We start from the raw sequence: 72,089 nt of genomic DNA, 5'->3' as shown, positions 1-72,089 counted from the left end.
ACGAGATCTCGTGTTTGATATCCAATTAAAATAATCCTCCACCTAACTCAAAAACAATATTAGAATCTTTCGCTAGGTTTTTTCGACCCGAAGTTGGGGATATAAGCAATGGCGGAGCCAGGATTTCAGCTCCATTCGAGTTAAAAAATTTTAGCGAAAAATCCAAAAATCATGGAAGCTGAAATCACCGATTTTTGTAGAAAAAATAGTAAATTTTTTTATTAAAAAAACTAGAAAAAAATCGCATCAAAATTAGTTACAAAAAGATTAAATATTTTTCAACGTATGTACAAATTTCATATTTATTTGGTCGATATATACTTTATAAAATTGGGAGCATTATAATGTCAGAGAACTTTATAAGATGAAGAGTGAAGAATATGACACTAACACAATAGTAGATTTGGAGAAAAACCCTTTTTTTAACTAGTTTTGAGAACTAAAAGGTGGGCTATTTTATTTTTTTAATCGGACTACCCGGATTAATATAACATTAACCCCAAAAATAACACTTAAAATTCATTTTTCAAATTTTTGGGTCATATAAAAAAAATTTCAAAGCCTGCCTCGGCCCTTGGATATAAGGTATGCCTTGGTTTTATTTTAAAAATTAAGTTTTTTGTCTAAAAACCTATATTACTCGGCACTTAAAATATTGGTTACAAATATATCTTTCTCTAAATCTCTTCCTTCATTTTCTTTTTCTTACTCTGTGTAGTGTTTGTGATTGTTTTTAGGAAGCATTTTTTTTTTTTATCTTTTTCTTCACAAAAAATTTTGTGAAAGGAAAGCTAAAAAATATTTTCTAGAAACAATCTTAAACACTACCAATCTGTGCATTTTTTTTGCCTTATTTTAATTCTCCCACAAATAATCTTTGACCTAGAAACTTATTTACATTTCCAAAAGGTCCCGATTTAGGCCGCAATTCCGATTTCTTGATACTGAGAAATGAAACCGAACTGCGATTGTTATTTTTTTAATATAAAAAAAAAACAAACAGAGATATTCTGGAACTGAAACAAATTTTTTGGAAGATATTTTGGGTTTCGATTCACATTTTAAATATTAATCAAGAGTCATTTGCAAGAATAGGTCTTTAAAAAAAATCTCATTCAATATTTACACTTAATATAACTTGCTACATTACACCACGTGTATTTTTAGTTTTGAGGTTTTATATATATAAAACTTTTTTAATACAAGTCAATTCTTCCAAACCACCCCCCATAATCACTCTTTCAACAATTTTCTATCTTTTCCCCTCTTTATAGATCATGTATGGTGCGTAACTTGGCACCATACTATAGTGGAGGATGAGAATTTGGGACATTCTAGTTCATGTGAAAGTGTCCTTCATTTCCTCCAAAAAATACAGGTGTTCATTCTACCTAATCATTTTTCTTATTGCTTATTCCAATTCTTATTATGTTTGTTCACAAATATACTATGGGATATATATGATAATCATAATCATTCTATAAAAGAAAAGACACCAAAAGAATAAGATAACAGGTAAATTTAGACAAGAGCCAAATCACAAGTTGTGAGAAAATATCAAAATGAAAAGCATCAAATTTTTGCCATGAAAGAAGTAATCACAACAGCAAAAGTTTATGTAGTTACGACATCATTTCTAGTTCATCTATCGTCAAGATCTCAAATTTAGATCGGTATAGATATTCGAGACTCAATCACATCTCCAACTGAATATGATGAATTCAAACCTTACAGTGCCAAAAATCTCCTACCCCAAAAAGTCCCCCCCAACCCAGACCAAAATGTGTAGCAACGGCCATAGTTTGTATATATTTCAAGAAACTGTTTACAAAAGGGCCAAATACAAATTTGGGGACTCCACAGCACAAATCAATTCATTTCTTCACCAGAATCCATGGGATCTGAAATCATGACATCCTCGAGTTAATGAGAGACAACCAACACTAACCTGTGCAATAAAACCCAAAAAAAAAAGACATTAATTGTTGACAGATCATGGAGTGGAAAGTGCACTGTTCATCAGTGCTTCCACCAATGTCCCACAAACGAGAGGCTTCGGTGAAGGGATCCTAAGACAGCTCAATCCACCTCCGTGGACCGCCGAACAATCTTGCCCAGGCCTCTGGAGTTCTCTCCCGGGGATACAGTTGAAAGAGAAGTCGAATCCCACGTTTCTGTAGGACAATTTGTCACAATCTTGGCTGAACCCGGAAAAGAAATTAGCTGAAAGTGTTAGATTCAAGAGGGTCCTTAAAGAACAGACTAAATCTGGTAAAGTGCCCGATAATTTGTTGTTGCCAAAGTTGAGGACCTCGATTTCACTCAGACAAGATAAAGAATCGGGTAAATGCCCTGTTAATGTGTTGGAACTCACATCTAAAACTTGCAAATCAGTCCACAAGCCAACTCCTTCTGGTATGCAGCCTGTGAGTTGGTTGTTGAGGAGCAAGATTTCCTTTATCCCCATGTAGCTCAAACTGAAAGGGATTGAGCCTGTGAACCTGTTGTTTGCTAAGTTAATCACAGAAGCCGGAGAGTTGCCAAGATTTTCAGGGATTTCGCCGTAGAATTGGTTGTTGTTTAGGAAGATTGCATCGAGTTTGGTGTTGAACAGATCCTCTGGAATGGGGCCTGAGAATGAGTTGAATCTGAGGTCCAAATAGAGCAGATTTGGAATGTAGAGAGTTGTGATGGGAAAAGGGCCTGAAAATCTGTTGTTGCTGAGGTCTAATTCAGTCAAGGATTCCAACTCCCTGAAAGATGAAGGCACAGTCCCAGTGAACCTGTTGCTGTTGAGATGGAGAAGAGACAAATCTGTGAGAAAAGACAGTTCTTTAACCAGAAAACCTTGAAGATTAGCGTGGTTAAGATCAATGGCGGCCACCACTTTGCCCGCGGGATTCCCCATGAAATCCCGAGTCTCCGAGCAGAAAACCCCCTTGTAAGAGCACACATTCGGGCCAAGCCAAGAACCCAGTATCCCCTTGGGATCCTCTGTAATGGCAGACTTCCATGTCTGCAGCGCAGTGTAAGCTCTGCCCAGCTGCGAAGCTGAAGGGTCGTTGCCCGGGGGGTTTACACCTCCGCCAATCCACACACCTCCGCCGCCGCCGCCTATGCCGCCGCCGACTCCAATGCCGACCCCTCCGCCAACAATAAGTGCTTGTGCAGCTTCTGTAACAATAATTGGGAGGATAAGTGCAAGAAGCCAGCTAGTCTCCATGTGCTTCAATGGTGAAATGTAAAAGTTTTTGCTATTTTGATGGGATTTGCTGAGAGGATATACGGATTAGGTAGCCGCATTGATGACAAAAACTGGTGGGGATTAATGGGTTCTGAATTCAATTTTACTGTTTATAAGCCTTTCAATGTTTGAGCCTTAAAAGGGACACAGATGACAAAAACAAACCAAGACTCTTTACGTACATGAATTGGAGTGGGTTACTTCACCATTTTTTTTTTTTTTTTTTTGAAAGAATGGGTTACTTCACCATTACTACTTACTATATTGCTAAATTTGTGATTTTATTATGGTCCATAGCTTTCACACTTGTATTCAAGGTAATCGTGAGGTGGGTAGGAGCGTCTATGTCAAGTTTTAAATTTTTCAAGTTTAAATTAGCTTAGTATGATCTTAAACGCAAAAATTTAAAAATACATTTCCAATTTTTAGTTATTTTTAAGTCGAATATTAAACAAACAAATTATTAGTATGATCTTAAACGCAAAAATTTAAAAATACATTTCCAATTTTTAGTTATTTTTAAGTCGAATATTAAACAAACAAATTATTTTTATTTTAAAATACATGTACGGAGGCAGGTTCGGGCTGCCTTACTAAGCCATGTTACCTTCCCTAAATTCCCGGTTGATCGAGTCCAAACCTGTTTTTGGTTAATGAGATACTACCATATGAGTAATATCCAAATCATTCATCAAAAAGTTCACATCTCAACACATATGCATAATTAATATTATAGGGTTGACATAACAAATAATGAGTTGTTAGATCTCCTATTAGGATAATACTCTTAAGGTAGATTGAACTAAACTCCTGTTTTGCTACTCGTTTGATCAGGTTTAGATTCGTCCCAAAGAGAATGAGTAGATCAACAACTTATAATTCATCTAGCATCAAGCTCTCAAGAGATATAATATGAAATTCAATATATATACATAATTTTAAATATATATATATTATTTATTTAATATTTATGAGTTATATATTTTATAGAAGATTTATTTATGCTATATATTAGAATACAATCCTCAAGCCTAAATGAAAATTAAAATTATATTATAATCTATACATACAATAATATATTAACAAGGCTAAAAGTTTAAAATAATTAATTTATTTGTATTTATCAATAATTACAATATGATTTCTACTTTGTAAAATTTTTAATTTACTAAATCTTATTTTATGTTTATCTAAAATTTTAAATATTTCATTCATCGTATCATTTTGAAATTTTTAAAACAAATATATTCGTGTGCACTCATTGTGTGCACAGACATTAGTATATAATGTATATAATTCAACTATTAATTTTTATGTTTGATAACGATGCAAAACTTGATTTGTGGATTCGATAATGAAAGATGGATTTTAAATGTTTTAATATGATATTAAAGTAACAAGACTAGTGGCCAATATTCATTGGCTCATTGCTCATTGCTCATTACTTCGCAAGTATTAGTGTATTACGTTCATTTGTTTGTTTAAATTATTCATTGGATATGTTTAGATCTCGGTTTGAACTTCTGGAAAGTGGAAACAACCATTTTCAAATATGTCGTGAAATAAATTAATATGGTACACAATTTCTTATTTTATTTTATTGAGGAATTGCTTTATTCTTGCAATATTAAACCATACGTACAAAAATCCTTGCATAAAGTGTTTTGTCACTCTCTTAATACAGATTATTATCGCATCTTAGCAATCCATCTGTCAATAATTACACACTTTAAAATTTATAAAAATCGATAATATGATGTTACTTTTATACCAATAATAAAACCAACCGTTTGTCAAAAGTTATAATTAATGAGAAGGATATAATTCAAGTTTAAACCTTATTCTTCAAACACCATGTGCATCAATTGATGTAATAACTGAGACAATTTTGCTCTACAACAACATGGACTACCTTCACATATGAAAGCAAAGGGAAATAAAAATGACCCACAAAAAGCTTACCACCTCTCAATATGCATTGTGAAACTATATTATTGGTTCAGTTTGTTTTAGAGTTTCATAATAATTGCAAAACGACTAAAATGGCAGACCAATATTCATGCAAACACCAACTTATTAACATGCCATACCTCACTCAAAACGCCCAAAATGAATTGGTCGATATTATACTTTATATGTATTTAAATTTATTAGTACCCCAAATTTTATTTTAGGGACGATAACCATGCATGCATTATTATTTTTGAAATTAATTCGTGTGTATCAATTAAAGTTCAGAATTTACTTTTACCAATTCCACTATACATATTATTTACGAACAAATTTCACAAAATTACCTTATATATATATATAATTTATGAATAAATTTGACCCAAAAAAAAATCAAAAGTGGATATATATGCATTAATTAAAGCATCATAGAATATATTCTTATACTTTTCAAAGCAGCAATTACATGTCATGTTGTTTTCATACCCCGAATTTTTTTTACATATGTCGCAATCTTAACACGAGAATAAAGTGGAGCAATTACTAACATGATCATGGCTTAATTTTTTTAAATCTTACCTATATATAATATATTATATATAATTTGAATAATAATAGATTACACCTTTTTTTAAAATATTTTTTTTGGGACGTACAAGAGATTAATAAAGCAAAAATTGGAGAATAAAGGGCTAAAAAGAGCAAGCAATGATGTTTTGTTTTGGAGCATGGATATAAAGCACAGGGGACATGAATGATATATATGAGTAACATATATGTGTGCGACTTTGGCCTGGTCCTGGAGCTGCGTGCGTGACAGCCAGCTAATTAGATTGTGGCCCAGCCATGAGTAAACATGCTATACTCAAAATTATATATGTGTTTGTATGATCTCGTCGATTTCAAGTTACGTACACTAATCGTTATCGTGCTTTTATTGTTAATTGGGAGTATTATATAACTCGTGAGGAAAAATCAACCTGTAAAACTCGAGACCTGATCTTTCGATGTTTTGTTACGTTTTACGTTGTTCAGAATCTTGGACGTTACGACGAAACATGATGCACCAAAAACTTTGATCTGGAAGCTAATGTTAAACAACTTGAGAAGAGAACTCTCGCATTTTTGCATGGGATTCGGAACTGTAAATATAAATCTTTTTGGAGTTTAATTAATACTTAGTTATTGTGGCACTGGTTACGCTTAGTCGTGTCGCGCCCAAATTAACCCAACTCAGATTAACTAAATAAACATGTAGTAGCGAGAGTAGGGATCGTTCCCACGAGAAAAATGAAATTTATTTGTGTTATATAAAATACTGGAAATAAATAAAAGGGGATTTTAGATTTTAAAAACTACTATGCAAGAATTAAAATCAGAAAGATCAAATAAATTAACGAGACTTGGTATCGGTCGACTATACCCTTGAAATCATTCACTCGATCATCGATTCCCTAAAAATAATTAATTCACGTCGAATATTCATCATTGGAAATTTAATTCCTGTTTCACCTTAATTTTAGCTAATCAGAAAACATCATTCAAAATTAACACTTACCAATAAATTAACTCGATAACAGCAATCTAGATTTAAACTCACCGTAGCATTCAAATGAGTAAAACTAATGAAGCTAGACAACACAAACACCAGCGGTTGTATTTAGCCTAGTCAATTGTTGTTCCTACGATTTAACAAATTCAACAGCAGAAAATATTAATCATAGTTGCTTCACGAATCAGATGATTCAAACAATTATGGATTTGAATTTTAATTTAGCGGTAGATTGTACGAAAGAATTATCAGGTGATCAATCTAATAATCAAACACACAAGCATGAAATAAATCAGAACAACTCTTGATACTCGATAAAAATCAAACATTGAAAATCAAAATCTCACAAAGTGAATAAAATCAAGGGTTCGTCTTTCTCAACCAAGAATAAAAACTAGAAGAATTAAAATCTAAGAACAAGAAAGATAAAACTTAGCCGCCAGATGAATTCTCTGTATGTAGCCGTCTAAAGATCTTCAGAATTCATCAAAAGATAGTAATTTTTGAGTTATATGATGTATTTAAAGACTAGAGTCCTTCCCAAGAAAGTTTTCTAATTAAAACAGATTTCTCGGAAAAGTCGGTGCGCTCGAGCGCACGAATTGGTAGGATCGAGCGCGCCTATTTATGCCAACTTTCTGCCTTGCACTTTCTTGTAGGCGCGCTAGGGCGCGTGAGTTCATTGGATCGAGCGCGCAGCTTTTTTCCCAGCAAGCAGCGATTTTGAAAATTTCATATACGGAGATTTAGCCGTCGGATTGAGTTGAAATTTGGACAGTTGCTTCAAAACATATTGAAATTTATTCTGGACGGTGAAGATCAGATTTGGATGTTTATAAAATTAAATATGATTTTATGATCATTTACTTATGCACACAAAACACACATAAAACAATTTACGAACTATATGCAAATACGAAACAAAAACAAATGCAAGACAAAATACCAAATACTGAATGCACCACCCCCACACTTATCTAAAGCATTGTCCTCAATGCTCTAGCACTAAAAACACAACACACAACACAAATAACAAAATGATAACGAGATGCAAAATTATAACAGAACTCCCCTGGTTCAAGTGTTGGCGTTGTCGTCCTCTTTGGCCTCAGGCTAAATAATGAGAGACTCATATTGACAATTGGTCTGCAGATGGGGCGGCTAGGTTCCTGAAAACAACGAAAATAAAACACAAGAACTAAATGAAAGAGAAAAACTAAATAAAAGAAAAAATACTGGGTTGCCTCCGAGCCAACACTTGATTTTTAGTCGTCGGCTTGACCCTCAGAAGCACTCCTCAAATAGCGGCTGACACCCAAAATAAATGTCATATTACACCACAAATGGGTTTTTGTTCCATGTGCCCTCAAGCTTGACTAGATATAAACAGTTTAAGCTCGTCACCTCAACAACACTCCATAGCTGGTAAACATAGGAAGAGAACATCTCTGCGGGCTCTCGGAAGCCAAAATCTTTTGAAACTGGTACTAATGGAAAGGAAAACTCAAACGCCTCTAAATCTTCAGCATGATTTGATTCGCACTCCCAATCCTGGTTCTCTGAGTCATCATCATCAAACCAAATCGGGTTGGTCACTGCTTAAGTATCTTGCTTCACTTCATGTTCTCGGTATTCATGGACGAGTGATCTCTTGATATTCTCTATGTGCTCCACAAGGTGACATCTAGAATTTTTTAGATCTTCTACAGTTTTCACAGTCGATGCCACAAGCTTGCTCATGATATCCTCTAGCGGATGTAAGATCAACTTCGAACAACTTCCCTCCTCCTTTTGAAGCTCAAATGGTTGGTCTGTAAAATCCGGGTATTGAGAGTGTGAATACCGGTAATAGTCAAACTCGGTCATATCATCCAACAGGTGTCTCATGGTATCATCATCTCGGCAAAATATTGAAATACCGGCTGTGAAAGCTCCATCAATTACCCATTTTCTTGTCACTGCATCCAAACCATTAAGAAAATATGTAAGGAGAGAATAGTTAGAAAACTCATGATACCGGAAGATGGTTTCCAAATCTTTGAATCTCTTCCATGATGCATAGAATGGCTCTCCGTGTTGCTGGATAAAACTTGCTAATACTTGTCGATTTGACATCTCAAAGTATTACACAACAAAAAATCTTGCAAAAATAGGAAAAAAAAAAGGTGAAAAAAAATAAATAAAAACAAAAACACAAATAAATTAAACGTCTTCCCCGGCAACGGCGCCAAAATTTTGTTACGCTTAGTCGTGTCGCGCCCAAATTAAACCAACTAAGATTAACTAAATAAACATGTAGTAGCGAGAGTAGGGATCGTTTCCAAGAGGAAAGTGAAATTTATTTGTATTATATAAAATACTGGAAATAAATAAAAGGGGATTTTAGATTTTAAAAACTACTATGCAAGAAATCAGAAAGATCAAATAAATTAACGAGACTTGGTATCGGTCGACTATACCCTTGAAATCATTCACTCGATCATCGATTTCCTAAAAATAATTAATTCACATCGAATATTCATCATTGGAAATTTAATTCCTGTTTCACCTTAATTTTAGCTAATCAGAAAACAACATTCTAAATTAACCCTTACCAATAAATTAACCCGATAACAGCAATCTAGATTTAAACTCACGGTAGCATTCAAATGAGTAAAACTAATGAAGCTAGACAACACAAACACCTGCGATTGTCTTTAGCCTAGTCAATTGTTGTTCCTAAAATTAAAAAAATTCAACAGCAGAAAATATTAATCATAGTTGCTTCACAAATCAGATGATTCAAACAATTATGGATTTGAATTCTAATTTAGCGGTAGATTGTACGAAAGAATTATCAGGTGATCAATCTAATAATCAAACACACAAGCATGAAATAAATCAAAACAACTCTTGATACTCGATAAAAATCAAACATTGAAAATCAAAATCTCACAAAGTGAATAAAATCAAGGGTTCGTCTTCCTCAACCAAGAATAAAAACTAGAAGAATTAAAATCTAAGAACAAGAAAGATAAAACTTAGCCGCCAGATACATTCTCTGTATGTAGCCGTCTAAAGATCTTCAGAATTCATCAAAAGATAGTAATTTTCGAGTTATATGATGTATTTAAAAACTAGAGTCCTTCCCAAGAAAGTTTCCTAATTAAAACAGATTTCTCGGAAAAGTCGGTGCGTTCGAGCGCACGAATTGGTAGGATCGAGCGCGCCTATTTATGCCAACTTTCTGCCTTTCACTTTCTTGTAGGCGCGCTAGGGCGCGTGAGTTCATCGGATCGATCGCGCAGCTTTTTTCCCAGCGAGAAGCGATTTTGAAAAATTCATATACGGAGATCTAGCCGTCGGATTGAGCTGAAATTTGGATAGCTGCTTCAAAAATCTTGAACTTTATTCTGGACGGTCGAGATCGGATTTGGAGTTTTATAAAATTAAATATGATTTTCTGATCATTGCTGCTCCGTAATTCATTCTTGCGCAATAGCTTTTCCATCTTTTCCTCGACAAAACGCTACGTCCTATACAATAAACACGGGAGCGTGTAATGTAGACACGATGTATGAAATACCAACAAAAACTTAATTAAAACAAATAAATGCACGCACAAATGACAATAAAATGATAATAAAATATGCAACACAAACATGCCCATCATGCACACGTAATATATGCGTATGTATGCAATCTAAAGAAATTTTTTTTTTTTTTTTTGCAATATTTGCAAAAATTATGAAAGGGACAACTACAATATTTGTAAAATCAGTACAAATAAGACTTTTGTGACCATTTTGTCACTAAAATATGAATATCATGATGGTGTTTATGATATTTATGTAAAATTATATTAATGTAATAAGGTCATACCCAATAGACTTTTTTTTTTGAAGTTGCCAAATAGGTTAGTAAGAGGTTTTCTTGTTTTACATATCATGCTACATGTACAAATGAGATTACACGTTGAGTTACAAAATACATTTGAAATTACAAAATTATCCCAAATATAATTTTAAAATATTTTTTCCAAATAAAATATAGAAATAATTTCATAATTTCAAATACATTTTATAAGCTAATTTATAACCCTCATTGTACATATATCATTTTCTTTTATATAATAGTATCATACAGATTTAATGCTGTTTATGTGTATAGCCGACGTTGGAAAGATATATCGGGCATTTCAAACAGCGGGCTAGCCTAAGTAAACCGGTGGCCCAGTTCTCTCGAGGTTCGGACTATAATAAAAGAATTCGAATAGCTAAGCTTGGCCCAAGTCCAGGTCCAGACGAAGTAGCCCAGACCGTTAAGCCCAAGCCTATCCGGCTGGGCAAATAATTGCCTTGTTGTGGACATTAATTTGGACGGATTTGGAATAAGCTAATTTTTCTCTCCTATCATTAATGTCTATTTTTTTTCTATGACGTGGGAACCTACATACGTTATTTTTTGGTGTACATTGTTAAACTCCGAACTAATATAACAGCCTGCAAAATATGTTAGTCAAGTACAGTGGTGGAGCCACGTTCAAGGGCACCCGGGCTTGGCCCGAATTTTTTTTCGAATTTTATATATAAAAATTTTGAATAATTTTGGTTTAATTTGGTGTTAGTTCGGGTAGCTCAATTCAAAATATTAAAGGATACGAGAGCTTAGAATTTTAGCCCGGGTAGACTAAAATTTTTGGCTCCGCCATTGGTCAAGTAAACCACACTAGGGAAGCCTTATGCGACAGGTTAATCTATGAAAATATTGACAAGATAATTAAAATCTTAATATTTGATCAAACGGTCACCTACTCTATTAACTTATACACCCACTTGACCCCTCATAGCATTAATGTCTCATCTTTGATATCATTATTCATTTCCCATTGCTTATATTTTTTAATTATGTTTTATTATGTCAGTAATCAGTTAATAGTATTAATAATAAATTATTATTTGTAAAAACATTAATAATAATATCAGTAAATTAACAATATAATAATGAATTTTGTGTAAATTATTCTGTCGATTTTGGAAATTCGATATGTTTTCTTAATTAAAAAATTCCATTAAATCGATTTAGTCTATTTTGATTCGGTCGTTTTAATATTGAAAACAAAAGTTTATACCGACTTGTATAAACAAAATATAATTTACAAATAAATCGGTTTGGTTGTTCTTTAAATAGAAATTTCTTAATAATTCATTTTTGGAATATTTCATTCTACCTACAATGACACTACCTACATGATAGATCTAAGGGTGATCATTCATCAATACATGCGGAGTCCACTAAAAAATAATGAATCTCAATATCAACTGTTACAAGTATATCAAGGCAGTGTCCTTACAGGTAGCATCTAACCATCATTCATTTTGATATAAGGAAGCAATGAAAAATCTAACATAAATATGAGTTATTCAAACAAAAAGGTTTATTTTATATTTATTATAAAAACTAGTAGAAATGTGTGTGCTAAAACAATGAACAAATCAAATAATTTTTACGGAAGAAAATTACGTGAAAAAGAAAGGTAATCGATTTCTTCAATTTGAATTTTGAATTTCAAATTTGAAGTTAAACGTGATTACGTGAAAGAATGTGTAATTATTCTGAAAATTTTGCTTAGAGATAATATGAAGTAAAGTATAATTTTTTAGGGTATATTGGTAATTTGATTTTGGTGTATGCAAGTCGGACCAAATCGATTTCTATGTAGGGCTGAAGTTTTATAATATATAGTAAAGATAATCAAAATCAAACTGAATAAACTGATTTATTTAAGTTTTTCAAAGAAACTTGGTTATTTTGCTTGTTAGAATTTGCCCAATCCTAATTTCTCTAATATAATTATTTTTATTATTTTACTTACTTTTATTAATATTTTTATTTTCAACGTTTTAAAAGTTATTATTATTATGATTAATTTGTTCTATGATTTATTACTTTTTATAAAAATATTATTAATTTTGGTTTATTTCTTAATAATACAGGATAATTTATTTATTTCTTAATTACTGTTAACTAAAAAAAATAACGAAAATAAATAGAAATAATATTGTCGGAACTATTATTTTAAAAACTTGAGTGGCAGATTGCGATAAAACCATAATATCTAGTTTTACCATATTTTGAAAAGCAATTGATTCAAAAAAAAAGTAATTTATTTTTTTTAAAAATAAGGCATAATAGAATAAATTCATTTAATCTATTTGAAAAAGAATTTTATTTCACCTAGTTGCCATAATTAATTGTGATGGAGATATTTAAACCGTGACAATTTTAAATAATAAATTAATTTTTGCCACGGTTTTATAAAAATTGTGGCAATGGTAGAATGAACGCCCATTGCTACGGTTTAGTAAAAACCGTAGCAATACTTTTGCCACGATTTTAAATTAACCGTGGCAAATGGAGACGGTGTAACAAACCGCGGAAATTTGTCACGGTTCAATTTAAGCGTTGCAAAATTTGCCACGATTAAATAAAAAGCGTGGCAAATTGTCACGGTTAAAAAACCGTAACAAAAATATTGCAACGGTTACATTAAGCGTGACAAATTACCACGATTATTGAATAACCGTCGAAATTTGCCACGGTTGTACTGAACCGTGGCAAATGCCACGGTTTAATATAAACCGTGACAAATGCCAAAATTTTTTTGTAGTGTTAAGGAAAAAATATTTTAGAATCTTTAAACTATATGACCAGCTAAATCGGTGTGAAATAAATTTACTGGCAAGTGTACCAGGTCAAGTAATAGTAAAGTGGACTGAGAGTCCAAGTATCGATCTCACAGGGACTGCAGTCAATTCTCAAGAATTAATTATTTAGCTTAATCTAGACAAAATCATAAAAAACAATTTGATTTAAATAAAATAAGAATTTATAATAAAAACTGCTTAAGAAATAATAATTAAAATAGTTGAAAAGAAAATTTAATTAAAACGAGACAACCAAGACACACGTAGGTACCGAACAAATCATGTAACATGTAGCCGATTTAGGACTTAGATTTAATCTTAGATTACGAGAATTCTCCTAACTTGTTCAAAGGTCTATTTCTAGAACAATCAAACCTATTCAAATATTGACGGATTAATCTTTCATAATTCTAATCAAATTTGAATGACTTAAATATTTGTGAAAATTCAGTTTACACCCAAAGCGCACACTGAAATCAAATTCTATTTCTAGTCGATTTTACAATATGTTGATTATCAAATTGATCAAAATCGAAACCTCCTCTGTCGACTTGGAATCAATTAACATGCAAGAAAATAACTGGTCAGGTAATTCACAAGACAAATATAAATTCGACAATCAATAAAATAAAATCAAGTCTGAAAATTCTCAAATAAGCATCCAAGTTTTCTACATAAATTTTCTGGCCCAATCACGTGGCCTTGATCGAAAGAGAAAAACTACTCAAAGTTCAACATAATTCAAAAATAAAAAAAAAGAAGAAAAGAAAAAAAAAATCTTCTCTCCAAGCCTTGTAGCCGCATCCCTTGTGTTTTCTGTGTTCTGGAACTTCTGGGACCCTTATTTTTCTGATAAAAGATATATTTATACGTCCAAAATATGTAAAATATAATATCCTTTCCGAGCAAGAATTTCCAATTTTAAAAAGTCTGTCCGCGTAGCTCGCTCGAGCGAGCACAAAGTGTGCTCGAGCGAGCAACTCTCTGTTCCAAAGAAATATTTTTACGTCTCTGAGCGAGACATGTTCTGTCTCGAAAAACCTTCACGCACAGCTTCCTTGCGCGATTGCACTCCTGCAGGCGCTAAACTCAGCTTTCAGCGCGATAGCGCATCATCTTCTCCTTAACAGCGCACGACATGCGCTAACTTCATCTCCTCCATGCGTTATCGTGCATCATCATCAACCCTTCACCATGTGCGTCTGCGCTTCTTCATCATGCGCAATCGCTCTTGTTCAGTCCCCAATAGCGCACCATCATGTACTCTTCATTCTTTACGTTCTACATAGCTCTCCTTCCTTATGCACGCAGCTGCTCGATCTTTCTTCTTCATAAACACAACAGCTCATGGTTTGTTGGTTCATTGCGCAACAGCTACTCTTCTAGCTTCCAAACGCGGCTGCGTGACTTCAAGTGCAGAAATTTCTTTCTTCCCAGCTTGGCGCATCGCTACTCTAGTTCTTAACTGTGCAGTGCATCTCCAATCTCTTCAGGTTTTCAAGGTGCGCAACTGGTCACTGATTCATGCACATAGGAGCATCATCTCCAAAGAGAAGCAACTTCTCTTTCTTGATAAAAATCCTGAATTTCTGCTATTTTCTGTAAATAAAACAAGGGAAATGTCATGTAGATAAAATGCAGAAAACAACATAAAATACAATATAACAAATAAACAATGCATGCACAATAAACATAAAAAATGCCATGAAAATATGCATACAAAATGCACTTATCAACACCCTCATACTTAAATTTTGCTCGCCCTCAAGCAAGACATGCAAAAATAATATGCAAACAATGACATAAGTAAGAATGAATCATGTACAACATAGCCTCCAACAAATTTCAACTTTCACAACTAAAAACCACAAACTTCTGATTGTTCACAATACACTGTCAGTTTAACGTAAACGTGTGTGTGTGCCATATCATTCCAGTTTCGTGAAACTTCAAAAGAATCTTTCCTAAGAATTCTTAGCGACCAAATGACAAATCAGTGCAAGTGTCACAGTTCAGCACTCTTTCATCTCAACAATCTCAAACAAAAACATATAATTTCTTGAGATAAATTACGCACCACCAGATTTTGCACCTGGTTTTGTTTTTTTTAAGCCCCAATAATTACCCGCAACTTAGCTATAACTATGATAGGATTAAAATTTCAATCCCCTTGTCTATAGCCCGGATGGAGCTACAATCACATTTAGCCCGCAAACTTAGCTATGGAAAATTGATTAGGATTTCAATTATTTTCCAAGCCCAGATGGAATAGTTATTTTAAAATTTTCAAAATTTCTTAAACCCCATGGAATCCGCATACTTAGCTACGAATAAGGTATTAGGATTTCAATCCCTTACTCGTAACCCGAATGAAGTTAACTTATTTTTTCAAAGAATTTTTTCGAAAAATTTTTTTAGGTGCACCCAAGATCATACATGCAATGTCATAAAATCATCAGGAATCCAAAGACACTATCATGATCAACAAACACCTATTGTCGTGCAATGATCAAGCAAATACAAACTTTATCAATTACTTCGCTACATCATCCCAGTCTAACATGCGTGCTTAAAACGATTCACGATTCAACTAATAGTTTCTCATGTTCAATCAAAATCAACATTTTCTCAAAAACAAATTTTTTTTTCACAACTCTATCATCATCGGCCAACATTCATCATTCCACTTATTCACACAACACAAACACAAAACAATGTGATATGCATGAGTACGAACTATATGCAAATAACTAAACCATATGAATGAAAAACACAATGATTAACATCACACCCCCATACTTATCTAAAGCATTGCCCTCAATGCTTCAAAACAATGAACATAATGCAAAACAAACACACAATGAAAACAAAAATGACACTCCCCTGGTTGCGTATTCGTCCTCTTTCTTCTTGGAAGTATCAGCTGGGGCGGTAGCAGCAGGCTAGGCATATCAGTCAGGCATGGCACACTGTAATGGGAAAGAAGCAAAAATTAAAATAAAGAGAAAAAATTAAACTAAGCAAAAAGAAACTAAAAAGCAAGGTAAAGAACTCTGGGTTGCCTCCTAGTCAGCGTTAAATTTATAGTCTATAACCCGACTATGCAAAAGCAACCATCAAAGAGCGGTTGCCGCCCATAGTAGGAATCATACGACTCTATGTATGGGTCTTGATTTCCTTCGCCCTCAAGCTTGGAATGATATATGCAGTTGAGGCTTTTCGGTCCAGCAATACTCTTCAAGAACTGATTATTTTGGAAAGATATTCCGACTCTAGGCTGAAGCTCATGGATGATGTAATATTTTGGAGGTGGCGTCAATGGCAAGAATGGATCTTCTAATGATGTGCATGTAAAGTTCATTGACGAGGTCAAATCTGTCGCCTTGGAAAGTTCTTCCTCCTCCACTGTCACTTCTGGCTCATCCTCACAAGAAGATTCCTCAAAAATTATTTCCTAATGCTCTGGATCAATTACTGTTGCAGGATCACATGCCCATGATAAGTGATCAACATAAATCGCTGCAGTCTCTTGGCGAATCTCAAAAGATGGTTCTATAAAGAGCGCAATCTGTTCATCCAAAAGACTCAAAGAGTTGATGTGGCTTTCCAAGAACTGATTTATCTCTGTTTGATGTCGCACAATGTTCTCCAACTGAGCCATATGATCATCCTCAAAATGCCTGATACACTCTCTTTGATACTCCGGTGGTTGGTTTGCAAAATTTTTGCACTTGAATTCTGGAGGATATTGGTTACTGCAACCCTGCAGTGAAGGATTACAATGGCAATGATAGTCGAAATTTGCCATATCATTTAACAGGTGCATCGCACTGTTATAATCTCTTCTGAACAACTGACTGCCAGTGGCCAAAGCTCCATAATCCACCCAAATTCTTGTTATCTCATTCAAACCACAATAAAAAATATGCACTAGAGTGTTGTTTGAAAAATCATGCCATCGAAATGTGTTTGCCAAATCATTGAATCTTCCCCAAGAAGCATAGAAATGCTTCGACTATTGTTGGCAAAACCTTGTGAAAACCTTTCGATGATCCATCTCCAAGTATCTCACAAGAAGAAGAAAATAAAATTAAAACTTAAAACAAATGCAGGAAAAAAAATGTCTAGTATCAAGCAAATAATTTATCATAATATTAACTAAACAGTCCTTGGCAACGACGCCAAAAACTTGACCGACTAAATCGGTGTGAAATAAATCTACTGGCAAGCGTACCAGGTCAAGTAATAGTAAAGTAGACTGAGAGTCCAAATATCGATCCCACAGAGACTGCAGTCAATTCTCAAGAATTAATTATTTAGCTTAATCTAGAAAAAATCATAAAAAGCAATTTGATTTAAATAAAATAAGAATTTATAATAAAAACTGTTTAAAAAATAAGAATTAAAATAGTTGAAAAGAAAATTTAATTAAAACGAGACAACCAAGACACACGTAGGTACTGAACAAATTGATAAATGTATTTTATACATTTAATTTAGTTATGATTTTAATTGTTAAATATTTGTTTCGAGCAGATTTATGTGGGTATTTTGTTGTTTTTGTGGTTGTAGAAAATTATTGAATTTATTTGGACAAGTGAAGAAAAATAAGAATTTAGAGGAGAAAAAAATTAAAAGAATAAATGAAGAAATAAGAAGTGGAGAAGAGAAAAGAGAAAGAAAAGAAGAAACGATCAGACAAGAAAGGAACAGTGTTGGGCTTTCTTTTGGGCCAAGTGTTTAGCGCTTAAGTTAGCGCTAAAATAGGAGTGGAGAAGCGCTAACGCGCAAGTTTCCTTGAGATTTGAGAATCGAGATCAGAGTCCTATGCGCGCCTGCGTGAATTCTGAGGCGCCCGCGTGTCGCGTAAAATAGGAGTTGGAAGATTTAATCGGAAAGGAAACTTTCTATTTTATTGGGCTTTATTCTTGGGCTTTTGAGTAAGCTATAAAAAGAGATTTTTTAGTCTGAGATTGAGAAGAGGCCGCCACACTCATAACAGATATCAGAGTTTTGATCGTGATTTCTGGAGAATCTGGAGCTTAATTGAAGAACAAAGACGGAGATCGATCGACCGGACACGGCATCGCATCGACGGATTTGTTTCCTTTATCTTTTATTTATTTTATTATGAATATGTTGAATTTTCTGAACATGTTTTGTTTTATTCAGAATTTTCTTATGAACTAATTTTTTTAGAGTCTAGAGGTCGGATGAAACCTGATGTAGACACTTTCATGAATTTTTGATTTTATTGAATTGAGTTTCTTCTAGATTAATTGTTTTTTTTCTAGAATTGATTGTCTTTTCAATTATCTGATCAATAATTGAATTTTAATATTTATTTGAAATCTGGCACTCGGGAGAGGAGATTTTGAATAGGACCATTGGAAAATACACTGTTAATTATTTATATAGCTCGGGAGAGTGTATAATTTTAACAGAGCTTTTAAAAAGAACATTTTTTGGAATTGATCACTGCAAATAAATTCTTAATAGGGATATTGGAATTGAATTGTAGTTGATATATTTTATTTGGCACTCGGGAGAGGGAATAATACACTTAAGTGTTCTTGGCTATTAATTCCTTGAAATTCATGAAGATTAATTAATTAGAATTGATTGTTGAAAACCAGGTAAAATCTATACCTCTAGACCATTTTTCTCTGATTGATTTTATCTGAAAGTTGTGTGCGTGCTTATCAAAACTCATTGATTATTTATTTTCTGCAAAATTCTCAAATATTGATTTTATAGATAAAGTTTGGACTATTTTAATTACAAGCACTGAATATTTTCATTTTACTCCCTGTGGGATCGATATCTGATTTAAATAATTATATTAAAACTTGGCACTCGTACGCTTGCAAGAATTTTCACAACAAGTTTTTGGCGCCGTTGCCGGGGATTAAATTTTGATTATTTTTAGTCTTGTTACCAATTAGTCTATATTTTAATTTAGAGTTTTTTTATTTTATTTTTAAGTTACTAATTAATTTTTTCTTATTTTTAATTGCAGTATATGCGACGATCTCAAAGTGCGAATTCTCTACTTTTTGATCTGAAAATCGAACGAACTGCACGTTCTCTAAGAAGAGCTAGAAGAGAAGAAATTGAAAGAATGGCTGAACAAGAAGCAAAACAAGCTCCCCTGGTGCCAATTAGAGATCACTTCAGGCCAGTAATCCAGGCTCACTACTCTGGAATAGCTCGTGGAACTATCAACGCAAACAATTTGAGCTGAAGCCGGCCTTGATCAACATGGTTCAACAGAACCAATTTAATGGGAGCACCACTGCTGATCCTCATCTACACCTACGCACTTTCTTGGAGATAACCGATACGGTAAAAATTAATGGTGTATCTGAGGATATTATTCGTTTACGCTTGTTTCCTTTTTTTCTCAGGGATCAAGCAAGAAGTTGGTTGCAATCACTGCCGTTTGGAAGCATCACTACTTGGGAGGGGATGACAGAAAAATTTCTTGCTAAATATTTTCCACCTGCCAAGTCCACCCAGTTGAAGATAGAGATCAGCACCTTCCGGCAGATGGACACTGAACAGCTATACGAGGCGTGGGAAAGGTACAAAGAATTACTTAGACGTTGTATTAACCACAATTTTGTAGATTGGGAACAGATCGAGTGGTTTTACAACGGACTGAATGCGCCTACGAGGATGAATGTGGATTCTGCGGCTGGAGGTACTATATTTGCAAAGGACCATGTACAGGCCTATGATATGCTGGAACAGATGACGATCAACAGTTTTCAATGGCCATCTGAGTGTATGGGAGTAAAGAAGCCAGCTGGAGTGTATGCAATGGATCCTCTCACATCCATCACTGCTCAATTATCTGCACTGACTACACAGGTAGCTGCATTGAATAAAGTGAGTGTTACAGAACCAGCAGGTGTTCCGAGTGCAGTGGATGAATCACACTATCATGAACAAGCCCAGTACATAAATCAGAGAGGTTATGGAGGCTATCGAGGTAACCCTGTCCCAAATACTTATCATCCTAGCTTGCGTAATCATGAAAATTTTTCGTATACTAACAATAGAAATGTGTTGAATCCTTCGGCGTTAAATGGAAACAAGGATGAGGGTAAGCAGTCTTTGGAGGATGTTGTTAGTACCTTTGTGCAGGAATCAGGTAAGAGGATGGCGAGAACTAAGTCTCGCCTTGACAACTTGGAGACACATGTGGTAAATATGGGTGCCATGATGAAGTCCATGGAGACTAGCATAGGGCAGTTGGTGAACGCACTGAAGGATAATAACAGAGGCCAGTTCCCTAGCAATACTGAGGTGAATCCCAAGGAGCAGTGCAATGCCATAGAGTTAAGGAGTGGAAAATAAGTTGGAGTCCAAGAACCCGCTATTGAAGAGGAGAAATTTGAGAAGAAAGTCGAAGAGAAGGAGCCTGAACCTGACTCGAAACCGATGTACAAGCCTCCACTCCCCTACCCGCAAAGGTTCAAGAAGAAACCGTTGGATGAGCAGTTCTCCAAATTTTTGGATATTTTCAAGAAAATTCACATCAACATCCCCTTTGCTGAAGTTTTGGAGCAAATGCCAAATTATGCGAAGTTCATCAAGGAGGTGATGTCCAAGAAAAGGAGGCTGCTAGAGAACGAGGTGGTCAATCTGATAGAAGAGTGCGGTGCTACAAAAGAAGATGCCACAAAAGTTTAAGGATCCAGGGAGTTTTACCATTCCTTGTTCTCTGACAGAAGAGTGCAGTGCGGTGCTACAAAAGAAGATGCCACAAAAGCTTAAGGATCCAGGGAGTTTTACCATTCCTTGTTCTATTGGTGGTTCTCATTTTAATAATGCACTTTGTGATTTAGGGGTCAGTATTAATTTAATGTCATTATCTATTTACAGGGCCTTGGAGTTGGGAGACATGAAATCGACTAAGATTTCATTGCAATTGGCGGATCGGAGCATTACATATCCACTAAGAATTGTTGAAGATGTTCTAGTCAAGGTGGATAAATTCATCTTCCCAATAGATTTTGTGATCTTGGATATTGAAGCGGATCATGGTGCTCCGTTGATTTTTGGGAGACCGTTTTTGGCTACTGCTGATGCCAAAATAAATGTTAAGAAGGGTGAATTATCGATGGGTGTGGAGTATGAACGAGTGGTCTTTAACATATTCATGAAAACACCTAATCCACCCATAGAAGAATTGTGCTTAATTGAACCGGTTGTGAAGTTGGAGAGCTGTTCAAGAGCCGATATTGAAGTTGAATCAAAGAGTAAAGCGTCAAGTTCATCAACAAAGAAAGCCACAAAGAACAAGAAAGAAAAATTTAAAAGGCGGTTCGTGAAATTTATTTGCCGAGTAAAAGAGAAAGGGAAGATCTAACACCGGTGAAATTCGGGCTGACGACTTTAAACCAAGCGCTACTTGGGAGGCAACCCAAGCATTTTATTTGATTTTATTTGCTTTTATTTTCAATTTATTTAATTTTTGTTATTTAGATGTTTTAAGTATTTTTATTTTCAATTTTTGAGCTTAATTTTTCTTAATTTTCAAAAAATTTTCAGGCTCCAGAAATCTCAATTTGAGGAGAGGGCGCGCCCGCCCCATTAATCGAGCGCCCGCGCGATACCCTGTACGAAATTAGAGTTGTTTTGCGAATTAGAGGCGCGCCCGCGCCACTCCATTCAAGTGCCCGCGCTTTCTCTTCGCTTCACTGATGCACGAACAGCGCTCCAACACGCGCAATCGCGCTACTAGCTCCACCATCTGCGCTATTAAAAGCGCTATCGCGCTACTACTTCTCCCATCTGCGCTTCAACATGCGCTAACAAGCAAGACCATTAGCGCAGCCTTAAGCGCTATCACGCTCCCAGCCACTTCTCCATCAGTGCTACACATAGCGCTAACGTGCCTCCCAACTCTCCATCAGCGCAGCACCAAGAACAAAGGCGCTCCCCAACAGCGCAGCCTTACCTAGCGCAATCGCGCTTCCCACCACCTGCATCATGCGCGATAGTGTTAACATCATGCATGATCGCCCGTTCCTTCTCCTACCAGCAACGTAACTTAGCTGCGCACACTACTCCTTGCGTTAAAAATCAACCAAGCGTGCCTCATCAAGCTCGATAGTTTCTCGAAGAGCGCAACAACTCATGCGTGATCATGCTTACCAGCTGTCCAAAATTTTGTGTTAACAAGTTTATCAAGGGTGCACAACCTTGTGAAATTGCATTCTCCACAAAACCATGCTTCCAATGCGCTAATAAACTTCTAAGGGGCACACACCATGCATGATCGAATATCTGAAACTCGATATGTCGAGCACTCATTTTTTTCCCTTAGATATTAAGAGTTTGATATTGTTTTTATTGCTTTGGGGATTCACTTTTCTTTTGTATCGTGAAGGTTAAATTGGATGTTCATGTTGTGCGTCTTCAATTTCCTCTGATGATCAATTTCCTCTGATGATCGGCTTCTGATGGTGTTCTACATGCTGGACATTATTTTTTCATCATCATGAAGTTTATAACATCGAGTACTGACGCTCGGTGTCCAAGGTACGTGTCCTTGTTTTGATTTACTATTGTACATTAGGGACAATGATTACATTAAGTTTGGGGGGATGAATCAATGTTTGATTTAGTGGTTTGGTTGATAGGTTGAGTTTTATTGTGTGCTTTATAGTAAAATTTTTGTTTGAGTTTAGTTGTGTTAGTTGAAGTTTTGAGTTGAAAAAAAGTCAAGAAAGAAATGGATGCATGACTGAAAAATATTTTTGTGCTATAACTGAAATTCATGATTGTCTACCTATCTGACAAATATTTTTGAAAAAAAAAATGGAACCAATTGAATGAACAAATTCCTATATACTCTGTGATTAATACTTGAATCTGAATTTTGAAACATACAAACATAGATATGATTGAGGCATTATTTGAATTTTGGGCCTGATTTTTATTGAAATTAATTTATCCATAGTTGCCCATTTGAGCCTACACGTATATGAGTACATTGAGGTACATGATCTGAAATTGTTGTTGGAAATCATCGTTAACTGCTGATGATTATTTTTTTCTGCACTGATTGATATTTGTATGATTTAATTGTGGATTGAGACTTGTCTAGAACTAGTTCGAACACTCTTCAAGGCGAAATACGGGCAAAACTGTGATTAGGGATGATTTAGGCAATTTTTCTGAATTCGTTTGAGCCTTTCAAGCTACTTATTAATATTTTATTCCTAGTACCTTGTTTGAGCTTTATTGAAAATCGAATGTCATGCGTGTAGACGTGTGATTAAACCTCCATTCGTCATTATTTCAAAGTCCTACATTGACTACCTGAATAGCCTAAACACTATTTCCTACATTTGAGGGAGTAATTTGAATACTAAAATGTCATATGCTCCTAGTTTTATTTGTGAAAAATGAAATGGTGTGGTGGATGAGTTGAAAAGAAAAAAAAGGTAGTAGAAAAAAAAAAGTTAAAAAAGTTGTGAAAGAAGTTGTGAAAAAGTTGAAAAATCAATGAAATGAAAGAAAAATAAGTATGAAATTGTGAATGAAAAGGAGTCGTAATTAGAGCATAAGTATAAATTACTCCTTATTTTTGAATTCTTATCCTTCATTTGTAGCCATGAGACAGGCCTTACACTATAAGCTAATTAAGTCCTATTGACCGAGTCTCAGTTGCCCAATATACTAGTGGAGAAGAGTTGCGAGAATTTAGCCTATGGACTGTTGATTGATGCTTTTAATGATTATGAATTTTGATTGAAACACGCACATACTATTATTCTTTGCATTTACCTAATTGTGAGTGTTTTTTATTAATCTTCTAAATTTGATCATATGCTACCTTGAAAAGTCCTCATGATTTATGAATGTTTGAATTGAACTTGGAGAATGGTGTTTTGAACTGAGTTGCGGAGATTGTGAGTTTATGAGGTTATTTTGTTATGACTTAAACTTTCAAGTGTTAGTAAGGTGGATGATATTGGATTTGAAAATTCTTTGAAATCATTGCTAAGGCCATTGCTCCATAATATTTCTTGGCTATTCTTGTTGGTTTGAGAGAATGAGTTTTAGAATTTAGTTTTGAATAGTTTTGCTCGGGACTAGCAAAAGTCTAAGTTTGGGGATATTTGATAAGTGTATTTTATACACTTAATTTAGTTATAATTTTAATTGTTAAATATTTGTTTCGAGCAGATTTATGTGGGTATTTTGTTGTTTTTGTGATTGTAGGAAATTATTGAATTTATTTGGACAAGTGAAGAAAAATAAGAATTTAGAGGAGAAAGAAATTAAAAGAATAAATGAAGAAATAAGAAGTGGAGAAGAGAAAAGAGAAAGAAAAGAATAAACGATCAGACAAGAAAGGAACAGTGTTGGGCTTTCTTTTGGGCCAAGTGTTTAGCGCTTAAGTTAGCGCTAAAATAGGAGTGGAGAAGCGCTAACACGCAAGTTTCCTTGAGATTTGAGAATCGAGATCAGAGTCCTATGCGCGCCTGCGTGAATTCTGAGGCGCCCGCGCGTCGCGTAAAATAGGAGTTGGAAGATTTAATCGGAAAGAAAACTTTTTATTTTATTGGGCTTTATTCTTGGGCTTTTGAGTAAGCTATAAAAAGAGATTTTTTAGTCTGAGATTGAGAAGAGGCCGCCACACACATAGCAGATATCAGAGTTTTGATCGTGATTTCTGGAGAATCTGGAGCTTAATTGAAGAACAAATACGGAGATCGATCGATCGGACACGGCATCGCATCGACGTATTTGTTTCCTTTATCTTTTATTTATTTTATTCTAAATATGTTGAATTTTCTGAACATGTTTTGTTTTATTCAGAATTTTATTATGAACTAATTTTTTTAGAGTCTAGAGGTCGGATGGAACCTGATGTAGACACTTTCATGAATTTTTGATTTTATTGAATTGAGTTTCTTCTAGATTAATTGTTTTTTCTAGAATTGATTGTCTTTTCAATTATCTGATCAATAATTGAATTGTTATATTTATTTGAAATCTGGCACTTGGGAGAGGAGATTTTGAATAGGACCATTGAAAAATACACTGTTAATTATTTATATAGCTCGGGAGAGTGTATAATTTTAACAGAACTTTTAAAAAGAACATTGTTTGGAATTTATCACTGCAAGTAAATTCTTAATAGGGATATTGGAATTGAATTGTAGTTGATATATTTTATTCGGCACTCGGGAGAGGGAATAATACACTTAAGTGTTCTTGGCTATTAATTCCTTGAAATTCATGAAGATTAATTAATTAGGATTGATTGTTGAAAACCAGGTGAAATCTATACCTCTAGACCATTTTTCTCTGATTGATTTTATCTGAAAGTTGTGTGCGTGCTTATCAAAACAATTTTGATTATTTATTTTCTGCAAAATTCTCAAATATTGATTTTCTAGATAAAGTTTGGACTATTTTAATTACAAGCACTGAATATTTTCATTTACTCCCCGTGGGATCGATATCTGATTTAAATCACTATATTAAAACTTGACACTCGTACGCTTTCGAAAATTTTCACAACACAAATCATGTAATATGTAGCCGATTCAGGACTCAGATTTAATCTCAGATTACGGGAATTCTCCTAACTTGTTCAAAGGTCTATTTCTATAACAATCAAACCTATTCAAATATTTACGGATTAATCTTTCATAATTCTAATCAAATTTGAATGCCTTAAATATTTGTGAAAATTCAGTTTACACCCAAACCGCACACTGAAACTAAATTCTATTTCTAGTCGATTTTACAATATGTTGATTATCAAAGTGATCAAAATCGAAACCTCCTCTGTCGACTTGGAATCAATTAACATGCAAGAAAATAACTGGCCAGGTAATTCACAAGACAAATATAAATTCGACAATCAATAAAATAAAATCAAGTCTGAAAATTCTCAAATAAACATCCAAGTTTTTTATATAAATTTTCTGGCCCAATCACGTGGCCTTGATCGAAAGAGAAAAACTACTCAAAGTTCAACATAATTCAAAAATTAAAAAAAAAAGAAGAAAAAAAAAGAAAAATCTTCTCTCCCAAGCCTTGTAGCCGCCTCCCTTGTGTTTTCTGTGTTTTGGAACTTCTGGGACCCTTATTTTTCTGATAAAAGATCTATTTATACGTCCAAAATATGTAAAAGATAATATCCTCCCCGAGCAAGAATTTCCAATTTTAAAAAGTCTGCCCGCGTAGCTCGCTCGAGCGAGCATAAAGTGCGCTCGAGCGAGAAACTCTCTGTTCCGAAGAATATTTTCACGTCTCTGAGCGAGACATGTTCTGTCTCGAAAAACCTTCACGCACAGCTTCCTTGCGTGATTGCACTCCTTCAGGCGCTAAACTCAGCTTTCAGCGTGATAGCGCATCATCTTCTCCTTAACAGCGCACGACATGCGCTAACTTCATTTCCTCCATGCGCTATCGCGCATCATCATCAACCCTTCACCATGTGTGTCTGCGCTTCTTCATCATGCGCAATCGCGCTTGTTCAGTCCCCAATAGCGCACCATCATGCGCTCTTCATTCTTCACGTTATGCGCAGCTCTCCTTCCTTATGCACGCAGCTGCTCGATCTTTCTTCTTCATAAACACAGCAGCTCATGGTTTGCTGGTTCATTGCGCAGCAGCAGCTCTTCTAGCTTCCAAACGCGGCTGCGTGACTTCAAGTGCAGAAATTTCTTTCTTCCCAGCTTGGCGCATCTCTACTCTAGTTCTTAACTGTGCAGTCCATCTCCAATCTCTTCAAGTCTTCAAGGTGCGCAACTGCTCACTCATTCATGCACATAGGAGCATCATCTCCAAAGCGAAGCAACTTCTCTTCCTTGATAAAAATCCAGAATTTATATTATTTTCTGTAAATAAAACAAGGGAAATGTCATGTAGATAAAATGCAGAAAACAACATAAAATATAATATAACAAATAAACAATGCATGCACAATAAACATAAAAAATGCCATGAAAATATGCATACAAAATGCACTTATCAGTATATAAATGACTTTATTATATAAAATTAAATAAATAATTAAGAATGCCATTTTTAAAAATTCATATCTAACATGCTTATAATAAGCATATTTCCATTAAAATGGATAACTCCTAACCCATGCTGGGATTTATTATGTTTTGTTTTTAAGGATATGTAATTTGAAATTTGTTCATATGTGTGCTAAAATTTTGTGCTAACAACCTAATATGCTGAAGTGGACAAGACAGTGGGTTTGGTATGTCTGGTGAACAAAATTTCAAATTGGTATGCTTCATTGCGATGCTCGAGTTGATGGAATAAATGAATACTTAGGGTACGTTTACTTAGTGAGATATAATTAAATATGGATAAATAATACTAAAACTATTAAAATGATTTTAAAGGATGTTGAATAATAATGGATAAATAATAACATGTTTATTTTGAGTTATTAATTTTGGAATAGAAATAATGATTGAGTGACAAATTACTGTTTTACCCTTCACCTATGATAAATAATTTTATGTTTACTTTTGTATTCATAAAATTTGGATTGAATTATTATTGTAAATATATATATATATATTTGTTGCATACACCCGTACCATACATTTATTTACATGAGAATCAACACATAATGCCACCCAATTTGTATGGATTAGGTTGAATGACGGAAGGGTAGATTAGGTTTTATGTGGATTTTTTTTAGAGATATATATCAGGATATGTTATACCTTGAGAAATTAAGGATGAGATATCACCTAAAATCATGGTTGAATGACGGGCTCTCAGATTTGAGCATAATGGACTTTTTGTAAGTAAACAAGGGATAAGCTGGTTGGATTAATAACCTTATCCTACATTTATCAAGCCAAGTAAACGGAGCCTTAGTTAATAATTATCAGTTCGATTTTTCCTGTCAACCCCTACTCGAACAAACTTTCTCTGTGTTGTTTATCTGAATAGCCTGATCAGCAAGTTCTTGCGCTAATTCGAAAGTTACCAACAACATACCGATAAGTAACGATTTGTCGGTTGAGTCACCTTATAAAAAGAATTTCAAAATAAATATGCATTATCAAGTCAATCTATCAAAATATTTTGTCAATATTATTTAAGAATTATATATTTGAAATTTAATTTCTATACATTATCATAGAATTTTGTTTATATATATATATATAGTCATGATCCACTGCACACCAGTGTGCAGGGATTTTGTGTGCACCGCGGGATGTTCGCGTGAACATCTAAAAAAAATCAGATATTCGCGAAAACATCTCAGATGTTAACGCGAACATCACATGGTGCACACAAAATCCCAGCATACTGGTGTGCAGGGGAACAAGATTATATATATATATATATATATATATATATATTTATATATATATATAAAAGTATTTTCGAATTCCATAGTTTTCGAAAGAAAAAGGATAAGAAATGATAAGAGAGGATAATATTATATATAGCAGAAAATGGCGGCATGGCCCATAGTGGATCCTCGTCACTCCCCTTGAAGCAATTCGCTTGACTTTTTCTTCACTCCTTTCCTCCAATTCTACCATCTTCGATCCATCGGGACCACTGATCATCTTGATTCCAATCGCGGAATCATTCCTCTTTTGATACCATTTCTAGTTTTTATTCTGTTTTCGATGATCGATCGCCCGGTTGTGGGCAGTTGCGTTGGATTCACTCCACGTATGGATTCGCTTCTTGCTGATCTGGTTTTGATTTCGAGTCTTGATTCATCGTTTTCATCATCTGGGTTTTAGCTTCATTTGATTTTCTCCCAAATTCTTCGGTAGATTCGACCTAATTGAATCGATTCAGTGGGTTTTCGTATCAACTCGTGTTGTTATTGATTGCGATGAAGATCGAGGAATTGGATGATTCGATGGATAGTGTGCTGGAGAGCAGCTGCTGTAGTAATGATAAGGAAAGAAGGCTGATCCCGGTGGGGGTCGACGCGAAAAGGGCTTTGGTCGGGGCTGGGGCTCGGATCCTTTTCTACCCGACCCTTTTGTACAACGTCTTCCGGAATAAAATTCAAGCGGAGTTCAGGTGGTGGGATCAAATTGATCAGGTATAATATATCTTCATGGTTCGGTGTTTTTTGGGGATTTGAATGTTGAGGTAGTAATTTAGTCAAATTTGGTTCGTTTGAGTTGCAAGGTTTCTGTAGTCGACTATGGGAAAAGGATTTATGCTGTAAATGAGGAATTTTTTTGAAGTTTCTTAAAAAAGAGTGAAGGTTTAGGCTCTTGGGTTGTTTTTATCCGAATTTATATGCTTAACATTACATTTTTCTACCTGTGATTGAAGCCAGCTGATGGCCAAGCAGAAAATACAATCACAAAAGCTCTGATTCGAGTCTGATGCAAATATGCAATCCTTGTATTGCGACTTTCGTGCTTATTGGTGTAAAAATTAGTTTACTTTTCTAAGAAATAATTTCTGGCATTTTCCCATGATGCATGCCCAGTTGAGTTTGAGTTTTATGTACTTTCTTTTTCAATGATATCCTTCTCATGGCGGTTAACAAATATTTTATGTATATTGTGTTGGATATAATTAAACTGAAGATATATGCCTAAGTATTTGCTTTTGTGACTGGGTATTTAGTTTCTCCTGCTTGGAGCGGTTCCATTTCCAAAGGACGTGCCTCGGCTGAAGCACCTTGGAGTTGGTGGTGTAATTACTCTGAACGAGCACTATGAAACTTTGGTACCGACATCTTTGTACCATGTAAGTTATTTAACTCTGGCTCGACTTTGGGTGTTGATATTGTATGAGCCTATGAGGCTATGGTTATTCTAAACTTTTTTTCTTATATGCAATCATACATTTATGTTGAATTTTTATGAGTTTCCATTTTCTTTTGTCATAAACCTGTATATGTTTTCTGTGACAATTTTACTTCTAAAATACTTCAGTTACAGAAAACTTTGGTGTGTTTTACCAGTAGAAGTCTTCCCTCATTTGACTGGAACGTTCTGTCTAGTCCGTTGTTCAAAATGACTGCTAAGGATTCTCTTGCTTACTAAGTGTTCTATTCGTACTCACTATGCTGTGTTGTTATTTCAGGATCATGGAATAGACCATCTTGTAATCCCAACAAGAGATTATCTGTTTGCTCCATCTTTTGTGGATATTAATCGAGCTGTAGATTTCATTCACAGTCAGTGATCTTCTTTTCACCATTTTCCTTACATTCACTTTATGTCCTGTGAATTATACCATCCTCAATACCTGCCTTTCATTTCATGCTGCTCATAGAAAATGCTTCTACTGGTCGAACAACATATGTGCACTGCAAAGCTGGACGAGGACGGAGCACAACCATTGTCCTCTGTTATCTGGTGCTTTCTTTTTTCTCCACAGAATATGACATGTAAAAATGACAATGTTGGATCTTCCTGACACCTTAATATGATCTGCAGGTGGAATATAAGCATATGAGTCCTGCTGCCGCACTTGAATATGTTCGGTCTAGAAGACCCAGGGTGCTATTGGCACCATCCCAGTGGAAGGTATACACAAAAAACCAGGGCTAAATTGTCCAGATCTGACAAGTTAGAGGGAGGGTGTGGGGGTTAGTAAGGGGTATCAAAAGGTTGGAAACTTGCAAGTGACATTGATCATGATTGGTTTTGCTAGAACCGAGGCACATGCGTACTTGCTATAGAGTAGATGGCACATTGTTATAAATACATTCCTTTGTCTATGCATTTTGATGTTATAAGATATATTACAATGTGACTAGAGGGCTTGGTGGGAAAATGAAATGAATATTTTTAGGGAAGGTTGTGGTTGTGGCAAAACTTGCAGCTGTAGAAAATGACAAAATCTCGAACTTTTTTATTTGTCGGAGACCAACTCCCCTTGCACCCTTTGCTGGATCCACCTCCTGCAAGAGAAACTGTCTTTGTTCTAGTTGATAAAATCACATCACAAGATTCTCTTTGTTATGCGGATGGTTTAAAACTCATAGTTGCTTGCTTTTCCAGGCAGTCCAAGAATACAAGCAGCAGCGGATGGCCTCAAAGGCGATGTGTACTTCGGGAGATGTAGTGCTAATTACAAAAGCTGATCTTGAAGGTTATCGTAGCCCTTGCAATGACATCTCTGGCAAGGAGCTGATGACCATACCCAGAATATCAAGGTCAATGCCTATGATGGCTAAGTTATCTTGCCTCTTTTCATCTTTAAAAGTTTCAGGTAGCTGTGGACCGATAATGAGGCAGCTAACAGAGGCCCGTGCTTGCTAGCTTGTGGGAAACATATCTTAGCATGCAAACCAAGAAAAGCATTAGAAAAAAGTCATAATCTCTCACGGTACAGAGGTAATTGAAGAATTACATGATAAGAATATGAATATAAATAAACAAAAAGAGGAGACTTTTGGTGACCCATCTGTCAGTTGTACATAACATGGGTCGGGTATGATTTGGTGCTTAATTTGTATATATGACTACAAGTACTTCTGTTTCATCTTGGCCCTCATATACTGATTTTGTCCAATTCGGGTCTGATCCAGGAATCGGATCCGAAAATTTCTCGGGTTTCCTGGCCCAATTGTGTTGGGCTCTGGAAAAGATCCATGTCATCTTAATTTGTTGATACAAAACAGACAGAATATTAATTTTTGAATTTTTTTTAAAAAAATATCGACCAATTCCCTAAAATGAAACAGACAATGAAAATCTGTTCCGAAATTTTGTGTATTTTTTTTTCCATTTCGCCGGAAAATAGACAAATTACGGGGAGAATCAAATATTAACCAAGAAGGGTGGAGAGACACGTGACGAGGTCCAAATTTTTATGATGAATTAGTTTTTTAATTACAAGAGATTGGTTAGCAGACAAATTTCATTAAATTTTATTTATACAAACTTCTATAAAACGGTATTACCTATCAATTATGAATAATTATTTTTTAGATATAAAATATTATTTTTTTATTATAAATATGATTCGAGTTCTCGTCTCACCAAAACATGAAAGATTTAATCTTTTATAAATATATACACTTTATTCAATTTGACTTTTTAAAGAAATTTCTATATTTATATTACGTTCTACTTCCTCCAACATTCTAAAATAAAAATAATAATATTTTTTTATAAGTCGGATCAGCGAGATCTATTTCCACAAAATTAATATTTAAAATCATCTCATAAGAGTTTTTGCACGTTAAAAAACATGTCATAGCATGCATTTTTCATGATATTGTAGGACACTCTTAGAAAAAGATGATCAAATTCTTCCATTTGGTTGACTTATTATGAGTCTGATCATTTAAAAAAAATCAAAATTTTTTGTACGTAAGTTGGGTTTTTTTTTATTATTTTTTTTAAAGAATAAGTTGCACTATATGTACAACGCATGTTACACATGATTATATACGTTACTTTTGAAATTACAGAACTATTCCAAATACAGTTATAAAATATCTCTTTATTGAGATAATTTTATAATTTCAAAAATAATGTGTAACCTTTATTATACATAAAATTTTTATTTTGAAATTTATTCATGTTTCGCGCAAGTAGATGGTCAGAACCAAAACTAGGCTAACCCACACGCGCACACTATGAATGAAATTAAAAAAAATTAAATATGAATTATGAAGTGATCATATATAGTTTGTGTTTTAATTTTTTTTTTGCCCAAATTTCCATGCATACTTTGTTAATGAGATAAGGTGAGTTTGTGAAGAAGAATCTAAAAAAGGAGTTTTAAGTACAAACATGTGTTATTCCTCATTGCACTACATAATATTAATTCCGCGAATCTCTGCAATTGGGAAACCCTAATACGTACTCCTTTTAAAATCTTCCATAAAGCCAAAGAAATGAATAACAACTTTATATATAGGTCGAACACGACATTTCATCATTATTATTTTCATATTGCATGTGGAAAGTGACACAATTCTTCTAACCCCTTTTCTTCTTTCCCTTTTCTTTCCTTTCTTCTTTCCTTTCTTTTAATTTTCCTCTCTTTAATTTGCCACATTTATAGTCGACTTGTTAGTGATATAATGCATATAAAAAACATTAATGTTTTTTTTCCTCTCATTTTATAATATCTCAAACATAGAACTCCTATAAGTTGGTATCACGAGTCAATTTATAATATTGATCTTTTTTTCAACATGATCTATAAAAAAATATTACTTTTATGGTCGGATCCACATGTTTCACGAATATCGATCCATTAGACCATTTTTCAAGAAACCTACTCTATTCCAAAAGTTATAATATATATATATATATGTGTGTATCTTTTACAAATTGTACAAATGGGCCTATCACATGCTTAGACCCAATTGAAGTCGATAGTCAAGAAACAAGGCTCTGGTCCAGCTTTAAGTGATGAGGTCGGCACATGAGGGTAGGTGGTGGAGGCATGTTGAAATTAGAGTTGTAGCCAAGGGAGGTGACAGAGTGAAGATGAGCTAAGAGGCTAAGGAGTTAGGGATGAGCTTGAAAGTTTGGAAGGTGAGAAGCTGCTAAGGAGCTGAGGATAAATCTAGGAGGTGGGAAAATGAGAATGAGCCTAGGAGTTGAGGATGACGATGAGAATAAATAGGGTATAGCTTACCCGAGGTGGGCGAGCCCTTAGCTTCAGTCTCGCCTCAAGGACAAGGTCACACTTTGAAAGGGAAGTCTCAGATGTACAAGCGCGTGAGTCTCACTCACCGCGTGGTCCTCTACGAAATATGTGTGGTCCCTACACTCTTCTTATAAATATCGGGTATGTTACCACTCTTCCTATAAATACCGGGTATGTTCACTTCATTTGCAACTGATTACTTTTATTTTTGAGGGGTGCCCGAGCTCTCCTCTCTACATATTAATTTTTGACTCTGACTTGAGCGTCTGAAGGGCTACTTCGAGAAATCCTTTCTGTCCCCTCTAATACTCTTTGCTTGGTTTCAGGTTCACTTCAGACTTGAAGCTTTGGGCTTAATTAGGTTGGACTCGGACATTGAATTGTACCCTTCAATTTTAGCAAGTATCACTTGATATAGTCACAAAATAACCTAATCATTCTTAAATCCATAAAATCATATATAGTTCATGATCATATTAAAAACCAAAATCTATCACTCATATAAGGTAATGCGACACCGAAAAATAATGTGTAAAAAAAAGAAAAAGATCTAATTTATACGGACACAATGTATTCATATTATTATTAGAATGTAATGATGTGTGTGTAGATTTGTATGTAATACACAATATCCGAGTACATTGGATGCCACTTTGAGACGCGGTTTCGTATAAAATCTTTAGGTTAATTTTAAAGTTAAAAGGAGAGAGTACGTTCATATATTATAAAATACAACTACATATATATTTATTAGTCCACTTGTAACAATTTAATTGTGGTCTGGTGACTATATGTTATCAACTCAAAATATTCAAAGAAGCAATGCATGCATTTCATTTTTACAATAGATTTGATTTATTCCCATACAATTCCTGTGAGTTGGGAGATTCTGATTTTTCTTTTTTGTTATTGATAAAAGGGTTCTTAGATTCTGCTAAATCTAAGATTTAAAGCTGCTTAATGATCTTAATCAATATATAATAATGGTGCGAAATTGTTCAAAATCAGTGGTCTTTATTCCCTTTAATTAAAAACTACGTCGAAATTCGAATCTGCATGTTCATTCACTTCATTACATGCAATAATAATTAATGATAATAAAATAAAACCTTAACAGATATATACATTAATAATACCATGTATATATATTTTTGTGTGGCCATGCATGTCCCTTTTCTCTCTAGTTAAGTAAAGCATATCTATATATACAAAAAATAATTGGCTGGAAAAAGCTCAAAATCTGGATTAATGTCATTAGAATATGTAGTTAAAGCATTACCAAAGGGCACACTAATTATCATACTAAAAGTGATTACCTTAAATATCTAAACAGGAGCGGATCGGACCCAAGAATTGCATCGAGCGAAAGTAGGAATGAATATTTTCGAAAAATTGCATATAAAACTTCCTCTGGCTCCCTATTGCATGCTTCCCCCTTGATCATTCAAACAATATGTTTGTATTAACTTAATTAATTAATTTGTTGATGATACATGGTAGATGAGAATTAACTTAATTTGGAAAATATGAAGAGTACTGCTGAATCATGCATGATGAAATTAAATGAAGTATAGTGATATGGGATGGGAGTTGGATTTATATAATGCATGCATAGTAGGCTGTTTCGAGCAACATCGTGACTTTGTTTCACCTCTTTTTTTTCTTAAATGTATTTCAAATAAATTTATAATAATGAGGGAATTAAATTATAATTTTGGTCCCATAACTTGTTAATTTTTAATTTTAACCCTAGAAAGCTTTCAGTGTTATAAGGTTTTTTGTGGAGTAAGGTGATTAATCATGTTTTTATATTTAATGTAGTGCTGACATAATATCAAAAAGCGATGATGCCACCTAAAAAAAAACTTCGAAGACATGTAATACTATGCGATAAAACATATGTACATTGTACACGCAGCTGCATAAAAGCATTGGCTACACCCAACCCAATAATAAACAAAACACGTAAAATATATTTTTTTTAAAAAAAGACGGCTCCCTTTTAATTAATTACTTAGTATACCGAATTAACGAATCTATATATATATATATATATGTATAATTATGGGAATTACAAGTATATGTCTATATCTTAGACTATACATTGAAGTTAGACCTAAAATTATAATACCTCCATCTTTGTAACATCCCCAAACACTCAATTCTTTATCCAATAGAATTATCCCAACCAATGATTATTTCTAATTCACGAACGATCTTTATCTCGACAAAAACATTAAATTCACATAAAAAGTTCTTTTAAAAAAACATTTAGAAAATCATAAAAATTTAAATTTTATTTTTAGATTTTCTAAATTTTTTTTCTTAATTATTTTTTAAAGAACTAGTTGCATCTAATCTCTCTTCCACGTCCAGTAAATTCTAAGGCAGCATGAAACAACATATGCATCTGCATTTTATACAAAAAGGAAAAGGAAAAAGAAAAACAGCAATAACAAATAAATTAAAGTTTCAATATTTGTATTGAATTTCGTAAACAACAAAATAGAAGCAAAAAAACAAAACAAATTATACAAAAATACCTAAAAAAAAGAACAAATATAATAAGAATAAACACATGATAAAGATGACACAGCAATCATCATGGGTGATAACTTTCATGCAGCAGGTGACTGATCTCTTTACTTTGAGAGGCAACTGCTATTTCATTTGGTCTTCCTTTGCCTTTCACTTCTTTTTCTCTTTTTCTAACATGGGTTTTCCTTCAACAGTTATTACAGTTTGAGCTTCGGATATGTATATATTATATATATGGATCAGCCAAGAATTTGGACAAAAGATGGAAAAAGGGACCAATGTATGTTATATGGTCCCTATTGGCTTCTATCAACAGATGATTAAGGCAATGATTGCTTTCTCTCTTTTGTCCAAATAATCGAAAAATTAAATATATAAAAGAAAAGAATTATCCATGATGATGATGATCGGGGTTATCGGGATCAGGCCAGAAGTTGGAGTACTTCAACCATTCTGCTTCCTGAGTGTTCGCCATGGATGATTCCTGCGATTCGAACACGAATTACGATAAGCAAACCATATATATCAGCAAATCGTTCATTCAGGTGGTGCAGTTTTTATACTGAAATGGAAAGACGATTTACATGACTAAAAATGAAAAATGAGTAAATGACAAGGAGATTTTAAAAAAAAAATCATCTGGAATCATAAAATTAATTTCAACTTTGAACATATACCCGGAAATACAAATTAAAAATATCAACAATATATTTACAAAATTGCATTTCCAAAAAAAAAAAAAAAAAAAAGAACAAATGCATCCAATTAACTAATTTGTAATTTCAATATATATAAATATTCATGCAATGAAGTTTTGATGATTTTGAAGCCATATATTTCGGCTGCATGCATGTGAATAATTCGTTCCTAGGATGCCAAATGGAAAAAAAGTTTTTGGGTCATTGTCCATGTTGTCTTTTGCAGCAATGAAAATTAAAAATAATAAACTAATATTAGATATAGCAAAATTGTTCTATTCTAAAGTACATGTAAGGGATTTAGCTGTCACCTTCAATCTTTATAATATTCTTTTTATATATTCTTTTGTTTAAGTAGATAGCTAGTTCAAATTAAGACCAGCCAGCCTTCCAAAAGATTTATCTCACTAAGCTCCATTTCATCACTTTTTATTTATTTGTTCAAAAAGTAGGATTCTTGCAGCAACTTCCACAATTGACGGCTTTTAGTTTTACGATGTTCTATTTATGGTTGCATGGATATCGGGTTTCATGCATGTGGTAAGACACAATCAAATAAAGTTTTCATCAAAAGAATTCAAAACAAAATTAAAGAGCAAAATACCAAAAGATCAGTTTAAGGAGAAGATAAAGAAAATGATATGTGAGTGATCATATTTATGTTCTTTTTTTCCTGTCCAAAGTGTGAAATATATATATAGACTAGCTAGGAAAAATTTAAATTTCTACCTATGATAATCCAAATTTACTTAATTAATCAATGTACTTTTTTTATGGGTTTTGTGATAGTTATGATCAGTATATTGCAACATCATCTCATAAAATACACAACGAAGTTGGCAGCGTCGGAAATAAATTGGGCAAGTCTAATTTAAAATTAGCAATCTAAATTCCAATGTCAAGATTCAAGAGTTTTAATATACATGCTTTTTAACATTCCTAGTATATAAAGTAGGAACTTAGGGCTTATTCTATTCAATATTACGCATATAAGTTACTAGTATTATTAATAAATCGATATTACTATTTTTTTATTTAAAAAAAAAAACAACATGGTTTCAAAAGTGGTAGGTCAAAATAAAATGTAAGAACTAGTGACACTATGATAGTAAAAATATCAAGAACATATACAAAAATTTTGAATTGGTTAAATTAACCTTCAACATCCGTGAATGTATAATCGAATACGATTTTGTAGTTTGTTTGATGGAATTAATTATTTAGTGCTAATTTACCATCATCACATTGAGCTATATGTGAAAACTAGCTAAAGCCTATGCTGGGAAAGAGGATACAGCAATCTAACAAGAAAAAGAGATAAAAGGACCAAAAAAAGAAAGAAAAAAAAAGGGCATATAGATCCTCTAATTTTAGTTTAGCCATAGTGAATTCTTTCTCCTTATCATAAATAAGACTCCCTTGATATAAAAAATGGGTATAATTTACTACACAAATAAATTTAATCATATAAATTTGTTTTCATGTACATTTTTGTGAATATTGCTGCAATTTTATAACCCCCATATACATTACTATTTAACATATCTGCATTTTACCTTTTGCATTTCATGATTTAACCTCTAAGTAGCTTTGGTTTTCACACACAGAGATATATATAAGAAAGCATGCATTTTAGGGTCAAAAAGTTAAAGATTTGTAATACATACTTCTTTGATGTCAGTTGAGGTGCAGCCCATAATGAGTTCCTCTAATCCAGATGCAGACCTTCCAACTAGTTTATGATGTTGTTGCTGCTGCTGCTGCTCACAAAATATAATTAAATAATTTTGTAAGTTATGACAAAAATAAAAACATAATCATGCATATGATCATGTATTGTCTGCAAAAGATAGGGATTTTTAAAGTCAATAATATGATTATTTATTTGTTAGCAATATAGCTGGCATTCAAATTTAATTCTGATCACTTCCAGATGAGTACAAACAAAGTTACATTATATATAAAACAGGTTAGATACTGATTAGTTTCTTATTAACTATTAATTTAATCCCAAGCCACTGAAAATTTGTACTTATGTACTGTATATATATATATTAGGAACAAAAACAGGTAAATGTGAAAAGAAAGCAAGATTATTACTTTGATTTTTCGAAGAAAATCAAACCCGAAAATTCCTCGCTAACTCGGTTTTATATAGGTGTACCTGGAAATTTTCGTTCGGGAGCATGAGTGTTGGAACATGGAAGGAGTGATCTTGATCAAGAATCATGTTGGAGGTGTGATGCATTACTTGTGGAGGTGATATAATGGCAGAAATGGAATGTGAAGGCCTGCTGATGTGGTATGATGTAGCTGCTGATGCTGTTGACATTTGATGATGCTCATGGCTCATGTGAATCATGTCACGCGCTTCGCACGAGCCGCCATGCGCCTCCCTTCCTATTGATGCCTCTCCAATGCTTCCAGCCTGAAACATTAATCATATAATTAAAATCTGTTTATTTTAATTTGGTTTTGATAATTATCGTTACAGGTCTGAGACCTTCTCAGTCATGCTTCATTAGTTTGTCACATTATGTACAGACAAAGGCAACATGATCATGTTATGTGTAGAAGGAAAATGTATTATTATATTTGTGGATTAATTTTAAAATATGTTGGTTATGTCATAAATTAAGAGACATAAAATCTACTTAAGAATATGAGAATTTTTGAGGGAGTGGTGAAATATTGAATGGGGAAAAAAATGTAAATGACACAGATGTATGATTTCATTAATTTGAAATTAAATGTACAATTTGTGAGTATATTTAAAATAATAGCTTAATATTCTGGTGAAGTGAAAATTTTAGAATACATACCTGATCATCAAAGGGTTTTCTATAAGGAAGAAAGCTAAAATGATCAGCTTTCAGTTGCTGGATATGATCTATAGCACTATAACCTGGAATAGGTGCACCAACATTTACAACAGCAGCTGAAAATTCATCTCTTTGTGGGATTATTTCCTTGTTAGAACAACTCCCACTGCCACTTTCTTTCTGGCTATTCGGGTCGATACTCAATCCTTCGCCTAAGACGGTGTTAACGCTACTTTTCTCCGAAGACCAGTTGCATTGCCTTGGTTGAGTTTGGTAAAAGATCTTGGAAACCACAAGTTCCCCTTCTTTCTCTTCTTCATGTTGGCCTAAATGGTATTGATGCATCACCCAATTCGTTTTCTCGGGCTTTCTGTTTTTCCCAAAGTTTGTGTACAAGACCAAGATTTTCTTGCACCCTTTTTGCTTGCCATTCACCATGACAGGCCTGGTTTTGCCCGTCTTGTGCCACCGCGTTTCGCCGCCTTGTAAGTCACATTCGGTTTGAATTTTTCTTCTTTTTCTTGTACCGGTTGTGTAAGCTTTGGAGGGTCTATGGAAGAAATGTCTGCTGAGTCCATCTCTTGTCACTCCTAGAAAGTAAGAAAGAAATAAAATCAAAGTTAGGTTTACTTAGGTGTAACAGATAATCTTGAAATTTCAATTCATTGAAGAAAAACTTGGAGAGACTATTATATTAAAATAAATAATAATAAAAAAAAACAAACCCTAGTCAGAAATATTGTTGTATCTTCCAAGAAAATATCATAGTAAAACCTATATATCTACTTGAATCATGGCAGATTAAGCTACCATATCCAATACACACACACACACACTAAATGAAATAAAATGAAAACAAATGATAAAATAAAGAAAATAAATCATATGATGAGAGAAGTTGAGACCTGGAAGCTTTTCAGGATGTGTATAACAAATCCCATCTTCACCTTCAATAGTAGGAATAAACTCATCAATTAAAGGATGGGATTTTGATTCTTTTCCTTCGACTTTCGCTTCAAGATGCTCTATCAGTTCTTGATCCGTCGGATCAAACTTTACTCCGGCCGGTAGGCCTACCCAATCCTGCAACAAAAATCCAGTCACTTCAATCACCAGATCAACTAAATATAACATGGGAAAGAGAGGAATCTGAAAGACTTCCAAAAAAAAAAAAACACAATAAAATCAAAAGCAAAAAAGTAAATATGTAACTCCCATATCTTGTTTTTTAATTATATAGTAACTTTCCGAAATCTTGTTAATGAAGACAAGAATATATTCATCAGTATTTAGAGAAATTTCGTGTACCGGCTTTCCTTCGAGCTTGTGTCCACAACCCGGGCAGTGTTTGGATCCACACAGTTGATGCTCCTCAAGTTTTGCATCTATGAGATCAGAACTGCTCACAGATCCCAACTGAGTACCCTTATTCATGGCTCAAACAATATATTATACACCTCCTAGCTCTAGCTCCCTTTTATAAACTATGCAGTATTCATCAGAGATTATAACATCTATACTTGTATATTAATCTTAACTCCATAAATCAAGAAGCCTCGATATCGGATCAATCCAGCTTCTTACCGAATCAAAACTCTCAATCCCCTCAGAAAACTATCAAAATATCAAGAAAATCAACACAAATCACTTGACCATTCATCATGTACGTGCAGATGTATATATCTTATGTAATAACACATAAAAACACCATTTTTTCCCAAAAAAACAAATCAGTACCTACAGAAATCCATGGACATGAAATAAAGGAGGTAAAAAAAAAAAATCGATAGCCAAATGAAAATTATTGGATATCTTCAAGAAAATCGACTCCAATCGTTGGAATCAAAAGGTTACAAATGAAGGGAAATGAAACACAAGAAAAAACATGTATGTATGTATGTATGTTATTTTCAAGAAAATATAGAGGCGAGAGAGAGGTTTATTAGGACAAAATCAAACAGAAAGAGAGGAAGAAAAAGAAAGAAATCAAGGGGCTTTAATCACAGAAATCCTGCAACTTTAACTGAAGCAAGTAGTGAGATAAAGGAAAAGCAAGCTGCCCTATATCATACCTTTAACTCCCTGCTAAATTTGTAGAATGTTTTGGTGCGTGTTTCAGGTGTTTGTGCGTGAGAGAGAGAGAGCAGGAGGAGAAGAAGAGAGATTTTGGGGTTTGGATTTTGTTTTTTTATATATATATATATATATAATTCACACACCTTTGTATGTATGTATGTATGTATGTGTGTTGGAGTCTTCTTGACTGGTAAAGCAAAAGCAAGAAAATGCAAGGGCCTTAGTTGTTACTTAAGAACACACTCAAAAGCACAGCAACCCCAACTGTTTTTTTACTTAATCTGCCCAACCAAATTCTATTTTATTAAAAATACATTTGTTTAGGATATGTTTTCATATTCAAATCTTTGAATTTATTTGAAAAAGAAACCATATATGTGTGTGTGTGTGATTGCAAATAAAAACAAATTTTTATTATTGTAAGAAACCATGTACTAATTTTATATATGAATATAAACTTTGTATATGCACTCCAAAAAGGAAACTCAACTTGGAATTAAGATCATATTGACCCAATGGAACACATGAAGCCATTTATATGGTTGTTAAATAAAATGTTTATGTTAAAGTAACTGCTAATTCGACATGTTTTTTGAGAATTTATAGAAAGATTTGTGTGTATTAAGTAGATTTTTATAATTAAAATTTTGTACTTGTCCTCTCACATGGAAATTCTTCAAGAAGTATTGGTGGCATGCACGCGAAAAAATTGATCGTTGTAACCGTTTTTTTTCTAAGCGATTGTGTGAGACATGCTTTTATTGGAGGCAAACGACAGTAATATATGAGAAAATGACTAGAGCAAGACCTCTCTAAGCCCTTATTGTAAGAAAAATACAATCGTTGTAACCGTTTGCGTGACGTGACGATAGAAGTAGCCCTTAAATCTCATGGGATGTCCATCTTAACTGATAGTTGTCGCGTGTTTAATGTGGAATCTAGATCAAAGCTACTCAAATAATTGATTTTCCATTAATTCTGTTGATGAGATGTTAGCACAAGGGTAGTAGAATTCATAAAAATATATAGACCCCACCTAATCAAATTAAAATGGGTAATTGTATGTATTTTGTGGATTTCACATGTCCAAATCGATTTTGGATACTAAAATTGAGTATTAGGGTACTACTCTTATGCTAACATAAACTCAACCGTAAAATATGCAGTCTAAGGAGACAGAATCCCCAAACTAGATGTTCATGTCACCAAGCTCCGTCATCTAGTCAGAGATATTCAGCCAAAATTAATTAATACAGTGTAAATATGTCTGATACAACAAAAATTGAAATTTATTGGATGTTGACTCTAATTTGACTAATTGAAGGACTAAAGTAATGTTTTGTAAAGCTTATAAAAAGCAATTCTCAACTTTTTCTTAATAAAATTTTCAAAATAAGAAAAAAACTGAGAAGTACTGCTTTCTAGAAGCTCTACAAAACACCACTTAAATCTCAAACCAACCTAAGTTTACACACCAAAAGTACTATTTTTCATTTTGAAAAAGCCCTCTATATTATATGAATTATGAAATAGTACCCACAATATCAACCCATATGTGATTCACACATAAAAACACATCACAAATTTGCTCTTGGGTACTAAAAAATTATTGGTTATATTGATCTCAACATTGCCACCTAATGTCTAAAAAAAATTTGGTCTAGACAACGATAATCCAAAATTATTGTTGAATTAAAGCAAGTGGAATATTTTATTCCAAAATTTAAAAAACTTGGATATATTATTACATCATAAGTCAATTTGTATGATCTTGACATGAAAAATAATAATAATACATTATATCCATGCATGCCAACATTTAATTTTGTGAACCGGAATAGTTAATTTTTTAAAAAGAAATACATCAAATATTATTTAATCTCCTGATCAAGTATAACCATATTATTCAGAAATAGTAAACATTTAAAAAGAAAAAGGAAAAAAAAAGGTATAATACTAAAGAAAGATATAAAAACAGGAAAAGAATGGCAAAAAATGATAGGAAGTCACATGGGCCTTGAGCTGTGGAGTGCTGATCATGATTCTTTGCCATCAATGTTTACACAATGTGTAGGAAAGAGATGCACAATTAAACTAAATTTCAATTTTTTTTCATATATTTATCTGAAGTAAGTTATATTTTTTGTGCTTGTAAAGGAATATAATTCATATGTTATTGCTAATTATTGATTCTATATATACTTAATTTTATTTTAATTCATAAAATAAAATATGGAAATATATGTGAGAAATGATAGAAAAGAGAGGAGGAGGGGTACAACGTTGCTTGATATTCAAGGCAAGTGATCAGCAGTATACTCGATGGACCACCACCACACCCTGTCTATATATTATTTAATTAATTCCAATCATTTTATATAATATATATATATATATATATAACAAAACTTTAAATAAATAAAAGCACTCCGATCCCTTAATTTATTTTAATTCATCCTGATGGAAAATACAAACAAATGAACACCCTCATATATAGAGCTCGTTTTGTCAAACATGTATATTAAAAATTAGCTAAATTCTAAATTCCAACGATTTTATTTGTTGTCACTGGGCGAAACCATTCATACGCGACAATATCAAGTTGCTCGAAACGATGATTTAATCCCCAAAATAGCTTATAAGCGAATCCGAAAATTTAGAATTACATGATTTAGTATTAGCAAGTTATACTTGTATGAAAAAGAACGAGGAAAGAAAAATCGAAATTTGGTTAAATCATGAGAAATTATGATTTCCTCTAATATATTTAACTTCTGAATAATCGAGTACTCAATTTAGTTAGTTTTAGTTTTAGAATTGGTTTCTACTGCGTACTTTTAATATGGTCAAGGAGTAAATGATGAAGCCTTCGGATCAATGTTTGTCTAGGACACATTGGAATGATTGTAATTGTTCATGTGTCCTGATTAAAAGGAGCAACGAATTATTTGGGGCCACTTGAAGAGATTAATATATATTTTTATTCAAGATGACAAATATATATATGGACATATATTGTGTCTATATATAATATTTTTATGCAATTGTTTTTTTTTTGTTTTGTTTCATTAAATTTTCAAAGTTTGAATTTGATCCACTAACTTTTATTTTTCGATTATTTTGGTCCAATTGTTGACGTGACAACTTGACATCTCTTCATTTTTTGATGTCACGTCGTCATTTTCCTGCACTACATCAGCAGTTGGATCAAAATAGTCGAAAATTAAAAGTTAGCATACTAAAACCAAACATTGAAAAATTAATAGACCAAAAAATTTATTAACCCGTAATTATATATATGCTCTTGCAATTTTTATTTATTTTAAAAAATAAGCTAATAACATTAAATTGTGTCAACCAAAATTACATCTGAAATATAAGAAGGTGAAAAAGTAACTCGACCTTCCATACAATTATTTTAATTCATATATGAGATTTACGGATCAATTTTGTGAAACGAATCACTGACTCGGCCCAATTCATAAAAAAATATTACTTTTTATATTAAAAACATTAATCTTTAACTACATATATAGATTAAGTACATCCAATATCTTACATTATACTTGCTTATTTTTAATTAAAATAAGCAATATATAGTTTAACCCAAAACTCACTCAAAAGGGAGTGGAGTTGAATGTTGACTAATGGAATAGAGCCCACCCACATATGGTGAGATTGTCCCAATAGTAGCAGTTGTTGAAGTCTATTTTTCAATTATAAATCAACTTGGCATTCTGTGCATGCCAATAATGATAAACATAAAATTGTGGTGTACCAACCAAAGACATGGAGTGGACAACCATTTTACTTTTTACACAGACATAACATTAATTAAACATATATTTTACTCTTTTTACACATAAATTTAATAATCTCTTTTCATCTCATGGGCTAGGGGTGATCCACCAAACCAAATCAACTCCATCGGAAAGCCAGATTGAACCAGTTGGGTTTGGGTTAGTTTTTAATAAATCACGATTATTTGAATTGGTTTTAAAATTAACGAAATAAAAAAAAATTGGTTTAATATTGGTTCATTAATGTTTAGATTTAGTAAAAAAATCCAAATCAAACCGATTATTTATAAATATAATTTTTTAACATATATGTCATATGTGTGTGTGTGTGTGTGTGTGATATTTAGTCTATATCACATTATTAGTAGTATGATAATCGATATATAATTAATGAATGTTTCTTTTATATATTATAAGCTTCGAATTATTTAAAGTGGCCCATAATTTGATACACGCAAAAATATAAGTGCCCATTAAATGTTAATTTAGGTTGCAATACGCAAAGTTTAACCTGTTTATTTTAATTTATCTCTTAACGATAAACAAAACATACAAAAAATTTATTTTGGAGAATGTATATTTATTTAGGCTAATGTCATATCATATATTAAATTTTTAAATCGTTTATTATGATGTATGCATTATGGATATTTTTATTATAATTTATGTTTAAAAATAATCAAAATATTTTATTTGAAAATAATAAAAATTGAAAATCAATTCTCCCATCAAGATCAACATCAATATTAGTGTAACGAGTACAAGTGCATACAATTTACATAATTTAATTGATTTCCAATTTCCATAGTCGATTCGAAAATAATGTTCTTAGAATTTGTTACTGGTTGGATGATTTTGGTATGTACGAGAAAATAATGTTCTTAGAATTTATTCCGCTTTATCGATCGGTTCTATTCGTTTTAAACGTGCTCAGTTCCTGTTAAGTGTAAATTGATATTTTTGGAAAATTTAAAATGAGAAATTTAATCAAACCATTATTTATACTTTTTTTACGGTAAGAACTTGTAATATTATTTACCATTATTTCTAGCTGACACGTATGCAGTTGAACCAAAATCACTGAAAATTAAAAATTAGTGTACCAAAAATTTTTTAAAAAGTTAACATGGACAAGTTAATATACCAAAAAAAATATTTCCCAGAGGATTATTACATTTTCAATTTCGAATATGAAATATCGTCCCAAATTTGAGACGTTGATATCAGATGAGCTATTAGTCACAATTACACACTAATTTAATTATTTTATTTTATTTACTAAGAACATAAAACTCATGTAGGATCTTAATAAAACAGATTTGAATATTTGATTCCAATTTTAGTTGAACCAACAACAATATTTATGATTTTTGTTAAAAAAAAATTAACTAACAATATTTATTGGAGATTGGAGGATGTACGTTGGATATATGTATATATAATTTCAAAAGTAAAGTCCAAGATGTATATGTGGTGGTCGTCAGATGTACGACAACAAAAATTCTAAAATAAGCGATCACGATTAATTCAATAAGGAGAAAACTATAATTTTGGTGATATAGATGTATACTGATTTTTCTACAATTTTAATTTTGAATGTTGTCAAATTTTAGTTTTAATTTTATATTTTTCATTTTTTGGTAACTTTTTGAAAGAGGGTCAATGTGATATACGGCACATATATATAAAAGTGTCACATTATCACAACAACATTATATTAAAAAATTGACTAAAAGAACAAATATAACATACTTAGATTGAAATCTTTCTTTTAATAAAATATAAAGAGAATTGTGTTTTTGAGATGTTAAGATCATGAACTTCAACCTAATTCAATCCAAAAACTAGCTTAAGGGGGGAGATTGTCCAATTTAATATATGCAACTCCAAAGAACTTTATTCAACCGATGTGAGACAATTAACATACTCTCCTCACACACATGAATGAACATTTTAAGAGTAACTCATCAAGAAGTCCAACACATATATAAAGGTGAGTTTGAGCTCTGATGTCATTTTAAAGATTATGGACTTGGACTTAATTTAACTCCAAAAGCTAGCTCAAGATGAAGGGTTGTCCAACTCCATATATGCAACTCCCAGGAACTAGTACTTTATCCAACCGATATGAGACAACTAACACACCATCGTCACATCCATGAATGAACATCTGGAATATGAAATTTAGACAACGGGTGACCCAACCACAAATATTCTAATCCATAACGATGGAACCTAATATTTGATAGTTAAAATTATGGATTTAAAAATACTCAATCCCAAAAGTTAGCTCAATAGGAAGGATTGTCCAAGTCCATTTCAACTTTTAGAGACTTTATTAAACCAATGAGTTAGTTTCTGAAGTTATAGCATTAATTCTAACAAGGCATTACGATTTATGTACTCAAAAAAAAAAAAATCAATTTATTTGAGATGGACTAGTAATAAGTTTTGCATATGTAAATTGCTTTGATAAATTAGAAACAAGATTTGGGCGAAAAATTTGGCTTATACAATTGGCAATTGTGTAAAGAAACGTTGTTATTATTAATATCATGCATTACATAAATTGATGAGTTTAAAAGTATACAAAAATGAATTTTGCAAGCGAAGAAAACTTATAAAAGTGAGATGGAAACAAAAATATCCCATGAAACCGTGGGAAAAGTTGGTTCACTTTCTCTTCGGCAGTAGACATGACTTGTGGTGTGGTGTGTCATTCACTAATGTGGTTAATTTGGTTATGATTAGGCATGCAATATAACTCATCATTACCCAAAAAGCCACATGCAAACCATTCTATGCCCCCATTTTACTTTATGGCTCCTCACTCACCATTAGGATTAATGTCTCATTTATTAGCTTAATTTAACTCTCATGTCTTGGATAATGAGACGTTATCTTGAGAGTAAATTACCTAACGACCTAAATTTTCTTGGATATATATATATATATATATATATATATGTATATATGCATGATATAGCAATGAGAAAAGAATTTGAAGCAATTTACTTATACATCACGTCTAAAAAAGATTCAAATACAAAAGAAATAAATGCTTATTTGAAATTATTGTGAAAAGAAAAGGTGATCTAGGAATAATTAATTGCGAAAAATAATTTTTGATGGTACTGCATATCTATAATTGGCTTATTGTCTTTCATGTGGTCACTTATTATCATTATTATTACTTTTTTTCCCAATAAATATAAATATTTATAGTACATTTAAGCATATCAATGAGAGCGTAACATCCATTTCATATATAGCAAATGTACAAAGAAATTTATCATAAGTTTAATTATAACATAATAATGATTATATGTGATTGAAATACATCATTTTCGATTTTTTATAATTTATAAGACTCCAAGATCTTAATTCGAACTAAATTTTAGATTAGAAACTCAATGGTTAGACCATAGCTCAAAATAATATAAAAAAGAAATATAACAATGAAAATAAGTTCAGTTATAGCTTTCATTTATGGACTTTTACCAAGAACTTTCACAAATTATTGCTATATATTTATAACTTATAAGTTTCTTTACTTTCTAATTTATCATAAAAATGGCTAACATAAATTTATTGTTACTATGTAAAAACAGTAATGTGTATAAAAAAAATTAAAAAATAAATAAAAAAAGAAAGAAGCATTTCATTGTAATGATCAAAGGTCGGAATATGATTTTCTAGGGGTGTGAAATTTGCAAAAAGGAATAGTAGTTCCCCAATCAATTATTGCTAAATATTATATGCAATAAATATCCTCCTGAATTGATTGAAAAGTATAAACTTTTACACCCCCTATCTATACATCGATCGATAAATGTAATAAGGATTTGAACAGTAGTCAATTTCATTCTTAAATTAATGTTTAGAAATTTAGTTGTCTGATATAATTAATGAAAATCGGTCCAATATATCGAAACTAATTTATTTATTGTGTTTTTTTAGTAAAATGTTTGATATTATCTATTTTACTCCAGTCTCCAGGTATTTTTTTGCTTGTTGAACTTACTTTTGTTTATTTGATTTATTAACTGTTGCAGCTATATAATAAATAATATATGAAATCTTTTACGAAGATTAGTATTTCATATTTACGAGTCCGGTTCGAAAATTTTAGTCGATTTCGAATGACAATTAGGAAACTTTGATAACCTTAAAAATTTTCTCCCCTTAAACTAAACACTTTCTGCAATGAATTAAATAACGTGAGCATGCAAAAATAACATTTATTTTCGTTCAATTAACGAAACAAACTAATCATGACAACAATTTAAAGGTAATTTTTTGTAAATTTGTATTTGAAAATTATGTTATAAAGAAAATAAATGGGGTTTTTTTTGGTGACCTTGTTTAAACATTAATGTAACTGTAATAGAGTTTCGACATCATTAATTTTTCTAATATTATTAAATCAATTTATTTAAGATAACTTGTTGGAATTCATTTATTTTATCTATTCATGTTCAAAACACACCATCCAATTAACGACGCTGTCAAAATTTCATTATCTGTCGAATTTATCAAAGGGAGAGAAATATGCAATTTTTCATATTTTGGTTTTCCATTTTATCAAAATAAATACCTCTAGTCACCTTGAATCGATAGATTTGATTTAGATGGTTAGATATGATTCGGAAAGGTATTTCAGAGATGAATTTCAAATGACACCATCTTGAATGCATATTTGAAAAAATTATACGACTTGATATGAAATAAATTTCAAATTTACTTCAATTTCATCCATCCAAACAAAGTCAAAAGAATTTAAAATCCATCGTCAGGCACAAACCATGCACAAAGGCATTTAGCTCTCTGAAAAATTGGATGCAAGTGCGTCATTGAGTTGGGCAAGACTTTTGTGTCCAGTTGTGTAGTTAGGTTCATCTAATTTGGATATTTTGATGCATTGGTATAATACTATATAGAATCACCTGAATCCATCTTTTCAAATTATTCTACTGAATAAAAATCCTTCCAACTCGAACATTATCTGAAATCCATATATAATAGTGGTGAAATAAAAATTCATTAGTCCAAGCATAACATCACTAACATGTCTTTATTGTCTTTCACCCTAAGATAGTACACATTAAGCACTCATCAAATAACTTGCATGTCACCAGCATCCATTCATTGATACAGATTCTAACACCAGTTATGATATAAAATTTCGGTTTTCAGCTTAGCCTATGAATTCAGAAAGCTACTTGCTTTCTGTGTTTCCTTTTGTTGTCGCTACAATGCGTCCATCTACCAAAAGAAATAGATGTGAACAACTATGACAGAGAGGGAACAACAACAAAAGGAAACATTGAAGTAAATAGATCTCAGACACCATGACAGTCAGGGCACCTTCGAATTGGATCGTCCTACCCATATGCATACTGCTTCGGCTAGCTACTCATAACTTAAAGCAACTACAACCGACAATGTATATACAGAGAAAACACGTACAGCCTCAAACAAACCAACCTGTAGTATACTTTTAATGCTGGCTACCTTGCTCCAACGAATTATTAAGTTAAACATAATTAGCCTCGTATGCTCGGTAGCTTGTTCCGATAAATTTAATATTTTTCAGTAGCCTTATTACCACCTTTAGGTGTAGAAATACAAAAAAGCTCAAAATCACAACATTTAAAGGACGATCTACAAAACATACAATGAAATGAATCAGGCATCAAGGTGTTTTTTTTCCAAGTATCTCTGTCCACGTAAAGCAACTGACATACCTTATTTCCATTAAATATCGGTCAAAATAAATTTTAAAATGCCACTCGAGGATTAAGACATTTTAGGAGATCATATAATCAACGCGGCGGCAGGAATTTCATTTTGAATGGAACCTACTGGAAACCGCCTCGTAGCTCGGTAGATGCAGAACTGCAAGATGAACGGGATAAATGTGAAATACAAAATTGTGGTAAATAAATGTCTTATGGACTCGTGAAGTATCAGTAGGGCTAAGGAATTCTTCAATAAATAGTAATTACCATCCCCATAAGATGCCATCGTGAGTGGAGATGATAAAAGTTTTTGCACTATTTTAGCAATATCTTGAGCAGTAACTTCATCAACAGCCTTCAAGAAATGCTCTACAGGTTTCCTAAGATTCCAAAGCAAGTAAACACAACATACAGTACCATTAATTAGGTCCAACTCCATAATCTCTGCTTAATATACACACAAAGCATAAACATGTATATCATAGAAAAAAAAATGTATCTATTCTGTTGAACAGGCATGCTAATCTACTCAACATTGCCATGACCACAGTTATATTTTAACCTATCCCCCTTGAATGGTCCTCCTATTACGCACCAAAAATTACCGATATAGAACAAGATGCTAACGCACAAATGTCCAAGATAGCGTAGCCATTAGTTTTATTTACAGGGACAGGGCATTAATATACACAAAAATATTGCAAAAAGCCCCATCCCAGAAAACAGACTGAGATTAAATAAAATATGGTGGATTGAGAGGGACACGAGCTGGCCGAAGGCTATTTATCTTTGGAGTGTTCATGGACAGTAAATTGAATTAAAAATTTTTTTAGAATGGGCTACATCTTTTCTTCATTAATCCATCCGTCTTTAGTTCTCATTGAGCAGCATATCTTGTTGGATCCAATTCATAAGATAAATAGAACAATCCAGTTAAATGCTCCTTCAAATCAAATAAAGTACATAATAAATACACCCAGACAATTCCAGTGTCTGTGATACATAATTAAAATTTTGGAATGACTACCATCTGCTGATTGAAGATCAGTAATGAACATTTTATTTCGTGCACTGAAAGAAGTAATCTTAAAAAATAGTTTTTTTTCAAATTCAGGTTGAACGGGATTACTTGTGATAACGCGGATATCATTCAATACAACCAAAGCAAGAAAGAGAACATAAATTTTGAGGTATCCCCTAATACTATTAGCCAGAAATCAGCGACAGACATAACTTGACATACCTCTCTCCATACGTCAAAATTTGTTTACCTATGTCTTCTGATGCAACCATCTGCAATCAAAATTGAAGTAGCAACTTAAATATCCAAATACAACAAGAATAACCACACACCATCGGTAGAACATTTCAAGTTAATTGGCCTTAAAATTTCTACAGTAAATTTTAGAAAGAGTTTTCTTTAAAGGTACAGGCTGTTGCATACTCTGGATTCTAGGTTCATCAAAATGGCAGATTTTGTTGATTGTTTAGCCCGATCAAGTTGCACAGCATTAACTGCAAGACAAACATGTTGGCAGGAACAAAGTTCAGTAAAAAGAGTATTCGCATATCACATCCATAAACAGGATGTACATAAATTTTATTAACAGGCAATTTTCGATACTCTCATATAATGTACAATACTGAAGGGGCAGTTTTAGCTATCATCAGAGAGTCTTTACTCGGAAGAAAGATGTTTGTGACAAATTTCAGATATAGGAATTAGGAAGCATATTATGGTAGCCTTTCAGGATCAACAGGAAACCTATGCAGAAAGTGCATCAAAACGCAAAATCAAAAATTAAATTATGATATTGAAAACTCTTGTGCCAGACCTTCTCCAGGAGTTGCAACCGCAATGAGTTCTTTAACAGCTATGTCAATCGCATTTGTCGCAAAATCAGATCCCTGAATTCAAACAAATGGCCTCATCAATTTCAATTAAGAAATAAGAACATAGGGACAATACCCACAAGTAAGCAATGAAACAGGTTATTCCCCGTGTTCTCAGGTCACGTGCCACAAAATTTTTATTTTGTAAAGTCCTCAAGCATGATCAGTTTTCTGCAAACCTTAGTTAAGAAATAAATCACCAAAACATAATTAAAACAAAAAAGCAATTTGTACATACATTTGCCTATTTAATATTAACCAATCATAAAGGAAGTTGAAGCTCTTGTACAGACTGAATCTGCAATCTACTCCTAAGTATTGAAAGTAGACGTTATAGTTTGAAGTTTGTTGAACACATTAAATACATCATTATCAAAGTAAAGTTCATGAAAAATGGATAAAGACTGTCTTTTTCAAACTTCATACAATAACTTTTTTACCTCTTTTCATGATTGATCCACAATTTAGTTTCAGAGGACTAAAAACGGAACCATCCTTGGTTTGCTACCTTAGGATCTTGAGCATCATTAAATATCACCACAAAGCACAAACTTTCTTCCTAGAATTCTTTAATTTATTCATCATTATTATCTCACAAGGTGCAGTTCGTCAATAGAATTTTAAAATTTAAAGCATCGGCATTTCAAACTGAAAGAAGAGACGGAGAAAACAATAATGGGTCATGGTTGAGAATTGAGATTAATAATAAAGAAGTCATAAAACCCTAAACATCATTCAGATGTGTCTCAACACAAAATGCATGGCTATGTCCATTGAGATGTCACAGGATTAAACACCAAAACAAATCCATACACAATCTCCTCAAAGTGAGAAATACTAGAACCTACCGTGGAGCCTTGAATTCCAAATAATCCAGTATGATTGAAAATGCTACTGAATGCAGAAAAGGATTGAATCTGAGGATGCTCATTCAGAACACGAAGATCTGTTCACCAATCAAAAGAAAAATGTGACAAGCTGAACTGATAACAACTCATTCAAAGAAGAAAATAAATAAATAAATGATAAGATAGCATCAACTGACAACAAATCAAAAAATGTGTTGATTGTTTAAGAGAATTGCCAGAGTTTACAAAAAATGCAACTTTCTAAATCAAACGCTTAATTTGATCTATTAATTACATTTACAAAAACAATTAATGACATACATAATCTTGAGTACATCCCCTTTCCAGGACCACCAGCAGAGAAAGACCCACCTCCTCCCATGAGCATCTACAAGACAAATACAATCAGTGTACTTCTTGCAAGCAGCACGATGACGTTCAAATAGAGAAGAAAGTCAGGAGGTCAGGGAAAAACACTATACAGTTTTATATAATTAAAAAACAAATGAATAAAAAATTGAACGGCAAACCTGAAGAACTGTCAATATCATAGCATCCTTTTCTTTGATCCAGCCACCAGGAAGTTCGAAGGCGAGAGCAAAGTGAGTCATCTAAACAATTTTGTTGGTGGATTAAGAGGTTAGAAAAAGGTTATTGCCAGAGTTTAAACGAACATTTAGAGAACTGGTGTAAATTGTGGTACACTGATACGTACCCCTGATTCTCCTTGTTGACGAAAATCACCTCCAGTATAAATAGGCTTAGGTTCTGAAGGTTGAGAAACAACTGGTAGATCTGATAGCAGAGGCTCAGCATATTCTAACAGTTTATCATGCTCAACACCAGAAGCTGCAAGGATCATCCTAGAAGCCGTGTAGTTTTCCTAACAGAATCAGAAACATTTCTAGTCACAGAACAAAAGAATTTGACAGTGATCCTGAAGAACCTGATTAAAACAAGAAGCTGGAAAAATAAAATTAAAAAACCACGACTTGGGACTTACTGCAACAAACTCCTCCAAAACAGAGCTGTTCAATCTACTGACTGCAGATTCTGAAGCCATAAGAGAATTTCCATAGGGACCAGAGTAACCAGTTGAATGAACGGCCTCCAAAAGCAAGTGCTGAGGGTTTTTCAAGCACTCGCTAATATCAGAATTCACCTTCAGGAGTTGTTCATTAACTTCCCAATCCAAAAAAGCCGGGTTTCTAACACTGTCAATAAGGAGCTCTACCATTTGAGGGACATAGGTCTTCAATGCATCATAGGTGTAACTCATATGCTCCCGAGAGGCAGACGCAGTTACATTACCACCAATTGCCTCAACTTCTCGCACAATACGTAGGTGGCTCCGGTTAGTGGTACTTTTGAACGCCATACGTTCCAATAAATGTGTGATCCCATAAGAAGCTGGAGTTTCATGGATTGAGCCGCAATCAACATATAACCCAATTGAAGCAGCAGGGTTCTGAAAAACACGTTTAACCAATTATACACCATTCAGAGAGAACCAAAATATTTTGAATTCCCCATGCTGAGATAGAGATGTAGAGTATGATATGTCATACCGCTGATACTTCAGAAGCAATCTTGAGACCATTTGGAAGAGTGGTTATTTTAGTCTTTCCAGGCTCAACATAATCAGGTAATGATGCGGGAAGAACTACATCCTTAAGTGGGAAGTCTAGAGGGGGAAGTGGCGAGGACTTCTCACCGGTTAACCAACCAAACAAACCTCCTGATGGTGACTTGGAAGCAACAACAGCTGTACTCGCATATCTAGTCAATCCTCCATGGCCTGCGTGAGTCTGTTAGGGCAGAAAAGGAAACCAAGGTCCCCTGAGACTTAAATATCATAGCAAACATTTTTTTTTTGAAGCACAATTGAAGTGCAAATGCGCAATTGAACCAAAATACTTAATTTCTAAGTGAAACTATAATAATTAACATTCAAAAAACTCAATACAAGTCGAGATACAAAAATACAAGATACTATTGCACACTAGCTTCATGGCCAAAGGTACAGAATCCTCTTACGAAAATTACAAATTGCAAAATGACCAAATGCACAACAAATTTGCACCAACCATATAAAAACTCAAACTTTATCATTAATGTCAATTTTGACTAGATAGAATGAAACATTTGCAGCTAATAAGTGCGCCCCTACACACTCCATGAGCAGGTAATTTCCGAAAATGACAAATCCAGAAGGCCAAAGCAGATTCTGCTTAATAATTTTTTGAACAATCACTCTCCGCCTATTGCGAAAGCAGCAATTTTATCAGAGAGACAAGCTCACAGCCTCCGACAAATGCCCCCCGATATGTATCATCTAGCTGATAGCTTCTCATTTCCAATAAAATGAGCTTAAGATGATAAACATCTTACCGTATTACACAAAAGCAGACATTTTACATCAACGCAAACGAAGCAACATAAGAGGCCACGATCCAACTAAATCACACAACCCATGTCTGGGCATCCACCAGATCTCGAAAATAGAATCATGCATCTAGAAACAAAAATACACGCGCATATTGCTGAATAAGAGGAGCTAGGGTTAAGATGGGGCTCGCTACTGATGCAAACCTTGAGAGCTCGAAGCCGAGATGCCGCTGCTCTGTGCATACTGAAAATCCGATAATCGATTCTTCGAATCGAAAAGAAAATGAGTGATTTTGACTGTGTGAGTGCGTGAGAAGAGAAGAGGTCTGGGAAAGCAGCGACTGCGGGAAGGAGAAGAAAGGAAGAAAAATGGCAACGAGGCCGGGTCAGATGGACGGACAAACCGGACCGGTTTATATTTATGGGCTTGAACGGCCCGTTATTTCGACTTTTAAAGCTATTGGGTTTGGTCCAGATTTTTTGTGAATTATAAATAATTTGGTTCCACGATGATATTGAAATATAATCTTTTCATTTTTTTTTTTTTTTTAGTTTTTGTATTTTTTTTTGTTTTGAAAGTCATTTTGCAAAATTTACCTAATCATTTGACTAACGATGATAGAAGCAACATCACGATTCACAAAACATACGATTCACAAAACATTTCATATGCGTAGTTCTCAAAAGAAAATGAAACTCTCACTTGCTTAGTTACCATCATGTCCCCACAAACAATCAACTATTGAAGTTTTATATAGGAGGATGTTTTAAAGTAGTCAATCTCAAATTTTCAATTCTCTCAATACTTGTCATATTTATTGCAAAACATTACTAATAATCATTGTGCAAACCTTATTCTTGACATGACATCTTGTGTGACCGTCATCATACCAAGTTTTCATTGAAGAACAAAACGATGGAAAGAGTTAAATATGTAAACTAGATCAAACAAATTAAGAATAAATAAGGAAAGTTTGAGTCTTTGACCCCAACAAAGAAGTTTCAGTCAAATAAAACTTTGAATCTAATATGCCTTTCTTGTAGTGCGATTTTCGAACTTATCTCTTTTTTTTTTCAAGTTTTTGTCAAGAATCCAAGAAAACAAAAATACGATAATTTTGTGAAATTATCGTGACTCAAAAAAAATAATCAACTTTATTTTGAATAATCGACTCAACGAAAATTAAAAAAAGATAGACAAAACTTGTCACAGAACCAAAACTTTGATACCAAATGATAGAGAACCGACATCAAAGTGTGTGAACCCGATATCCAATGAACTAGGAACATGAATCAAAACAACTATGGTGAAAAACAAACCCAAGAACTCAAAGCTAGTTTCAAAAGTGGTGTATTTTGACTCGTTACATATAATCATGTAGTAACCAAAATAACGATTATAAAACGATATCAAAAACTTAAACTCAAAAGAATTTTTTTTTTTTGGAACCTAAGAATGACAAGTTGACGAAATCCACAACAAACGAGTTTCTTGCTAAGTTCTATAAATATTGACAAGATAAAATCAAAATCTAACAATTTGTATGAAAAATAGATATTTTCAAAAACTTTCACAATTGTCGCCTATAAGGCATACTTGTACAAGAAAACCTAACTAAAATAGTGATTTGAGATTATCCTCCATCGATATGACTGATGGACATGGCAATTGTATCTTCTGGATGAGTATCACGTATCATTTTTCTTGAATTTTCGATGTTGTTGAAAACAAAACTTCATGAAATCTCTTCCTATGATTTACTACATATTGCATGACGATCTCATCACATGGGCCTTGATTCTGTGGCAAAAACTGTGCAACTCCAGTGTTTAACTATGTGCAACGACGACAATTATTGCTTATCAATATCAATAAATTTTATTCATTGAATACTTTATATTAAAACTATTATTTTTGAATCCACATATATATGTATCAATTCGACCATATAATTTCGTAGAATCATTTTTTTAAAAAAATACCTAAGCAAAATTATACACCTGAGCAATTTTAGCAAAAGAGATGCGAGATAAGTGGTGATAAAACACATTACGTGGATAGAATAGTCTCTCTTAAGGTCGAGACGTCACGTCGAGAGGGAATTAACATTGTGGAGTTCTGGAATAGTGAAGATGGTTGGCTGGCTGGCTAATCGGTATAAAGAATAAATGCATGCACTCATCCATCAACCTTTTGTTCAAACTCATAATTTAATAGTTTCTGATTCGATTTATCGGCATATGATATTTAGGTAATGTTTGTAATTAGGGGTGACATATCGTACCATGAATACCGAAAAATATATATTGTATCGAAAATTATGTATATAATTTTCTTATATTGATACCGTAACGAACATTTCGGTATACTGAAAATTGGTAGACCGAAAATTTCGGTATATATAACTAGCGTATCGATTATACCGAAATTTTAAGGTATATCGAGATTTCGATATGGTATTGGTATATAAAGTTTTATACCCAAGAAAAAACCTTATATTTTTTATAATTTAGAAATTTATTGTTTAAATTATTATATATTTTTAAATTGTTATATAATATTTTGGTATATCGATATATCGGTATATACCAAAATTTTCAAATTTCATACCGTTACCGTACCGAAAAAGTCGATATCGTTACCGTAACTTACTGAAAATTTGGTAAATTTGGTATTTTTTCGGTACGGTAACCTCGGTATACCGAAAATTCGGTATTTTTTCCCACTCCTATTTGTAACCTCTAAAAATAAGTGATTATGGATATTTTCTTAAGAAATTTTTAAGAAAATCTCCATAATCACTTATTTTTAGAGGTTGCAAACACTACCTTAGAAAGACGTAAGATGGATGTAGATTTGATATTTAGAATTAAGTTGCTAATATTTTTAATGGAGCAAAAACTATGATTTTGATGTCTTCTTTGTGAGTTTGATTATGTGTATAATCAAATTTTAATTTTAATTTGTACGCAATCTTTGATATCTGTCTTTTTTTTCAGTTATCTTTGATATCTGTTTGGCTTTAGTTTTTTTTTTTTTTTTGCAACATTACAATGATGGGATGTTGATGCATGTAGCAAACATGCATCAATGACACCAACATGGCACTGCTGAAAACTCAGATTCAGGACGACAAATGAAATTTGATAAAACATTGGACTAAATTTAAAGCACATAAAAAAAACACAACCGACACAAAATTCTGATTTTTATATAGTATATTTGGGAAAACTGTAAATTTGGTTCGGTATGTTTTTCACTTTCCGATTTTGGTCCTCTATGTTTTCATATTTCAGTTTTAGTCCTGCATGTTCAGATTTTTGGAAATTTTGGTCTTTTTTATTCAAAAATGCTTATGTGGCACTGTACACATCAGCTCCACATCAGCACTAATTGGTGACACGTCAGCGCCACGTCGGAAAAAGGACTAAAATTGCCAAAAAAATAAAGATAACAGACTAAAACTGAAATCTGAAAATATAAAGGACTGAAATCGCAAAGTGACAAACATAAAGGACCAAAAAAGCAATTTTTCCAATATATTTTGTTACAATATATAGTATCATAAAGAAATTTTTGGTAGGGGGGAGAAGTTAAATTAAATGTAATGATTATAATTAGAGAGGTGAAAATAAAATAAAATAAAATAAAAATCAAACTTTGAGTATTAGTTTTGGTAACTTTTGGAAATGAGAAAATAATTTTAAATACATTATTAACAAACAAAGCCCAAGTTTCCCACATCATTTTCTACATGATCTACTTGACATGTATGTTGCTAGGAGGATTCTATTCCCCTCTTATCTTTTCTTGTTCTCTAAATCAACTAGCATGGATTATATATTTACAAGATGAAGCATCGATCCCGATCGAACTCGAAATTTAGAACAAAAACTATGGCATCGAATCATAGTATGGCCTGCAAATCGCCTGGTTTTCTTGGCCACAATGTTGCTGGGGCTGATTCAAGAATTGCATGGACCAACTATAATCCCAATTATACGGTCATATTTCACCACAGTGAGTAGTTACTTTTTTTGCATGAATTCTATGTTTTATACTAATTTTGAGGTCCAAATAACACTTGAAAACTCGTTTCTCCTATATATCAGGCCCTTCTTCCAAGCATGGTACTGGCAAAATGCCAAGTTTTAAGCTCGACTCTAATCCAACACGACATTTACGCCGCGAAAATCATGCACATGAGAAAGGGGTTCGTGTTCTGTCCGCAGACACGGTAACACCAAATTTATCCATTGAATTATTGGATGCGTGGGACGACGAATACAATGGAGTTGTCGTGGAACCGACAAGCTTACCTTCGAGTGCAAACGGTTTTGCATCGGCACTCAGGACTTCTTTATCATGCTGGAAATCCAAGGTCTTCAACATCACTTCTTGCTAATTATTTTACCTTAAATTCCTAACTTTGTCACTTTGAAATATGTTAATCTCTGTGTATTATGCCTGGTAAATTTCTTTTTGGAGATTTTAGTCATTTTTCATTCGGATGCCGATTTGTCACTACTGCATTGGTTCTATGTTAGCGTCAAGTTATAAAAATTACTAAAATTATCAATATATAGCAAACATATACGACCAAAAGAGTAATTTTCCCTAAAATAAATATCAAAGAATCTCATAGGTCATAATTCAATCCTTCCATACAGAGAAAAAAGGGTATATGGCTAAAATTGTTGGAAGAACAAGCTGATCTTGTCCCAATAGCTATTCAGGTTTGTTCTGTGCATATATATTCCATTCAAAATGAAAATTTTAATAACAGAGAATTTCGATGGTGATTCCATATTTATGTGCTTGATTTTTATGTGTATACAGGAAGGTTTTATATATCACCATGCCGAGCCTGGATACGTCATGCTAACATATTGGATCCCTGATGAGCCTTGCCTGCTACCTTCGGGACCTTCGCATCAAATAGGCATCGCGGGATTCGTTATTAATGATCAAAAACAGGTATCTATGTTGTGATCAAGCTCGTGTGTGCTAGTGTATATCCTTCGTCGAATCGATGTAAACAATTTGCAACGAAATGATCAGATTCTTGTGGTAAAAGAGAAGTGTTCTTGTCTTTGCGCCGGAGTTTGGAAACTGCCTACTGGCTATATCAATAAGGTATATGTATATATCTGATTATGGATTATATTTTTATTTTATTTTTATGATTTATGAATTTGTTAAATTTTATTTATTTCCATGCCAGTCAGAAGAATTGTTCTCAGGAGCTGTAAGAGAAGTGAAAGAAGAAACTGGTGTAAGTAAAAAAGTTTATTATAAATTCCATCAAATTTTTTCCGGAAAATTGTTTTTTTGGTCCGGTATGTTTGTCACTTTGCGAATTCAGTCCTTTATATTTTTAGATTTCATTTTTAGTTCGCTATCTTTATTTTTTTGGCAATTTTAATCTTTTTTTTGATGTGGCGCTGATGTGGAGCTGACGTTTACAGTGTCACGTAAGCATTTTTGAAAGAAAATGAACTCAAATTGCCAAAAATCAAAACATGCAGGACTAAAACTGAAATATGAAAACGTAGAGGACCGAAATCGCAAAGTAACAAACATACAAAAACAAAATTTCAGTTTTTCTAATTTTTTTAATTAATTACTTCACATTAGCATTCATGCATGATCAAAACGCCTCTGCAGTACCACCGTTGGATCATGTGGACCTCACGATCCAACGGCTTGGTAGTACACAACATCTGTGTTGTGCACTGTCAAAGAATCCAAATTCGTAACTAATTAACCAAACTAGCTATCTGTTAAATGATGCAGATAGACACAAGATTCTTGGAACTGGTAGCTTTCAGGTCAGTTCTACATGATTCTTTATTTTATATTCAAGGTTATGAAAATCTAAACACATAAATTAATCTGATAATGCAAATATTTATTAATATTTTTTTTAAAAAAAAAATCTATTTTCCCTTGGAACCAGACATGTCCACAGGGTGGCTTTTGAGAAGTCAGATTTGCTATTTGTCTGCGTGCTTAAGCCATTATCGTTCGAGATCAAGATCGACGAAAACGAAATTCAGGACGCGAAGGTACTCGAAAATTTTGTTTATGATCAAATTATATATATGTGTGGGCCTTGATTGCTCATATTATTACAGTGCTTGCAAATTATGTTATTTGCTGTTACATATGTGCTGATATATATATGTTTTCCAGTGGATAAGTGTGGATGAACTCTTGAAGCAAGAATTTTACGAAGAAGACGAGATGTCGAAGAGGGTGATTGAGATTTGTATGGAAACATATGAAAAAAATTACAGTGGATTCTTTGCACGCCAGGTGATATCTAAATTTGATGGCCGGAAGCTATCATACTTGTATTACAAGTATGTGAATGTCAAGTAGTGAAAATTTGTGTTCTGTTAGTGTAACGGGACTGGACCGTTGTGAAAATTTGGAATTAACGTTTGTGTAAAATGTTCGTGCATTTGATCAGTAGATTGTTGTGATATGGTTAATAAGAGAGAAAATTGTAATTTGTTTTCTTGGCAAAATAATATTCTATGTACTATATATTGAGCTTGTCCAATTAAGTGACGTGGCCAGAATTTTTTTTTTTTTTTGACAGTAAAACTTGTAATATTAATATATTATTAAGAATTCAAATCGTTTATTACAAAATCTACTAACAAAAAAGGGAACATTCCATCCTTCCAAACAAAAGAGAAGAAAGAAGAAATAGCAAAAGTAGCAAGACGTGGCTATAAGTTTTTATACAGGTGCGCAAAATATTTTGAACGAAATAATCAATTTTTCCTTTTTGAGGTGTATCACACATATTTTATTTTCCTCATTTTCTCATCAAGTAAAATTCCAAATTCTTATTTTTCTCTTATGAGAGTTTAATTTTCAATGTCTCTATAAATTTACGGAGAGCATACCAATAATCTCTTAAGTTTTTTCAATTAATTATTCTGAAAAATTTCACAACTCTTTATCTCCAATTAATTCATTCATTTTATTGAACCAAAAAATTCTTAAAGATTTAATTGTTTTGCTTGTGGACCAAAATCTTTGAGTAATCGTGGAAATTTTTTTGATTCGAAGCTAGAGGGAAAATATGAGAAGACATAATACATCTTGGGTTTTATTAGTTATGGTAAGATTTTGATTTCTAAAATTAATTCTCAAATTCGAAGAGTAATATCAATTTTAATTGATAGAATCTTTGTCAAAGCCTTTACTAGCTTTCTGAATCTACTAGTGGTTTTAATCTTTAAATAATATCTCCACCATTTCACAAATTGGAGCTGCAATTTTGACGAACAATAAATTGTTACCATGCATTCACACACTTACTTAGGCTACTAAAGTTTGATCCAGATCCTGCTGGGCAATAACCCACTATTGCCCATATCCACTCTCCGCCCCTGTCCAATTTTCAATTTTCATACATTAATTTTTTAATTTTAGTACAATCGCTAGCTGGAGTGATATCAGACAAATTATCAGTTGGAAAATGCTACATAACACATTGATTTACACATTGGGTTACACACTATACATGAAATTACAAAATTATCCCTTCATTTGATTTGAAAATTTTTTTCCAAAATACATTAAATATATTTATGTAATTTCAAGTGCAACGTGTAACTTAACGTATATTTATGTAACTCTCCGTGTATACGTAGCATCACCCCTATCAGTTTCTAACGCCACGTACACAAGCATTTTCAATATCACGTTAATGTTTTCTGGTATCGGTGCAATGTTTGCACTCGGGCAAATTAATGAGTCTTACAGCAAAAAAAAAAACAAAACAAAACAAAAATAAAAACAAATTAAATAGTACACCAAACTAAATAATAATAATAATAATAATAATAATAATAATAATAATAATAATAATAATGGATCAAAAGGTTTTTTTATTTTCCTTATATTTTTATCCTATGGATAAGATCCCAAACCGATAGAAAATAATGTTAGGTTATTTCGTCGAAACCAACACAGAAATGAAAAGCAAAAGGAGTTATTCTAATTAACTAACGACCATAAAAATAAAAAATAAAAAAATAAACGACTCACACACACGACAATTCACGTGCATAATATTTTAACATAATTAATTACTTTTTAGGATTTAGAAAAATCAGTTAGTAATTTTTATAATTAACTAAAGGTTACAATATTATGGATGTCAAAGATTTGGGTGATCGGAGAAAATCATAATCAAATCTCCGGGAGATGGTAAAGAATCAATATAATATCACTTCCTTGTAATATCATAGTTATCATATCCGAGAATTTCTTGTACCTATAAATAGGTCACTCATGTAATACTTTTGATATATTGAATTACTTATTTCTTTTGCATATTCTTTGGTTAGTTTCTTGCTTTTTTTTATAACACGTTATCAGCACGATTGCATGATCGATTTATCTATGATCAGCGACTGTTAAATATTTTGTTCTTTGTTCATATCGTACTTTTCTTTTTGCGATTAAATACATACGGTATGACACATATCATGCATCACCATCACTCGCACGATTGAATATTTGTTTGCCAAGTGTTTCGTCTCCTTTTTTTGGTTGGCATTCATAACTTTGCCGTATATTTCAAATTATGAAATTAAAGCATGATCGTATTAATAATATTTAATATGTGATATGATGATGAATGTTTTAGTTGTTTCTTTTTCAATTCTTCCAGGACCACGATGACATGCACAATTATTATTCGTTTTACGTTTTTTTTTTGTTTTGTTCGATTGGTTATCATGTATCACATATTAGATGTAATCTTTCTAACCCTTATTAGTTTCGAACAATGTTTTTATTGTATGTCATGTACATTTTAAATTCGGTTTAATTAATGTCACTAATTTATGATTTTTGTGAAATATAGATTTCATCATGTCGAATATCTCAAAACTTGAATTTGCCGCTCTTGATATCACCGGCAAGAATTATCTCTCTTGGATACTAGATGCTGAAATACATCTAGATGCTATGGGTATTGGAGATACCATCAAAGATGAAAATAATGAATCATCGCAAAATCGTGCAAAGGCTATGATATTCCTTCGTCACCATCTTCATGATGGTTTAAAAATTGAGTATTTGACGATAAAAGATCCGCTTGATCTATGGAATTATTTGAAAGAGAGATATAGTCATCAAAAAACGGTGATTCTTCCAAAAGCACATTATGATTGGATGCACTTGCGCTTACAAGATTTTAAGTCTGTAAGTGAATATAATTATGCATTGTTTCGCATCAGTTCACAATTGAAATTGTGTGGAGAAAAAATAAATGATGATGATTTGTTGGAAAAAACATATTCCACATTTCATGCCTCTAAGGTTGTCTTACAACAGCAGTATAGAGAGAAAGGTTTTAAGAAGTATTCTGATTTGATTTCATGTTTGCTTGTGGCTGAGCAAAATAATGAGTTATTGATGAAAAATCATGAAATTCGTCCCACGGGTGCCAACTCATTCCCTGAAGTGAATGTGGCAATGCATGATGAAAAGATGAAACAAAATAAGACCGGATTTGATCGTGGGCGTAGCCGTGGCCGTGGGCGCGGTCGAGGACGCTTTCATCCATATGGTCGTGGGCATGAAAAACCTCGTTACTTTAACGATGATTATAATAATAATAATGATCAAAGGAATGGAAATTCCAAAAAGTGTGGTAATGACCAAGAGAAAAATGTTGAAAGTGGTCAAAATGATAAATCAATGAATTCAGAAAATGGGTACTATAGATGTGGAGATAAAATGCATTGGTATAATAATTGTCGTACGCCGAAACACCTTTTTTATCTTTATCAAACATCAAAAGAAAAGGCAAAAGATGTTGAAACTAATTTTATTCATCAAGGTGAAAATTTAAGCCAAAGCCCATCTCTTTCGGCAAATTTTGATGTTTCTGATTTCTTTAAAGATCCGGAAGGAAAGATTGATCATTTGATTGGAGATGGAAGCGTGCAATATTATTAAAGTTATTGATTATCTTTTATTTGGTCATTTTGGTTTTTATTTATTTAAATGTCATGTTTAGGGATTATTTATATGGTTTATTTGAGAAGACTATTGGTTTGATTAATTTAAATTTTAAATTGGTTTGAATGTTTTTATTATGAATCAAAGTTATTTATTTCATATTGTCTCTAAATGAATAAAATGTGTTTATTCTTATTAAATTTATTATTGTGAATAGAATATGGATTTTGGACATGAAATCAATAGAGATTTATGTCGTGTTGACAACGCAATGACGCATTCCATATTCAATGAAATAAATATTTCTCATATTTACAAATGAGAAAAGGTTATGTCAACACAATTTTTGAAAGTACAAGCATTATTGAAAGCTCTAAAGAGACAAATTGTGTTACTCTCTCATAAGTCTCAAAGAAATTTATGAGCTTTCAAGATATCCGTCGGAATGGATATCATATTGAGACTATACGCCAAGAAAAAAATGATATCTTTTATTTCGAAAGAAATGTCGAGAAAGAAATACATTGTTGAAAAATTGTCGACATTTACTTATGGCTTATACTACACAAAATAAATGTAGTGGAGACGAATACAACGGTTAGCCAAGAAATTCATTGATATGAATATGTTTATGACTTGGCATAATCAAATTGGGAAATTCCAATTTGACAATGATGCGAAAATAATATTGAGAATTCATATGGGCATCAATTAAAGAAAGAGAGATTATTAATTCTCATGTGTTGCTTGTTCTCAAGGCAAATTATAAGCCTTCATCAGCTAAAATTGATATTGAATCACCTACATTTTAAAATGATACAAGGTGATATTTATGGGCGCATTATCCGATTATGTGAACCATTAAAATATTTTATATATTTACGAAATGGTTGCATGTGTATTTATTATCACATCGCAAACTAATGTTTGCAATTTATCAAGAGGATTTTATTGATAATGCTGATGCATCCCAAAATTTTTAATGACTAGTATGTCAATTGGGATAATTATTGAACATCTTGTTGCAAAGGTTCATATACAAAATGGTTTAGCGAAATTTTTGATTAAGCGTCTCCAATTGATAGCTAACCATTTATAATGAGAACAAAACTCCTCAAATATATGGGTATATGATATTTTGTATATAACAACACTTATACGCATCAGATTGACTAGTTACCATGATTTCTCCCCTTTACAACTAGCTTTTGGCCAAGAGTTTAAGAATAAATTTGCATATGCGATGATTAGGGGGAGAAAATATGAGATCACCAAGTTAATTAACTTGGAATGCATCATTACATCATTTTGATTATCGGACAAATGAATGTGAACTTGAGATTCAAGAATAGTCCATTTGCAAGGTATTGCAAATAAATTATCTGATGCATTTAATAGAAAAATGGTAACTAAGTCATATGTAATGGCTGCTAATGTTCCAGCACATATTGATGTTCTAAAAGAACAGTCAACAACGAGCTCGAATCAAGCGTGGTAGAAAAATTGGATCCAAAGATAAAAATCCACGAAAAGAAAAGGAGAAATAATATAGATGTCCATGTTGAAAATATGATTCATTAATTGATCAGTCTGAAATTTAGATGATCAAATCCCCGAAGAATTTCAAGTACTTGAAAATGAATAGATCTCGATAAATTATTTCAAAACGGGGAGATGATTTAATCAATTGAAAATTATTGTCGACAATAAAGTTTGCCCATGATGTGGCATTTGATGTTATGATCTAGATCATAAATCTGTTAATGAATGTCATTGTAGACATGATTGGCCAAATTAAAATATTGCAATACAAGAAGAGTTAAACTCAATAGAGAAACGTGATTTTTTGGGACCTTTGGTCCATCTTTTTAGGAATAATGCATGAACAATTAATTTTGATATCTTATAGGTATATGGTACAAGCGACTTATTTTATTTTAATGCTTGATTTGCAATTGATTAGTTATGCAGATATCTTATTGACAAACTGGATGCTTGTTACTTATGACGGAACACTTATATCTCGGAGATCTATGAAGGATATGAGGCATGCACTTCTCAACTAAATTCAACAAATTTGCTCAAGTGATAATCCGGCCGAGTTTTCACAAAATCATTGCCGACATCAACTTTTGAGAAATTGGTGTACAAGATTGGAATACGTCGACTTAGAAATTTTAAGTGATGTTTGCAACAGTGAGAGTTAATCCAAACTGCACTCTTTTTCCCTTGTCCATGATTTTTCCCAAGTGGTTTTTCATGACAAGGTTTTTAACGAGGAAGTTAAGCAACAACGAGGGATGTTGTACTCTTTTTCCTTCGCTAGGCTTTTATCCTATTGAGTTTTTTCTAGTAAGATTTTAACGAGGCACATCTGTCAAATGACATCCAAGGGGGAGTGTTACAATATTATGGATGTCAAAGATTTGGGTGATCGGAGAAAATCATAATCAAATCTCCGAGAGATGATAAAGAATCAATATAATATCACTTCCTTGTAATATCATAGTTACCATATCCGAGAATTTCTTGTACTTATAAATAGGTCACTAATGTAATACTTTTGATATATTGAATTACTTATTTCTTTTGCATATTCTTTGGTTAGTTTCTTGCTTTCTTTTATAACATTAAAATAGTTTTAATGACATACGATATATAAGAGATAGTTTTGTCCATCCGCTATGACAAGGTAGTTATTATTATTTATTAGAATTAAAATCAGTATAAGTAGTTATACTCAATCAGTTAGTTAGTTAGTTTAAAGAGTATTTAAAGCTAATTGTATATAAACTCCTAACGATTCTCATCCATTAAGAAAAATTCATATTCATCAAATTCTTCAATAATATTCATTCTCTCGTTTGCATCCACTCTTGCAGCCAATCGAGAAAAATTCCTTTCAAGAGCATATCCTCCGAGGATGAAGGGATATAAGCTTTTTGATCTCACACATAAAGAAACATTTGTATCCTTGATGTTTGTATTTCATGAGTCTATTTTTCCATTTCTCACAATATTTTACTCCGAGGCATTAGTTGATCCATTTCCAACAATGGTTCTCCCTAAACCAGCAGTTAATCCTCTGACTTAGAGGGTGTTTGGCTGAACTTATAAACTCTACAAAACAGCTTATAAGCTCTTACAGTTTGTTTGACAATAATTTGGTCAAATAGCTTATAAGCGGTCAAAATAAGATGTTTGACAGCTTATAAGTTGTTTTTAAAAGAGTTAGGGTGAACCTAATTTTTTTAATAGAGATCTTATTTTAATATTTTATTTCTCCAAAATAACCTTCTATATTTACATAAATCCCCGTCATATCCTCGACCTATTAAATATTAAATATTTTTTAAAACTGAAAATTCCAAATTATATCAGTTTTCTAAATTAAAATATGAAATATTTTTATTTTTTGTAATACAAGTTTAATATTTATAATAAAATTTTAAAACTATTTTTATATAACATTAATAGTATTAGACATTTTTTTGATAATTTTGACAATAAAAAAATCTTATAATGCAAAACACATCAACATCTTTAATTTGTTTAAAATAAGTTCATCAAAACACTGAAATAATTTCATCCAAACACTTTAACAGCTTATTTTTAAAATAAGTCGTGACAACTTATAAGCTCCTAAACCAACTTATAAGCTCTTAGATCTTATAAGTTATTTTTAATAAGTTTAGTCAAACACCCTCTTAGATTTCCTTGAGACAGATGAACATTTCACTGATCCACCAATGGTAGACCATTCAAGGTTGCCATCCACTGATTCTACCCTTCCATCACAAAGTGAGGTCAACTCATATGTCATCCAGGCCCACTAGACAACCTACATATCTTAGGGATTACTGTTGTCATCTATTGTAGCGACCATATCCGGATACACTACCAAATCAAAGTTTAATAAAGTGCATGCAATAAATACTTAAAGCGTATGGAGCGGATAATTTAAAATACAACAAATCCAATCGGCAGAATACAACCGACGATAACAAAAGTGTATAAATACTCTCATATAACCAAATCGAAGGTTCAGAGTAAACAAATCCCTACCCTCTAAACCCCACTCTCTCGGATCCTCAATCCTGCTGAGAGCCGCCGGGACCGTCCAGCCTCAAACCTGCCCCGCCACAAGGTACACCACAATACCCAAACACAGGGGTGTGAGCAACTACGCCCAATACATAAGCAATGATATATATAAACTAATATGCAGCACACACATGTATTTTAAAATCATAGTAATACAATTTCTCAGGGCACCATGAATACACAGTACCGTGCTAAGAGAGCGACTCCGCGGGGTACTCGTATATTCTCCTATCCACTATAGCGTCTACTCCACCGTCGTGGTCGCTCCTAATGATAGCAAAACCAGGGGCTGAGCGTTCCCAAACACGAATCCATAAGGAGTAACTCATCACCGATGGAAATGGAATATATTCACATCGTACTGGATGCAGTCTCACGTCAAAGTCATGCATGTGCTAAAGCAATAAAACATGTAAAACCATGCACATGCAAATGCAACATATAAGCATACATATATCATGCCGACTATCTCGGTCAGTACTTACGTACCTCTAACAATTGCAGGCAATTCCTAGCACCACTGGTCTAGATACCACGCCTACTAGTCCAGTCTACTGCTACTACAATGCAAATATCCATGCATCATTAATTAAGCTCTAAAAGCCTTAACTAAGTTATTGCATACTCTTAAATATTTTTAGGAAGCCAAAGTTATACATGGTTCCGTCGTCAGCTCTTTGATGTCGATATCCTCGAAACTAGGCCACAGCTCCGCTACGACGCCGTGATCGCTATGCCACTTCCGAAATCCCAATAGAAAGTGTAGAAATTCCTAGATCTAAGTTAGAATCCTAGAAAATAGAGAGAAGAGGGAACTTGGTGCGATTGAAAATGACTTCTCGCGCCTCTATTTATAAATGGAGTTCGGACCGTCCGAACCGTGTTCGGAATCGGAACCTCCGATCCCATCTTCGGAGCGTCCGATCCCCCGATATTACGTCAGCCATGACGTCACCTTGCTGACGTAAATGATGACGTATGCCCTGATCCCGATCGGACCTTCCGATCATGCCGACAGAGCTTCCGATCCCGATCGGAGCCTCTGATCTTGGCTTCGGAACTTTCGAACCACTTAGAATCCTCCGAACTTCTCTTCGAACCGTTTGATCCATCTTGGGTTATTTACGCAAGTT

The 72,089-nt window shown here is 33.1% G+C and overlaps 6 protein-coding genes across 10 annotated transcripts; 3 read left to right on the top strand and 3 right to left on the bottom strand.

Annotated features, from left to right (window-relative positions):
- Positions 1-1,708: 1,708 nt before the first annotated feature.
- Positions 1,709-3,381, bottom strand: LOC140892179 (uncharacterized). Its single transcript, XM_073300947.1, has one exon. The coding sequence runs from the start codon at positions 3,221-3,223 to the stop codon at positions 1,994-1,996; it is 1,230 nt and encodes a 409-aa protein (XP_073157048.1). The 5' UTR covers positions 3,224-3,381; the 3' UTR covers positions 1,709-1,993.
- Positions 3,382-28,876: 25,495 nt separating this feature from the next.
- LOC140890589 (phosphatidylglycerophosphate phosphatase PTPMT2-like) lies at positions 28,877-32,057 on the top strand. Of its 3 annotated transcripts, none has more exons than XM_073298489.1 (7): positions 28,877-29,131; positions 29,239-29,516; positions 30,056-30,178; positions 30,518-30,611; positions 30,710-30,792; positions 30,874-30,963; positions 31,441-32,057. In XM_073298489.1, the coding sequence occupies exons 2-7, from the start codon at positions 29,301-29,303 to the stop codon at positions 31,699-31,701; spliced, it is 867 nt and encodes a 288-aa protein (XP_073154590.1). In that variant the 5' UTR covers positions 28,877-29,131; positions 29,239-29,300; the 3' UTR covers positions 31,702-32,057. The 3 variants fall into 3 exon arrangements, with proteins under 3 accessions (XP_073154590.1, XP_073154589.1, XP_073154588.1); XM_073298488.1 differs by having other exon boundaries at positions 28,877-29,157; XM_073298487.1 differs by having other exon boundaries at positions 28,877-29,516.
- Positions 32,058-36,639: 4,582 nt separating this feature from the next.
- LOC140891266 (NAC domain-containing protein 75-like) lies at positions 36,640-42,302 on the bottom strand. Of its 3 annotated transcripts, none has more exons than XM_073299676.1 (7): positions 42,182-42,302; positions 41,418-41,723; positions 41,015-41,192; positions 40,110-40,699; positions 39,452-39,715; positions 38,955-39,047; positions 36,640-37,073 (listed from the first exon to the last, which is right to left on the bottom strand). In XM_073299676.1, the coding sequence occupies exons 2-7, from the start codon at positions 41,541-41,543 to the stop codon at positions 36,978-36,980; spliced, it is 1,347 nt and encodes a 448-aa protein (XP_073155777.1). In that variant the 5' UTR covers positions 41,544-41,723; positions 42,182-42,302; the 3' UTR covers positions 36,640-36,977. The 3 variants fall into 3 exon arrangements, with proteins under 3 accessions (XP_073155777.1, XP_073155780.1, XP_073155778.1); XM_073299679.1 differs by having other exon boundaries at positions 38,955-39,044; XM_073299677.1 differs by having other exon boundaries at positions 41,418-41,545; positions 42,182-42,249.
- A 9,178-nt stretch (positions 42,303-51,480) lies between these two features.
- LOC140887067 (mitochondrial-processing peptidase subunit alpha-like) lies at positions 51,481-57,246 on the bottom strand. The gene is made up of 12 exons (XM_073294091.1): positions 57,060-57,246; positions 56,036-56,275; positions 55,471-55,935; positions 55,183-55,350; positions 54,998-55,078; positions 54,789-54,855; positions 54,468-54,565; positions 53,562-53,634; positions 53,171-53,241; positions 52,970-53,019; positions 51,994-52,106; positions 51,481-51,883 (listed from the first exon to the last, which is right to left on the bottom strand). The coding sequence occupies exons 1-12, from the start codon at positions 57,096-57,098 to the stop codon at positions 51,831-51,833; spliced, it is 1,518 nt and encodes a 505-aa protein (XP_073150192.1). The 5' UTR covers positions 57,099-57,246; the 3' UTR covers positions 51,481-51,830.
- A 3,433-nt stretch (positions 57,247-60,679) lies between these two features.
- On the top strand, positions 60,680-63,376 carry LOC140892301 (nudix hydrolase 8-like). Its single transcript, XM_073301147.1, has 9 exons — positions 60,680-60,876; positions 60,969-61,237; positions 61,527-61,592; positions 61,696-61,833; positions 61,918-61,992; positions 62,081-62,131; positions 62,653-62,687; positions 62,816-62,924; positions 63,052-63,376. Exons 1-9 carry the CDS (start codon positions 60,708-60,710, stop codon positions 63,238-63,240), a joined length of 1,101 nt encoding a protein of 366 aa, XP_073157248.1. The 5' UTR covers positions 60,680-60,707; the 3' UTR covers positions 63,241-63,376.
- A 2,381-nt stretch (positions 63,377-65,757) lies between these two features.
- LOC140888360 (uncharacterized) lies at positions 65,758-66,849 on the top strand. Its single transcript, XM_073296038.1, has one exon. The coding sequence runs from the start codon at positions 65,758-65,760 to the stop codon at positions 66,847-66,849; it is 1,092 nt and encodes a 363-aa protein (XP_073152139.1).
- Positions 66,850-72,089: the final 5,240 nt, after the last annotated feature.

This window comes from Henckelia pumila, chromosome 3 (genome assembly GCF_033568475.1).
Source record: "Henckelia pumila isolate YLH828 chromosome 3, ASM3356847v2, whole genome shotgun sequence".
In the NCBI taxonomy this organism is placed as follows: domain Eukaryota; kingdom Viridiplantae; phylum Streptophyta; class Magnoliopsida; order Lamiales; family Gesneriaceae; genus Henckelia; species Henckelia pumila.
The sequence above is the reverse complement of the archived record's forward strand: the minus strand, read 5'-3'. Positions and strand labels throughout refer to the sequence as shown.

What these genes read in the sequence shown, in the direction of transcription:
- LOC140892179 (XM_073300947.1), bottom strand. Translation starts at nt 3,223, where the DNA reads ATGGAGACTAGCTGGCTTCTTGCACTTATCCTCCCAATTATTGTTACA.
- LOC140890589 (XM_073298489.1), top strand. Translation starts at nt 29,301, where the DNA reads ATGAAGATCGAGGAATTGGATGATTCGATGGATAGTGTGCTGGAGAGC. An exon ending in AGCTGTAGATTTCATTCACA is followed by an intron (nt 30,612 to 30,709) that starts GTCAGTGATCTT and finishes TGCTGCTCATAG; the next exon opens with AAAATGCTTCTACTGGTCGA. An exon ending in CCATTGTCCTCTGTTATCTG is followed by an intron (nt 30,793 to 30,873) that starts GTGCTTTCTTTT and finishes TATGATCTGCAG; the next exon opens with GTGGAATATAAGCATATGAG.
- LOC140891266 (XM_073299676.1), bottom strand. Translation starts at nt 41,543, where the DNA reads ATGAATAAGGGTACTCAGTTGGGATCTGTGAGCAGTTCTGATCTCATA. An exon ending in ACATCCTGAAAAGCTTCCAG is followed by an intron (nt 40,700 to 41,014) that starts GTCTCAACTTCT and finishes CTTACTTTCTAG; the next exon opens with GAGTGACAAGAGATGGACTC. An exon ending in TCCCGAACGAAAATTTCCAG is followed by an intron (nt 39,048 to 39,451) that starts GTACACCTATAT and finishes TTTTGTGAGCAG; the next exon opens with CAGCAGCAGCAACAACATCA.
- LOC140887067 (XM_073294091.1), bottom strand. Translation starts at nt 57,098, where the DNA reads ATGCACAGAGCAGCGGCATCTCGGCTTCGAGCTCTCAAG. An exon ending in CTCGGCTTCGAGCTCTCAAG is followed by an intron (nt 56,276 to 57,059) that starts GTTTGCATCAGT and finishes CTGCCCTAACAG; the next exon opens with ACTCACGCAGGCCATGGAGG. An exon ending in TTGGAATTCAAGGCTCCACG is followed by an intron (nt 53,635 to 54,467) that starts GTAGGTTCTAGT and finishes GTTTGAATTCAG; the next exon opens with GGATCTGATTTTGCGACAAA.
- LOC140892301 (XM_073301147.1), top strand. Translation starts at nt 60,708, where the DNA reads ATGAAGCATCGATCCCGATCGAACTCGAAATTTAGAACAAAAACTATG. An exon ending in TTGTCCCAATAGCTATTCAG is followed by an intron (nt 61,593 to 61,695) that starts GTTTGTTCTGTG and finishes ATGTGTATACAG; the next exon opens with GAAGGTTTTATATATCACCA. An exon ending in ACGAAATTCAGGACGCGAAG is followed by an intron (nt 62,925 to 63,051) that starts GTACTCGAAAAT and finishes TATGTTTTCCAG; the next exon opens with TGGATAAGTGTGGATGAACT.
- LOC140888360 (XM_073296038.1), top strand. Translation starts at nt 65,758, where the DNA reads ATGTCGAATATCTCAAAACTTGAATTTGCCGCTCTTGATATCACCGGC.